The sequence below is a fragment of the Amia ocellicauda genome, unplaced genomic scaffold (assembly GCF_036373705.1).
Source record: "Amia ocellicauda isolate fAmiCal2 unplaced genomic scaffold, fAmiCal2.hap1 HAP1_SCAFFOLD_57, whole genome shotgun sequence".
Taxonomy (NCBI): domain Eukaryota; kingdom Metazoa; phylum Chordata; class Actinopteri; order Amiiformes; family Amiidae; genus Amia; species Amia ocellicauda.
Window position 1 is genome coordinate 403,257 of NW_027102987.1, and position 72,089 is coordinate 475,345.

Sequence of the window (72,089 nt, forward strand, 5' to 3'; positions counted from 1 at the left end):
AAAGATTGAACTCTTTGACCTGAATGGCAAGCGACATGTCTGGAGGAACCAGGCACCGCTCATCACCTGGCCAATACCATCCCTACAGTGAAGCATGGTGGTGGCAGCATCATGCTTGGGGATGTTTTTTAGCGGCAGGAACTGGGAGACTAGTCAGGATCCAGGGAAAGTTTAATGCAGCAATGTACAGAGACATCCTTGATGAAAACCTGCTCCAGAGCGCTCTGGACCTCAGACTGGGGCGAAGATTCATCTTCCAACAGGATAACGACCCTAAGCACACAGCCAAGATAACAAAGGAGTGGCTACAGGACAACTCTGTGAATGTCCTTGAGTGGCCCAGCCAGAGCCCAGACTTGAACCCGATTGAACATCTCTGGAGAGATCTGAAAATGGCTGTGCACTGATGCTCCCCATCCAACCTGATGGAGCTTGAGAGGTCCTGCAAAGAAGAATGGGAGAAACTGCCCAAAAATAGGTGTGCCAAGCTTGTAGCATCATACTCAAAAAGACTTGACGCTGTAATTGGTGCCAAAGGTGCTTCAACAAAGTATTGATCAAAGGCTGTGAATACTTATGTATATGTGCTTTTTTTGTTTTTTATATTTAATACATTTGCAAAGATTTCAAACAAACTTTTTTCACGTTGTCATTATGGGGTATTGTTTGTAGAATTGTGTTTTTCCTCCTTCTCCCTCTTTCCTTTTATTGTTGTTTTTTTAGACTTTTTATGGTTATGATGTATTCTTCAATGTTGTTTTAATTGTGCACTGCTCTGAAACCACTGTGGTATGCTTTATAAAACCTTAAAAAAAGTAAAAATATATATTAAAACACTGGAGGTACTTTGGCTTTCAGTTCCATGGTAGTTGTACATCGGTATGTCTCTTTAAATATATAAATGCTTTATGATTTTATATTAATACATTGTTTTTGATAATTCTTGACTTTCCAATCCTTTCCAGGACAACAGTGAAGTTTCACTAATAATGGATGGGCAAGCAATTCTCACTCAGGAACACAACGCTATCTCAATTGGCTTTGGCCTTCAGTTGGAAATATATTTCATTTTTAATGTGGAATATGCAAGTTCATTGTAGGAATAGAGTGTAGGATTCCACCCACTGTTGTAAAAATGGCTAACTTTCTTTTGTTTGGACATTAAAAAAGTTGTGTGCTATGAACTAATTTTATAAAACTTACATCAGTTGGGTACATTTATATTTTCATTAGGTATTTTTAAATTGTAAAAAAAGAAAGGTTAATAACCAAAGGGACATAACTTTGCCAAAAACGTTCCAATAAAAGTGTATCTGCCCATTTTAATGTATTTTAATTCTCACACACACTCACAACCAGATGTTCTATTCCAGGCCATTTTCTGTTCTGATTTCAAAAATATTATACTTTTGTTTAATAACAAATACATCAAATGGAAATTCCATTTCCATTGTGCTTCACTCAGTTTTATTACTTAAAGTATTTTAAAAAAATTGAATGTAAATGTTACAGCTTTTAAACCTATCGAAATGTGTTCTGTCATGAAAAGTAGTGTTTGTTTTTGTACATTTCTGTGAATAAACCATTACATTTAAACACTAATCTGTCTTTTCTGGTGAGTTTAGCCTAATCTTTTTTGAGATTGAGGAATATATACAAGAAAGCACAATCAAACATAAAAAGCATACAATTCATTTGTGGGTGTGGGTTGATGTTTTTGGTGGGGGGAGTGATTGTTATAAGGTTCTTCAGGGAACCTCATCAAAATGGTTTTTCAAAGAACTTTTAAAGGTTCCCCCACAGTGGCAATGCCAGGAACCCTTAAAGGTTCTTGATAGAACCTTTTCTTCTTAGAGTGTGTGGTGTGGGAGAACAGGGCTACAATATTATGCTATTCTGTATATTACTACTGCTGTGTGTCCACATTAATGTGTCTAACACTGGTTGTATATGTGCTGCACCAGAACAAGTTCTTAATAGTATTTTTGTGACTATTTATGGCAGTTCATACATATACATAGGAAACGTAGGCTCATACATGTGCAAACACAATATTGTGGACATAGTAATAAACTCTGCCCCTTACACTGGGACTGGGATTAAATCAAAACTTTAACCAACCCGCTAATAGAAAATTACAGAACTGTATTCAGTTGCATCTTAATTTTTAGTAACATGCCACTTTCTTCTAATTATAAATGTAACCGCTATGATGTACAGCTTTGCAGTTTTGCGGTTAGTTTTGTATAAAAAAAAACTGATATTTACATTTTACATGATTAGTGTGTATAAGAAATGGCTGCATGCCACATGCATAACACATGTATAAAGGTAATTAAGCAATTATATACAGTAGTCCACCAAACACATTTCACTGATGCAACCGAATAATACATGTGTGTGTTCACACTGTGCAGGATCTGCAAATCTGACCAGCAAAGCAATTAATTTTCACAATCTGTGATGATTGCCTGTATCATGAACGTTTAAAAATACGGTATGCAGTTATTGAACTCAACAATATTATACCCAATATTATAATCAGAGTTTCATTGCCGAATGGTGATTGTTTTGCCTATATAGAAATATTAATATAGTGTGATGTCCCCTAAATATCCATCTAGGGGTATTTTACTGCTACTGCAATAAATTAAAAAATAGAGTGCTACTTTACATAATACATTAAATGAAGGGTTTTATAGCAATTCGTTATTTCTGACACTTATTTTCTCACCCAAACAAAAGTGCAAATAAGCCGCAAAATGAATAAAAAATACTCCAGTGTTACATTCACTTTTTTCAAGCGAACCGAACTCAGTTATTTTCCCAAAGTTGCAGTTCTGTTCGTTTGCCAATCGAAATGTGCTGTTCACTCTTCTCCAAAAGAACCGAACCGCACTGAATACAAAACAAAGCTCTAGTGTGAACGAGCCCTTAGTGTGAAACCTGCTTTAAGTACCTTATTAGCTCTCACCAGTTGTATTTGACTCAATTACTGGAGTTAGTCTAATGTATAATAATTAGCAATAAGAACTAACGTATATAGATATATGTAACAGGTGTAAATATGATCTGTGTTTTATATGTTTCATGTATCGAATTAAACAAAATGTTAATCTGTATGCCTGATGTGTCTGGTTGTATATGTGTGTGTCTTCTCCTTTGATTTTCTCTCTGCAATTTACCAGTCATTTTAATTTCCTGTCTTTGCCTCCTCCTCTTCCCTTTTGGCATGTGCCTGCATGGGAGAGGTAGGTGTATTCTGAGCTCCTCTAAATCTAATTTTATCTTGGTTTTAAAAATCATTTTGGGTTTTTCTGTTTGTCATTGGGGCTGAGCACATGGTAACTGCATTGCACATTTATTTTACAGATTATACAGACTGTTTATTTATTTCTCTCATCAGGTATGTTTGTTTTACTATTATTATTACTGTGTCTTGTACTTTCTTTACTCTCCCCTTTTGGCATGTGCCTGCATGGGAGAGATTGTGGAGGGTGAGCACACAGTTATAGACTGCTTATTTATTTCTCTCATCAGAAAGTAAATGTTGAGCTGATTCTCTCATCGCTGCCTGGTGTCCGATTATTCCTGCCACACAAACAATAACACAACACAGACTACACCGGTCACATATGCAGGGCCAGCCTGTTGCATAGGCGGAAAAGGCAAATGCTAGGGGTGCCACCCATCCATAGGGGCACCCAAATGTGAAGTGAAGATTTGTTATTTTATTTTTTACTTTTACTGTTTTTTACTAATACTATTTGAATACTATTAATTTGAAATATTACAAAAAAGCGAAAGCCCCCACAACAACATAACTACATAGCTTATCAGATCATATTTTCTGTGTTGCCCTCAGCGTCACCCCAGCCCGGCGCATCAATCCCCCCCCCCCTCCCCTCTCAGAGTCAGACTGACCTGGTTGTGGAACGGGTGAGTTCAGTTATCTGAAGCAATGAGTGACACTGAATAGTTTATCTAATTGCATAGTTAGCGTTGGAGCAGTGTTACTACTAGCCAGCTTACTCTGGACGATACTAGTAACGTTTGCTCATTTAAAGAGCTAGCTAACTAGAGTTAATGTCAGTTACTTTTACCTTAAATTCATTAGGGAATGTTGGAAAGGCTATTCAGCTGTTTGTGGAATAACCTAACCTATAACATAATTTTGAGAAATACACCTTTTCTTTGAAGTGTGCTGCACGAAGCATCCACTTATTTATAATTAGTATAATGTCATTTGTTTGCTGCAAGAAAGGCAAGGCGAGTAAGGCAGAGCGAGAGCGAGAGCGAGAGCAGTAGAAAGAAGGGATAAGTTCACAGTTGACGGATTCACCCTTATTCTGGACCTGGACCATTCTCCCTCTTAAACCCTGGACTGTCTGACAACCTCCCACCGGTAACGGACTGTGACTACGAACCTGCCTTATCCCTTTATGCTTCTGTCTGCCCGGTGTTCGGCTCTACCGACCCGGGCATTTACTGTTATTGTTAGTGTTTGTTTTATAGTTAGGGATTGTTTAAGTTTAGTTAGTGCTCAGACAGAGCTAGGTTTTGTTTTGCTTTTTGACACTGTGCCTGCCATTAAGGGAAGCAATAAAACAACAGCAAGCCTGTTTTGTACCCTCTGCCTGCCTCCCTACTGTGTGTTTCAAGACCAGACCCCGCCTACATACAGCCCTTTCTTGGGACGGGCCCCCCAATCCGTTACAATATATATGTCCAATGGCTTACAATAAGTGAATGCATGGTTACATATGCTCATGTGGAGAGACCGTAAGAGAGAGTCGAATTGTCATGTACACCCTATGTTGTCGGGGTTGCTGTTGTCAGGTGTACAGTGCAGCATAGCTGTCCATTTAGAACTGCGTAGTTTTTAGAGAATTACGATTATACTGCAATATAATCATAAATCTCGAAAAACTACTCACTTCTAAATCTTTTGTAGTGATTTTTGTATTACTTTATTAAAAATAAATGTTAATTTGGATTCATATGTTTTTTTTTCTGACTTTATGTGAACAAAAAGACACAAATTCACCTGTTTTCTCATTGGAAATAGGTAAATTTCAAAATATTACTGTCCTGGTCACAAAAGCAAAGCACTTACTACCCAGGAACAAAAATTGTGTTACATAGTGTTATGATTTGTAATTATAAATTGAATATTATAAAAGCATGCAATGCATTAAGATTATTAACAAATTGTTATTTTATTTCAAATGTATAACTAGGACAACTAATGGCTTAGATTTTCTACAGTGTAGGAGACATAAGAAATCTAATTCATAAGGAATACACAGGACCACACTGAATCATTAAGATGTTTAGTAGATAATGGTAATATAATATTAGACAAAGATACAGAGGATCCTGGACTCAGCGATGACTCTGAGCCCCGAGAAAAACAGGTGCGTTTATTTATCACCACAGGACAGAGCAAAGAAAAAATCCATATACGTGATTAATTGAAATTGATTGATATTAATTAAATAAAATGTTTTGAGAACTGAGTGTCCCTGTCTGCTGCAGACTTCTCAAGACACCGAAAGAAAGACAGAGAGACACACAGGCCCTGTATGAGTCAAAATTAATTAATTGTTGATCAATACTAGAAATGTTTTGATGAAAACACAACTAGTCTGAATATAATCACTACAGCGAAAACACAGGTGCTAACAAAACACATTCAGTAAACACTATAGTATGATTAGGCTATTATTTTAACAGACGTCACTCCACATTTCAGTTCTCTTCATTGACTGCATCAGCTGAAGTAGCTCCCCCTGCATCATCACCTGGATTGCCTTTGACATCACTTCACTGACCAAGACGTTTGAAAACATCTGTTTTAATTGTGTGTTTACTGACAGTGCTGCCTTTAGATTGGTGCATTAATTTCTGTTTCTCTAAAACTGTAGTCTGAAAATCACTCACCTGCATAAAGACTACGGCTCGGGTCAAATCCATTTGTAAGTTATGAACACAGTACTAGCTGCTCAATGTTCACAATGTAGAAAGGTCATGAACTTATGTGATAATGTAACAAGGCACACATTTTATTAAAAATTTGAAAAGATTAAAAAAAAACTAAAACAACTTGTATTCATATGAAACTACAATAACTACAATAAATATCCTTAAATGATAAAGTATTCCTTCATAGATAATATTATTAAAAAGAAAACAATCCAACAAGTTGCATTTTTGTATTGGGAAAGTACAAACACTCTGGTTAACTATTTTATTAAAAATGTAACCCACATGAGATAGGAACAGATGGTCAAGGTCAATAATAATATGACAAATGGCAACCGACCATAATAAATTAAATGTATTGACAACTATTATTACTAGTAATAATAACAACATGAACATACTAAATATTAACTGTTCCCAAATAAATATTAGCAAGTAATTCCAACTTCAGTGTTATGCCAGCTGATGGCAGTGTTTTATAGCTTTGCTACAGGTATTATTTTTACTATGATGTATTGTTCTAAACACCCCTCAGAATACACACTTCAAAAAATATATTGCACACTCTGGAACTGGTTATAACCAGATGCTGAAAGTATATGTACAATCGCATGCAGGTTTATTTATTATATTAATGACCATAAAGTAAATAACTTTTAAGTTAAAATTCCAGTTTAAAAAAAATGAAGTTGGCAGAGGGAAAATGTGTATATGTTACTGAATGAGGAGAAAAGCACTGAGACTGAAATTTTGGACTAAAGAGTAAAGTATTGCAGACTAGGATTAACATAAAACATGTAAATTCTCAATAAATACTCATCGTTAGTATAGTGTCATATTTCAATGTATTGTGTATATTTCTTAAGATTTCTGCCCGTAACATATACTTAATTTTATTCTGAAATGTTTGCATTTTCCAGTGATAAATTATAGTCATGGGGGTTTTGATGCAGTGTGAGGTGAGTGCAAAACTGGTATACATAGGAATAGGAGCCTTTGTTTCTGTAAAAGTTTCCAGAATCCCAATTAAACATTTGAATAATTACTTAACCAGCCAATAGCTTTGTACAATGAAAACCTCTTTCAAAAATTTTGCCAGATATTATAATATTTTTCGCTTTTCAGAACCAACGATAGAAAAATGCATAAATTATGGGGTTGCAGGCTGAGGTTAAGTAACCAAACCAAAAGGCAGTTTCTATCAATTTAGGTGGTACTGTATAATCAAGCATAGGGTTAAACAACTTCAACAAGAAAAATGGAGTCCAGAGAAATAGTAACATAAGAAGAAACATAAGAAATTTTACAAACGAGAGGAGGCCATTCGACCCATCATGCTCGTTCAGTGTCCATTAATAACTAAGTGATCCAAGGATCCTATCCAGTCTATTTTAAAATGTTCCCAAATTTTCAACTTCAACCACATTGCTGGGTAGTTTGTTCCAGATTGTGACAACTCTCTGTGTGAAGAAGTTTCTCCTGTCCTCTGTCTTAAATGCCCTGAAGCCCAATTTCCATTTGTGTCCCCGGGTGCGTGTGTCCCTGCTGATCTGGAAAAGCTCCTCTGGTTTGATGTGGTCGATGCCTTTCATGATTTTGAAGACTTGGATCAAGTCCCCACGTAGTCTCCTCTGTTCCAGGGTGAAAAGGTTCAGGTCCCTCAGTCTCTCAGTAGGACATTCCCTTCAGACCTGGAATAAGTCTGGTTGCTCTCCTCTGAACTGCCTCTAGAGCAGCGATATCTTTCTTGAAGTGTGGAGCCCAGAACTGTACACAGTATCCAGATGAGCTCTAACTAGTGCATTGTACAGTCTGAACATTACTTCCCTTGTTTTAAATTCTACACTTTTGCCAATATACCCTAGCATTCTGTTTGCCTTTTTTATTGCTTCCCCACATTGTTTGGATGGAGAAAGTGAGGAGTCCACATAGACTCCTAGGTCTTTCTCATGCATTACTTAATCTAGTTCTATTCCTTTCCATAGTGTAATTATAGTGGACATTTTTGTACCTGCATGTATTACCTTGCACTTGTCCACATTGAATTTCATTTGGTGTCAGCCCAGAACTGAATTTTATCTAAGTCCCTTTGAATAGCCTGTGCTGCCGAGATTGTATCTGCTGAGCCACCTATTTCAGTATCATCTGCAAATTTGAAAAGTTTGCTAACTATCCCAGAGTCCAGATCATTAATATAGATTAGAAAAAGCAAAGGCCCTAGTACCGATCCCTGTGGAACTCCACTCACTCCAGTTAGAAGCGACTCCTCTAATCAACACCCTATGTTTCCTATACATCAACCAGTTCATAATCCATCTACTTACATTACCCTGAATGCCTACACCTTCCAATTTGAGGACCAGTCTTTGGTGTGTAACCTTATCAAAAGCTTTTTGAAAATCGAAGTACATCATATCATATGCTTTCACATGATCTACAACTGCAGTTGCATGTTCAAATAATTCAGATAAATTAGTAAGACATGATCTGCCTAGTCTAAACCCATGTTGACTATCTCCAAGAATATGGTTTTCATTTGTTTGTTTTTAATTCTGCTAGTCCCTTTAGTACCTCCTCCTCATTTATCCTGATCTGTCTTAGGGTTTGACTGGAGTGATTGTCAACCTGTAGCATGTGATCTGTTTTTTCTTTTGTAAAAACCTGTGAAATACTCATTTAGAACATTTGCCACATCTTGTTCGTTTTCCAAGATACCTCAGTTTTTGCCCTTTATCTGTTTCACTTCCTCCTTTATTGACCTCTTGCTGTTGTAGTATTGAAAAAAGCTCTTTGCATTAGTTTTAGCTCCAAGAGCTATGTTTCTTTCTATTTCCCTCTTTGCTTTCCTGATCCCTTTCTTAACATCTCTTTGCAGTTCAACATATTCTTTTGTTTAGTCTCTATCCCTTTTCTATGCACTATACAATTTTTTTTTCTCTTGATATGAAAAAAAAAAAAAATCTATTAAACCATTTGGGCCAATCTTCAATTTGCTAGCTTTTGGTACAAATTTTTCCTGAGCCTCAAGTAGTATATTCTTACTCAGATATACTTAAACTCTAAGTTAGCCTGTGGATGATGCTATGGCAGGTGTCAGGTTATGCACTGCGCCAGAGCCACAGATGAGAGAGCAGAGGATGGAGGGAGAGTGAAAGAGATTGTTTTCTGGGCAGAGTGGGTGTCACATCTGGATTAGTTTGTTTTACATTGCTTGAAAAATTTTAAAAAGATGAACAAATAATAACATACCTATCTTACTCAAATTGTAGTGCTTCGTAAGCCTGGTGTGTGAACAAAAGCACTTGTATCTGATGCTAGTCTGAAGGCAGTGCGGGCCGCCACTACGTCACGTTTGCGCTGACAATAGGGAGAAAAAGATAGCCAAAACACATACAGAGTTCTCAATTTCTCTAAAATGGAACATATCCTGGGTCAGATGACTAGTGGAATGTAATTGTAAGATACATAACGAACAGAATTTAGATTAAAAAATTGGGGTGCAGTTCCCCTAAGCAGTTGTTTAATATCTGGGTCTGTTTCAGATGCATTGGTTATTAACGATGATGGTTCTGTAACACCTAATTTTAATTTTAAAATGTTTAATTTGCACCCTTTAAAACAGTGGTGGGCAACCTGGGGCCCAATGCGCATGCACTTGCAGCCCACGACCCCCACCCCCGACCCCCCAAAGTTAAAAAAAATAAAGAATAAAGTATATTTATGACAACTGCTTATTTTGAATCAATGTTACTCCTTTAATACATTGTTGATATGTATTTATTGCATTATATTTCTATTTTTAAAATAAAATGTAGCATGTGTGACTTGTAACTGTGGTTAAATGGGTCTTGTGGCCCTGGCACTTATTTGCGGCCCACTGATTAAAGTTATTCTCCACTGCTTTAGGATGACAAAAGTAACCTTGTTTTTACATACAGTTTTGTTACATGTATGTTACTGTGACAGGCCGCTGTCTGTCATGGCACGGCTGCTGCTGACGCTCGCAGATGAGGTGCTCATGTGCCGCAGCTGTGTTGTCCACTCCCTCGCTAACAGGCTGCGGACTCACGGCTGCGTGCAATGAGCACCGAGGCGATTGTGACGTCAGCGGCAGCTGTGCCTTCTCCCTCCCCGACGTGGGGCAGCTAACCGCCGAGAAGGAGTACTGAGACTTGTAACTATAACTGCCCCGGAGTCCCTATTTTGTGTGGATGTTTTTGTTTTGCTTTGCTTGTCTTACCTCCTTTTGTTTTGTCCCCTGTGAACCCCAATAAAACCCAGATACCAACGGAACCTGAGACTCTCTCCCTTTTTGTGTCCGGCTTTAACAGTTACATACATAGCTTTAACACGGTGCTTCTCATAGCAGTCCCATAGCAATACACATTTCTCAAAGTTATATATTATGATGATGATTTTGTCACACCAATTGCCTACAGATCAATCCCATCCCTCAGCTTCTGAACATTTCTAAACACAGTATTAACAGACTGGTTTTAAAATTAAGATTCTTGAAAGAAGAATTATTATATTATTAATTGCTGGACTATTACTCTCTAAGTGACCCAACATAGCTCTCAGCAGAGTTGGTTTTAAATTTAAATTTATGTTTTTCAACCACTCCTGATCCTGTAACCAAAACAGAGCTGCCTGGGGACGCTTGATGCCCCATATATATGATACCACCAGAAGCTGATATCTTTTTCTGTTTATTGGAATATGTTTTAGCCAATTCTGCTCTTTAATATAAGGCGGACAAACGAGTTTGCTTCCTTCCCCTCACCCACTCGCCTCCTCCATTTCTGTGATAAGGTCACAGTTGGTTGGTTGTAACTTTAGAGTGAGCAAACCTTCCCGTATACTTTGTCCATCTGCAAATGTGACATCATTCCATCATTATTGTTCATATCTTTCATAAAAAATACACCCTTATTGCATTGTTTTCCCCATAAAGATTTTTCTATGTATTAGTATATTTGAGTTATTTGAGAACCATATAATGTGTTGTAATATCTGTTCTGGCTTTTTGGGCAGGTGAAATTATTATTAATTTCTTAGCAGATCCAATCTCGGTTATGAAATAATGTTTGTTACTGAAGCTTTTAGTGTAAGATTTTGTGCTTTAAGATTCAGTAATTTCAGCCTCCAGACTTAGCTTCCTTGTACAGATCAGCCCATTAAATTCTATCAGGTTTACTGTTCCACTTTTGAAAAATATTTTCTGCTCATATCATTTAAAGAAAGATTCACCTGGAGTAGGCAATGACATAATAAAATAAGTAAACTGTGATAATATTAAATAATTTAGAAGTGTAATTTTACCATACATGGTTGCAAGATCTTGTCTATTTTTGCTAATTAACTATTCCAATTTATTGTTCATTCATTGGGGGATATGAACACCATGTCCAGTCCCCCTTTAGCCCATTGTATGGGTAAACAACAGGGTAATGTGTAGGTTGTATTTTTTAATGATCCAATATGTAGTACATTTTTTCCCAACCTCTGTAACACCTGATTTCACCTGACCTCAGGCTTCATTTTATGAGGAGAACTAAGTAATCAATGAGATTTTAAATTATCCTGTTAGTATGGGAGAGCTGTCTATGCAGGCCTGTCTGCCTAGATTTGCAGTGGCTTGGACTTGACGTGAAGTTGTTAGTTGCCATGCCCGTCTAAACAGTCAATCCCTTTACAATAATCATCATCAATTCCTTCCAATTCATGTTGATTACTGTGTGCATCAAATGCCAGCAGCTGACATGTTTCATATGGAGACAATTGTTTCAGTTAAAGTCAAAGTCAAAATACTAATTCCATTTAAATACAAAGCTGGTAAGATATGCTAAATGTTTAAAGACGCTCCTTGTATAAAATATGTCAATAAAAGGGGCAAGTTTAAGAATGGGACATTTTTACATATACAATACATGGCAATATAAAGATACAGTGAGGGAAAAAAGTATTTGATCCCCTGCTGATTTTGTACATTTGCCCACTGACAAAGAAATGATCAGTCTATAATTTTAATGGTAGGTGTATTTTAACAGTGAGAGACAGAATAACAGCAAAAAAATCCAGAAGAAAAACGCATTTCAAAAGAGTTATAAATTGATTTGCATGTTAATGAGGGAAATAAGTATTTGATCCCCTATCAATCAGCAAGATTTCTGGCTCCCAGGTGTCTTTTACACAGGTAATGAACTGAGATTAGGAGCACTCTCTTAAAGGGAGTGCTCCTAATCTCAGCTCGTTACCTGTATAAAAGACACCTGTCCACAGAACAATCAATCAATCAGATTCCAAACTCTCCACCATGGCCAAGACCAAAGAGCTGATGATGATGGTGAGAACCTCCTTCCCTCAGCCAGGGCATTGAAAATGGGTCGTGGATGGGTATTCCAGCATGACAATGACCCACAACACACAGCCAAGGCAACAAAGGAGTGGCTCAAGAAGAAGCACATTAAGGTCCTGGAGTGGCCTAGCCAGGCTCCAGACCTTAATTCCATAGAAAATCTGTGGAGGGAGCTGAAGGTTCGAGTTGCCAAACGTCAGCCTCGAAACCTTAATGACTTGGAGAGGATCTGCAAAGAGGAGTGGGACAAAATCCCTCCTGAGATGTGTGCAAACCTGGTGGCCAACTACAAGAAACGTCTGACCTCTGTGATTGCCAACAAGGGTTTTGCCACCAAGTACTAAGTCGAAGGGGTCAAATACTTATTTCCCTCATTAATATGCAAATCAATTTATAACTTTTTTGAAATGTGTTTTTCTGGATTGTTTTGTTGTTATTCTGTCTCTCACTGTTAAAATACACCTACCATTAAAATTATAGACTGATCATTTATTTGTCAGTGGGCAAACGTACAAAATCAGCAGGGGATCAAATACTTTTTTCCCCCACTGTATATATATGACTTTCCTCTAGTATAACTATTTGTGTTTTTATTTTATAGATGTTGAGTGTAAGGATATTTTAAATTATGTATATAGCCAATAATACAGCTAAACAAAAATGCACTCCTTACTTCCTAGGGCCTTGGTCTGTGATACAAACCAGAGGTGCTCTTAAAGGCGCCTGCTCTGCCCCCTGAAGCGGTTTTGATTGGCGGCTAGACCCCGGGGTGGGGGCCCTGATGGCAACTGATGCTTATTACCGATCGCTGTGTTCAGAGCTCTCTCATATCAAACCCCTGATCTGATATGTATATACAGACCTTTTTCAGGATCCTAAACCAGAAAGAAAACTTAAAAAAAAAACAAACACAGACACAGTTAGATCACTTCCACCCGGGCTGTGGTCACCCGCTATTCAGCTTACTTATTTGAATGACACAAATGGTTGGTTGTTTCTAAGCATTTATTAGGTTTCTGTTTTAGGGACTCACCTTAGTCACCTTAGTGAGGAAAACATGTATGTATTTTTAAAGTTACACATTTGTTTTTTTATATTACTTTGAAAACCTTCATCAGATGACTAGTGTCATATGGACTGAAAATCTTTGTAAACCTTTATTTCTGATGTGTACCCTCTGATGTGTTATTTATAATGACATCCCTGAGCATTTGTTATAGGCTCCCATTTGTTATTCAGCATCATGATTTATAATAATTACATTTAGCTGACGCTTTTATCCAGGGCGACTTACATTTATACAGCTGGGCATTTTACTAGAGCAATCTAAGTGAAGTAACTTTGCATCTGATTAAGGTTGAATAATACAAAATAAAAAAATAAAATTTTGATCTTTGTTAAAATTAACCTTTGTCTTTAGCATGTATTTTACTGGTAAGTCAAATCCCGCTTTAAAAATAGCTTTTACATCGGGCCCAAAAGCCCTATATATCCCACAGTATAAAATTTGTTTAAAATACATGAACTTAATAAAACAAAAAATCATTAATTTTTAATTAAACATGTTGTTAAAAAGCAATACATATGGCACCATACTTCTTGAGAGACCAGAAAAACTTATGTTGTTGAGGCTGAACGTTTAATTTAAGGGGTAATGCAGATAGATGATTGGGTAAGTAAGTTTGCTATGATGTGGAATGTGTGACAATGGCTCATTCTTCTTAAAGCCTGAGAAATCCTGTCCACCATTTTGTGAAACACTCCAGACAATGACTGGTGTTGTATTTTGAATAATGTTCAACCAGGCTTAATAGCCATGTCCGTTCATTAACTGTGTTGCCATGAATTCAAGGAAACCATTAAGATGGATTCTTACAATACCTAATCTGTTAAATCTCATAGTCATTTAATTTTAACCCAATCTTAGATGCAGTATTTACACTTTCAACTTAGTTTATTTTTAATGTCGCTATTTGGAAAGATTAATTTGTCTTTAGCACACTCACAGAAACCATTCTTCCTGAACAGGCGGTGGGTGGTGGTCAGTTTAGGTCTCCTTTAAGTTATTTGTAATAAAAATTGAAAACTCTGTATAGGAAAGTTGAAGAAAGTGTTTTGTGATAATTATGTAATGTATTGATGTTAGCATTAGAAATTGTTTGTATACAGACTGAGCAAATTAGCTTTATCTAGCCTAGCAAAACCAACAAAGTGATTGTTAAAGATACATCCTATTGAAATTATTCTCTATGCTTCTTCTTCTGTTTTTGTATGATAAGAGAAATGGGTTTTCCCGAATGTATCTACCCTTGGGTTTGTCTGTGTGTGGATTTCCTGTTTCTCCTCTCAAAGCTAAAGATGTTACCTCGTTGTTAAGAAAACCACAATATCGTACCATTTGTATGCTGTAACAGGACCAGACATCTGCCTCTATGATGACCCCCTCCCTTGGGAAGGGCAGCCTACAAACTTTCCAGAGCTTGCATCTTTTGAAGCTTCTGATTGGATGAACGGCCACAAGATTCTACATAATTTTCCTATAAAGCTGCACTCATGTTTGTAAACATTAAGTTCTCACTGAAGCAATTCCCTGACGTGGAGCTTCCAAGCCGGCTTGATTAAAGTTCTATTTGCTTTATCTTGACAACTTTTCCAGTTATTTCGTGTTCTACAAAAATCAATACAAATCTGAAGTGAATTTGGAGGCCAAGTCAACACCTTGAACTGGTGATTCATCAGACCAGACCATAGTAGGCGCTTTCGGCACTGGACAGGGGTCAGCATGGGCATCCTGACTGGTCTGCGGCTACGCAGCCCCATATGCAACAAACTGCAATGCACTGTGTGTTCTGACACCTTTCTATCAGAACCAGCATTAACTTTTTCAGCAATTTGAGCTACAGTAGCTCGTCTGTTGGATGGGACCACACAGGCCAGCCTTCACTTCCCACATGCATCAGTGAGCCTTGGCCGCCCATGACCCTGTCATCAGTTCACCGCTTTTCCTTCCTTGGACCACTTTTGATAGGTACTGACCACTGCAGTTTTGGAGATGCTCTGACCTAGTTGTCTAGCCATCACAATTTGGCCCTTGTAAAAGTCGCTCAGATCCTTACGCTTGCCCATTTTTCCTGCATCTAACAGATCAACTTTGAGGACAAAATGTTCACTTGATACCTAATATATCCCACCCACTGACAGGTGCCATGATAACAAGATTATCAGTGTTATTCACTTCACCTGTCAGTGGTCATAATGTTGTGGCTGGTCGGTGTATATATTTTTGTTAGTGTGATGTTAAAGGTAGTCTTTGTCCTCCTCATGCAGACTTCTTGACTTGAGGGGGACAGACTGGCAGTGAGGGATTTTATAGCACTAATTAATACACATTTCAGACATATCAGCAAAGCACAGATTACTATTATTATTATTATTATTATTATTATTATTATTATTATTATTATTATTATTATTACTATTAAAATTAATACAATCCCTTGAAACATCAAATATCCCCAATGTCCTATTATCCCTTTTAACCACCCAAACACCCCCCAATCCTCCCCATGGTTCTGAAGCTTTGTGGCTTCACTGCAGATGTGAGCTGCTAGGTTAAGGATGTGCTCCAAATTGTCTGGTATATAGGTGCGTATATTCCTTGCCTATGAGAGCACATGTTCCTCCTTGCGCAGCCAGCAGGTAGTCCAGAGCCATTGGGTTCTGGAGGGTTACAGTTCGGATGGCGATCATTTTCAGTGGTGATATTGGACAAGGCCTCTGCAGTGTGGTTTGCCGTGGCTTCTAGAATGGGTGCGATTGTTCTGAATTCTTGAGTGGTTCAAGCCACTCCAAAAATTAGGAAACAAAATCATAATTAATTGAGCGGTCTCAGATAGTTCTCTCATGTGTAGGTGTGATGTAGGTTTCCCAGGCAGTTTTAAAGAATGTATAATGGTGGGAATGAGATATCCCATATAGCATTTCCCTGCGAAATTACAGGGTAGTTACCAATATGCACGTGTGCCACAAATCCAATGAGTCCCATGTCATGGGCAGTACCTAATTTCACACTCTCCTTGTGTATTAATACCCCTTGTGTTTGAAGGTGACAGTAACGTTGCATGAGCTGTTTCCTATGAAAGGGTAATCTCCGTCTCCCTGTAAGAAGCAAATACTGCCCTTGGGGCTTCCGTCTAACTGTATGAAGGGCATTTTAAAACCTCTCTCCTTTTGCTTCATGGTGCGGCGCGTCCACCAACTTGACAACCCAGGATTCTGGTCCCAACCCATGGCGCATTGATATGCTGACCACCCCTTAGTGGCATCGGTAACATCTGTAGTGTCGCACACTATTTGGACTGGGATTTAAAGGATCCCCTGTTGGACATTAATGGGTGGGTGTGCATCACCCAACATGCAGTGAGGTTTAGAAAATTTACGTATGTGTGTGTGAGTTCATGATAGTTGTTTCCGTGGACCTGTGGGTGTGTGTTGTCTGTTATACTCGGTGGCATGTCTGGTTTCCCATCCCCAGCAGTATGAGGAGAAGAAGGATTCTCATGGTTTATATCTGGGGAGACAAAAGGTTATTTGATGTACTTCAGGTCTGCAGCGGTAGCTTTCCTGTGGGAGGCAGAAGGTTTGTTATTTTCAGAATAATTTTTTCGTTTTTTAAAGTTTTTTACTTGAGACTAGTGCTTCCATCTGGACCCCCCCTCCTGTCCATCGATACAAACCGATGAGTCTGTTGTGAGGAGGACTGTGTGAGGGCCAGACCAATTTGGCCTGAGGCCTGGACTAGCAGGAATAATTTTAACCATTACTTTGGAGCCTACAGGGGGAAGCTCAGGTGGTTCCGAGTCCTGTGACTTGAGATCACGCTTGTTTTGGAGCTCCTGTGCATGGGAGTGCATGGACTGTAGCTGTGTACATAGATGTCGTACATATTGTTTCAGATAATCTTTAAATGGAGCACTAAGTCAATGGGTCCCCAGAGGTCAGACAGGAGATGCATTGCCCTGCCTGTCATGACCTCGTAAGGGGAAAGTTGGGTGCCCTTATTTACAGAGGCTCTAAGTTTAAAGAGAACGGCAGGGAGAGCCACCGTCCAGCCCTTACCAGTTGTGAGCAGAGCCTTTGCTAAGCTTTCTTCGGAGTCCCATCTGTTGGGGGACACCCTAGCGTGGAAACACCTCGGCTGCGAGAATGCGTGCAGCAGTGGTTGCAGAGCAGTCCCCATTAGTAAAGTGATCGACAATTACCAAACAGTAAGATTTTCTTCAATGGTCCTGTGAAATCAATTTGGATGTGTTCCCAGGGTCCCCTGCATCTGGGCTGGTGTTGTTTCGAGATTTTAATTGGTTTACCTGGGTTTACCTGGGCGCAGGCGAGACATTGTTGGCACCATGCAGGCCACCACCAGTGCATATGCATGTGATGTAACATGGGTTTGTGCCCAGTATGAGCTGTGCCATTATATTGTTCGAGCAGTGTGAGATGGAGGTGGGGCGAGAACAGTAGATGGGTCAACCCAGAGTCTTTTTTCATAGATAGCTCCGCCTTTCACCGATCTCCTCCTGTTCGCATGTTTTCTGCAATTGACCGACATCTGTTAGGGAATAGATTATGGGGACTACCGTGGAGACAGAGGATGGTGGTGGAGCGCCAGCAGCTTTTGCAACCTGATCTGCAACCTCATTGCCGGCCCAAATGGGGTCCTTTGGATTTGGTGTTTGGTGTGCCTTTATTTTGATAATAGCTGCCTTTAGTGGCAGAGTAGTGGCTTGGGCAAGATTTTTAACAAATTGAAAGTTTTTAATTGATTCACTTGCTGTAGTAATTAGGGTTGGCAGTGCTCCGGGTTTGCTGGCTCCAGCTCCAGAGTGGCTCCAGAGGTTCAGCTCCAGCTCCAGGCTGGCTCTGGAACTGATGGAGGCCCCCTGCTCCAGCTCCAGGCCGGCTCCAGCAGCCCCAGCTCCAGCTCCGGAGCGGCTCCGGTGCAGCTCCACACTGCTGCTCCAGCTCCAGCTGCTTTTAACTAGCTCCAGCTCCGGAGCCACAAAAAACTGTGCAAACTAAGATACAATGTTATAAATAATGATTCCTTTTTTACTTCTTTTATGTAAATAACTTTAACAAAAACTAAATATTAATAACAAACATCTGTTTAACCATTCAAACATAAAAAAGTAGAAACCTGTAAAGGTGTCAGTGGCAATTACGGTTGCCAGCCGGACAGTATTTTAGCGGACTGTCCGGTATTTGTACACTACATGGCCAACAGTATGTGGACACCCCTTCTAATTACTGTGTTTGGCATGTGGGAGACTCTGAGACCAAGTAACAGAGTAACATACGCCGGATCCGTCCCTTTCTCCCCGACTACTCGACTCAGCTGCTCATCCAGTCACTGGTCCTCTCCTGCCTGGACTACTGCAACTCCCTCCTGGCCAGCCTGCCTGCATCTACTACCCGTCGCTCCAGCTCATCCAGAACTCTGCGGCTCGCCTGGTATTCTCTCTGCCACGGTTCGCACACGCTACTCCACTGCTCCGCTCCCTCCACTGGCTCCCGATACCGGCACACATTCAGTTCAAGACACTGACACTCACCTACCACTGACTCGACCACACTGCACCAAGCTACCTTCAGACACTCGTCTCTCCATACATCCCCTCCAGACCACTGCGCTCCTCCAGTGCCAGAAGACTAACTCTACCTCCTCTCCACTCTCCTTCCTCCAGAGCCCGCTCCTTCTCATCCCTGGCCCCTAAATGGTGGAACGACCTGCCCACTGAAGTCAAAACAGCAGAGTCCTTGACCTCATTCCGGCGCTTACTCAGGACGCATCTTTTCCAACAGTACTTGTAATATTAGTCCTTTTATCCCCGTTAGATAGCACTTCACAGTTTTTATTATGCTTCTTGATAGCACTTAGCTTTCACGGTCCAGGATGTAGGACCTCACTTACTGTACTTGTGTAAATTGTAAATTGGAATTTGTTAAATGTATTATCTTGAATTGCTATGTTTTACTTAAATTGAATTTGTAATGATTGATGCCTTGTACTTACTGTATTTTTGCACTTATGTTGTAAGTCGCCCTGGATAAGGGTGTCTGCCAAGAAAAAAAAAAAAATAATAAATAAATAATAATAAAAAAAAAAAAAAAAAAAAAAAAAAAAAAAAAAAAAATAATAATAATAATAATAATAATAATAATAATAATAAGTAGAGGAAGATTCTATGGTCTGATGAGCTTTCTGGCCTCAACGCTAAGCGCTACATTTGGTGGAAGCCTAACACCGCAAATCATCCTGAGAACCTATCATGAAGGATGGTGGTGGCAGCATTATTTAAAATGGATGCAGCAAAGTACAGAGAAATCCTGTAAAAAAACCTGCTGAAGTCTGCAAGAGACCTGGGACTTGGAAGAAGATTAATCTTCTATCAGGGCAATGACCACAAACATACAGCCAAAGCCACACTGGAGTGACTAAAAAATAAAAAGGTCAATGTCCTGGAGTGGCCCAGTCAAAGCCCGGACCTTAATCCAACTGAGAATATGTGGAAAGAGTTGAACATTCCTGTTCACCCAAGGGCCCCATCCAACTTGATGGAGCTTGAGCAATTTTGCAAAGACGAATGGGCAAGCATTCCTGTGTCCAGATGTGCAAAGCTGATAGAGTCTTATCCACATAGACTCATGGCTATAATTGCTGTCAAAGCTGCCTCTACCAAATGTTGACTGAAGGAGTGATTACTTATGCATTCAATCATTTTCTGTTTTGTATTTGTAATTAATATAGAAAAAATGCAGATCATATTTTTCATCTTGACATTATGCACATTTTCGGTGTTGATTACATGTTGACTGATAGAATCCATTCTGATTTCATGTTGTAACACAATGACATGTGGAAAAGACCAAGAGGGGTGAATACTTTAGAGAGCTACACTGCAATCTGCATTGGCAGTAGAATGAACTTTACTGAGAGCTCAATGACTTTCAATGTGGCATCATCATAGGATGTCCTGCTAAAGCTGCCCTGGTGAGCTGTAAGTGCTGTTATTGTTAAGAGGAAACATCTAGGAGCAACAACAGCTCAGCCTCGCGGCTGCCACACAAGCTCACAGAACAGGAATGTTGAATATGTCGTTAAAATTGTATCATTGTACAATTTGCCATCAATCCCCCGTTCGTTGTCTAATTGCCAGCACCCCCTCTAGGTTGACATTTCGCAACCCCCCCCCACCAGGGGTCCAGTATTTTCGTATCTCAAAAGTGACAAACAAGGTGCAGGGGGCATGACTCCAGCATGCGACCTTAACTCCCTGGCAACCAACCTTTGGACAAACTAGTCAGGACATTTCAGATAACAAATGGCTATAAAATTAATTAATTTTAGGTTAATTTAGGCAGATGAAGAATTTGGTTGGAATAAAATAATTTGGAAATACTTAAAACTTTAGAGTTAAAATGGACTTTAATTCTTTTGCAAGTGGTTTATGAGAGATGCCCTGAGATTATAGAATCACTTCTGCAAAGTGAGAGGTGTGAAGGTGTCAGTGACGGTGCCATATAATTACAATAAAAAATAATGTATTATGTACTAATAGCTGGAATGAGAACTGATCTTATTTTATAACACCCAACACACAATACCTATGAAGTTACATATTTTGTTAATTTAAGAATACTGGAATTAATATCCACTTAATATCCGCTCCGGCTCTAGCAATGCCAACTCCAGCTCTGCTCCGGTCTCGGAGCACAACTAACAAAAACTGTCCAGCTCCACTCGCCACGGCCAACCCTAGTCCACGGTGTTCAGCAAACTGGATCTTAAGTGGGGTTACCCCCAGCTGGAGTTGACAGAGTCTACAGATACAAATGGTTGATCTTCAGAGTGTCTTCAGCCAGTGAGCAATATCAACATGAGATGGAATAGAGAGAGTTGAAAACATTTCAGATGATGTCATCGTTCATGGACCAGACCAGAAGACACATGACCAACGACTACATGTTGTCATGAGACATCTGCAGGAGTATGGACTTAACTTGAATCACACAAAATGCGAATTTAACATGGATCACTTGATCTTCATGGGAATTTTTGCTGCTGTGGGGGGAGCAGCTGCCGTGGCAGGTGCTGTAGGGGCAGCCGGCACGGCATCAGGTGCAGACGGAGTCGTAAGCGTGGGAGGCGCAGCTGTCTCCAGCACTACAATCCTGGAGGAGGAGGGGCTCGGGGAGAGGCGGAGATCCAGCGCCCCCAAGACCCCCCCGTCACTCGCCAAAGTGGGAGACCTTTGGGCTTGGCAGCGATTGTGGCGGCGCCTGGTGGAACGGTGAACCTCCAAGCGCGTCATAGTGGACCTGGAGGTTGCAGCCAAATCGTGCCCACTTTTGGTGCCCACACAGAGGAGGCATAGGACCTCCCCACTCCAGGCAGGCAAGGTGCGTCAGCCGCAAGCAGCACAGTGGCATGGGTGAGAGGAGCTCATCGCCGAGCACACATGCGGGTGAACAGGGAAATGTGCAACGGAGGCGCCATTCAGTGTTTGCACCAGGGGTACACAACAACTGAAATGCCTCCGCGACAAGTGGAGCACCTAGTGGGCTTGCCGCTGTAAGTGCGTCTCCACCCGGCAATATTTATGTACACGGGGGCACTGCGAGACCGACCAAACGCAACCTTGCTGTTGCCGGAATGAACACTGTGTATACTAAACACCAGCTGCTGGATATCACTCTGTTGCTTCCCGAACTATAGCAGACCCTCATGGTCGTTTTGTTATTGTCACTGGCAGACTTTATAATACCCCTTTGATATTAGCCAATGTTTATGTTCCTAATTGGGATGACACTCAGTTTCTTTCTACTTTTCTTTACCAAACCTAGATTCTCATTTCCTAATCCTGGGAGGAGACTTTAATTTTACGCTATCACCCTCCTTAGACTGTTCAACGCAGGCTTCTAAAAACCCTTCTAAATGTGCTGATATTCTTAGGTCTTTTTTAGATCAATATGCAGTATCAAACCCTTGGCGTTTCTTGTATCCTACAGCTAGGAAATATATATTTTTTTCCCATGTTCATAAAACATATTCTCGTATATATTATTTCTTTCTGGACAATAAATTATTATCACAAATTAGCTCTTGTTCTTATCATGGTATAGTGATCTCCGACCATACTCCTTTAGTTTTGGAACTAAGTTTCCCAGACCGTACTTCATCTCGTTCCCCGTGGCGATTTAATACATTGTTACTTTCTGACGATAACTTCATTACATTTATCACCTCCCAATTATTTTTTTTTTAGACTAATACTACTCCTGATATTTCTTCCTCCACCTTGTGGAAAACAATAAAGGATTTTATACATGGACAGATCTTCTCATACACTGCCCAAGCTAACAAACGCAGTTTAGGAAGGTTATCTGAGCTTTCTAAGATAATTCTGGAGACTGATATACTCTTTGATAACTCTCCATCTCCCGATTTGTATAAACAACGACTTGTGCTTCAAAATGAATTTACTCTTCTTTCAACCAAACAGGCAGAGCAGTTGCTATCTAAGTCACGCCATGCAGTGTATGAGAATGATGACAAAGCTAGCAACATTCTTGCTCATCAGATTCACCAGTCTGAAATGTCCCATTTAATCCCTCAAATCAAATCTAAATTAGGCATGATACTGACTGATCAACTACTAATTAACAATGCATTCCAGGAATTGTATTCTTCTCTCTACAAATCGGAGTCTCCCGCTGACCCCTGTTTAATTACATATTTTTTTGACAATCTAGATATTCCAGCTGTTAATTCTGACGATATGGCCAAATTGGAAGAACTTTTACCTTTTTAAGGGATGAGATTTTACAGGCAATTAACAATATGCAAACTGGTAAATCTCCTGGCCCGGATGGGTTTCCAATTTCCTTTATTGAGTTCAATGTTTTCAGAGTCTTTTTCTTCACTATCATTGCCTACTAGTCTAACTCAAGCCTTTATTACTTTACTTTTGAAAAATAATAAGAACTCTCTAGATTTAAGCTCATATCATCCGATTTCCCTTCTAAATTCAGATTTTAAAGTTCTTTCAAAAATATTGGCTCGCCATCTTGAAACTGTGCTTCATTCCATAATTTCCTCTGACCAAACTGACTTTATAAAAAACAGGCACTCCTTTTTTAACCTTTGTCACCTTTTTAATATTTTGTACACCCCCTCCACTTCTACTCTGCCTGAGGAACATAAAGTGTCTCTCTATGTGGACAACTTGCTTTTATTTGTGTCTGACACTGACTCGTCCCTGCCTCAGGCCCTCTCTATTTTAAAAAATGTGGTAGTATTTCAGGCTATAAACTAAATTTGCATAAGAGTGAACTATTTCCTATTAATCAACCTGCATTGAATCACTCTTTTGTACTTTTTCCTTTTAACATTGTTACAGATAAGTTCTGAAAATTAGGTAGCTCTGGTACAAGGAAATACACTGGGCTCTTTAAAGCAAATTTTGCACCCCTTCTTGAACTCGCCAAAGTACATTTTGCTCATTGGTCCTCTCTACCTCTTTCTACCTTTGGACGCATTAATCTAATGAAAATGAATACCCTCCCTAAATTCCTATATCTTTTTCAGTGTTTTTGATCTATTAGATCAGTGGTTCCCAAACTGGTCCTGGGGGACCCCCTACCCTGCTGGTTTGTGTTCCAACCGAGCTCTCAATTACTTAATCGAACCCTTAATTAAACTAATAATTTCCTAAATCAGAGACTTTTAATTATTTTAAACAGTAGGGGTTTTAAGTTACGTATAGAATTATATTAAAAAACGTATTGAAGAAACAACTATTTTCTTACACAATTTTAAAAGTAAAATCGAAGCAGATTGTTACTTCAATTAAGGTTCAATTAAGTCATTGAGCGCTCGGTTGGAACAAAAACCAGCAGGGTAGGGGGTCCCCCAGGACTGGTTTGGGAACCACTGTATTAGATCGTACTATTTTATCTTCTATTTGGAATAAAAAGCTCCCCCGTATCCGTAAAGCCTTTTTGCAGAGGTCCAAAGTATTGGGTGGCCTTGCTTTGCATAATTTTAGATTTTATCACTGGTCAGCCAATATACATAACACTTTATTCTGGATGTCATTCCCTTCACATGCAGATGCTCTACCGTGGGTTAATATAGAGAGCGCTTCCTGTAGACCGGTATCTCTTTCCTTTTCATTATGCTCATTTATCCCTCTGTCTTTTGCTAAAATGAGTACAAACCCTTTAGTGAGGAGCTCTTTGAAAATTTGTATACAGTTTAGACGATGTTTCAATCTCCTTTCAACCTCTATACTTTCACCTTTAGATGTTCCCTCCCTCTGTGGGTGATGTGGTATTTCATTTGTGGCATAATAGAGGTATTGTGTCGCTTAATAAACTATATATCAATGATACGTTTGTGTCGTTCCAACAGCTTTCTGAAAAATGTAATCTGCAACAAACACAGTTTTTTAGATCTCTACAAATTCGCAACTTCGTTCGCACTCAGTTTACTACATTTCCCTCTAAACCTCCTTTGTCAGCTTTGGATTCTTGTTACAACTAAACCCACAGCTAAAAGGATACATTTCTAAAATGTATTTAATAATTCTGCCTTAAAGATTAAAAAGCTTATACGAACAAGATCTCGGTTTGCAGTTTTCGGATGAGGAATGGGAGTCTGTTCTGTTATGAGTACACTCTTCCTCTGTCTGTGCCAGACATGCTCTTATACAGTTTAAAGATGTACATTGTCTAAACTGGTGTAAGCAGAGGTTATCAAAGATCTATACTGATCTAAACCTGACTTGTGATAGGTGTAAACAGGCCCCGACCTCTTTGCTCCACATGTTTTGCTCTTGCCCTAAATTAGCTTCTTTTTGGAGTTTTATATTTGAATGTTTTTCCCAAATATTTGAATGCCATATTGAACAATCACCACTTATTGCTCTGTTTGGGGTGGTGCCTGATAATATCTCCCTGCTCAAATCTCAATCTGACTCACTTGCTTTTGCTACACTTTTGGCTAGACATTTGATTTTGTTGAAATGGGAACAGACTACTCATTGGTCATTGGGTTAAGGACGTTATGCAATTCTTGAAATTGGAAAAAATATAATTCACTGTGCATGGATCTACTAACAAGTTTTATGCTAGGTGGCAGGGCTTTCTTTTGTTGTTACAAATCAATTGACTACCATAAGTCATTTTAATGACAACCTCATAGATGTCCCCCTGGTGCCCATGAGTCTCCCTTTGAAAATCTTTTTTTTTTTTTTTTTTTTGCTTGTAATGTATATCTTTACATGCACTGTGCTTTTGGATATGTGCTTCATTGTATTATATGTATGTGTGTGCAGTATTATACATGTTTATATCTGTGTATGTACAGTATGGTATGTTAGGGTACTGATTTGGGAAATTAGGTAACTTTATGTTACACATACCTCTTTGTGTGGTTTTTTTTTTGTGGTGGGAAAGGATGGGTGGGAAAGGGGTAACTTAATCTCTGAATATCCTAATGTTCCTTATTTGTACATAGTAGTACATAATGATTTCTGTGTATTGCTATTGCATTAAATCAATACAAAGATTTGAAATAAAAGTAATACTGACATGTTAAGGTTCAAGCAAATAAGACTGTTTTGCAAAATAGGCTGATCAACAAGATAATGTTTTGCTGAGACTCTCTCAGTGTCTGTTTGTGGGTTTCCTGTTTCTCCACTTAAGGACGGACATGTACTGGAGACAATGAAACATCTGTTTGATGACAAGGAACCAACAATCATATGCCCAGCCCAAAGAATGTATAAAACCTACGACAGAAATTGTAAACCTTGGGGACTAAACTGAGGTTGGGGCTGCTATGTACAATCATGTAGTTATGAATTATAAAAACTATATAAACCATTTTACATTACATTACATTGACTGCTCTGCTAAAGTGGTACATTTGATACATTACACACCACTCTCCCACAACCCATTGCTTCACTGTGGTCTGAAATGATGAGTACAACTGGTCTTCATAACCAATCACATTTAATTATCTCCCAAGATATCCAAGTGTCACTGAACTCCAGGGAGCTCTCACACTGTATATAAGTCTGCTTTCAACCGGGACTCGGCACATTCAGGGAATCCAGAAGATGGGAAGTACACATGGGGTCTTCGTCAATGAAGAAGTTATCTCATAAGGTAATGTATTTTACTAATAAGAACACAAAAAATTTTGTTATATTTGTGTTTTAAGTTAATTATGTAGATTGCAGTGACTTGCTTTGTCTTTTACTGAATTACAATATCCGGAGAGTGAATAACCTCAGGCAACACTTAAGTTATAATATAATCATCTTTGTGGCTTTTTCAACATTACAAGCATTTATATTTTAATATTTAAATAGATTAAAATTATTAGAAATGTAGGAGATTTTAAGTAAATGCATTCAATTTAAACATCTTTCTCTCAACAGATTTTTTTTTTTTTTTTTTTTTTTTTTTACTTCTGACTGAACTTGCATCTTGTGGTTTCATCAGTACCTCACTTCCAGCCTCAGCAAGATGAATTCATCCTTCATTCAGATGGACTCCGTAGAGTACTGCTATGAAAATGTTACCAAATCCTGCATTAAACGCTCCAGTTCGGTTGGTGAAAGAGCAGTTTTGTATTTTGTGTTTCTTCTAGCAGTGCTAATCACTGTTGGTGGCAATCTGGTTGTGATTATTTCCATCTCTCATTTCAAGCAGCTTCATTCACCAAATAATCTGTTGGTTCTTTCTCTAGCAATTGTTGATTTCCTTCTTGGGATTTTTGTTCTTCCATTCAGTGTGATCATTATGGTTGAAAATTGTTGGTATTATGGATCATTTTATTGCTACTTTTATGCATATATTTCAATTGTGCTTTGCAATACTTCAGTTTTTCACTTGTGTTTAATTGCTATTGATCGCTACTATGCAGTGTGTGAGCCTCTTCATTATACAAACAAAATCAACATCAGAGTAGCCTGGATGTTTATAAGTCTTGCGTGGGTATTGGGAGCATTATATAGCTTTGGAGTGTTTTTCTCCTCATCAAATTACCAAAGTCTTCCGGATTTGGCTGCAATGGTATCATGTGAGGGAGCCTGTTTAATTCCTTTTGAAGTCATTTGGGTATACCTGGATTTTATAACTTTTTTCGTTCCCTGTTTTGTCATGATTGGGTTATATGCACGCATTTACACTGTTGCCAGAAATCAAGCCAGACTAATACAAATAATGGAAGACAGAACATTAACACTTGAAGACAGTAGAAGAAGAGCACAGCGCAACAGAGAGCAAAAAGCTGCTAAAACACTAGGAATAGTAATGGGTGTCTTTATAGGTTGCTGGCTCCCTTACTACATAGTTAACATACTTTACTTCTTTTTCAATTTAATAATTCCACGAATAGTAATTGAAGCTGTTTTATCTTTGTCTTACATTAATTCCACATTTAATCCACTAATTTATGCTTTTTTCTATCCATGGTTTCAAAAAGCACTGAAGCTCATTGTTACTTTAAAAATATATTACCCTAATTCCTCTAGAAAGAAACTGTACACAGAATAAAAAAAACATATATATATACATACAGCTCTGGAAAAAATTAAGAGATCACTGCAAGTTCAGAAATCAATGTTAAGTGGTAAAACAGATTGTGTTATTTTAAAAAACAGCGGCTTGCCATAATGTCTGCAAATCATTTAGAGATATCTGCAAACCATTTCAAGATATCTGCAAATGACTTCCTGTATTGTTGGATGAGAATATCACTACACATATCACTTCACGTTCATGCATTTTTTTTCTCCAGCATTATCAGAGATCATGGCACAAACCGAAGCTGTGTTATGAACTCTCAGAGGGATTAAGAATGTGCTTAGAAATGTCAAGAGAAATATCCAAGAGGGCTCTTTTTAAATTGGCAGTTCAAATTTTAAGATTGCTACAAAATGCAAAAATACAGTTTGATCAAATTTCCACACAAATATCTGAACGCATTTGAGAGGAAATAGCGAGCTGTATTCAAGATTTATTGACTTTGCTTAAAAACCCGAAAAATTCAGAAAGGACCCAGTCAACTAGGGGAGACCAGGTAACATATTTGACCTTTCTGTCTGTATCTCGGAGCTCTGTTAAGCCAGTGCTTTCAAAATGTAATACAAAGTAGTTACATGTGTCTGCTACTAAATGGTGTAGCTCTTATCTCTGCAACACAGACAGAAAATGCATGGTTTAGTCTCAAATACAAGGAGTAAAACGTTACAATTCACCCCATAGTCTGGGTTAGTTGTAACATACTCTGGGGTGAAATGTAACATTATGATATACAATGGGGTGAAATGTAACATTATGTAATAAGGAATATGAGAAAAACATGATATTAAAAGCTTATTATTGAACACTTAAATGACTTTTTAACATAATTGGCGTGTGTGTGTCTGTCTGTGTGTGTGTGGGGGGGGGGGACGTGACCTTATTTACGGTCAGTAATAGTAACATAGTAGTGAACATAATAAATTTAACAAAATGTGCAAGCAAATGTGCACCAACTGAATATTGCTTGTCTTGCAAACAAGCAAGTCTTGAAGCCTACAGGTCTAACACCAACATTCGAACATAATAATAAAACAATTAAACATTAGTGTGTGTGTGTCTGTCAAGTTGTTAATCACCCTCAGAGTCACAATGGTGACAGATGTATGGCACTTCTGCAGTGCAGGCTTCGTGGGCCCACAGATTACCAGTCAAACACTGAACCCAATTTTCATTTGGCTTTGAATTATTGAAGTGTTCCATGCACACAATACAGAAATTCAGCATCTGAGGAATTTGTGTCCTGTGGCTCGATGTTATGCATTTCCTGATTTTTCTTTCCTGATTTCATCTTAGACAGCCCAGGTCGTTGTTGCTTTGTGCGAGTTGATTTGACTTGTTTCCTGCCCAGACCTTTCTTTGGAAAGCTTATTTTCTGTTTCACATTGTCAGAACTTCTTCTCTGCTCGTCTTCCAGGGCCATCTTGACAGGTGTATCAGTGAGTACTGCTGTTTGTTTCCTCTTCCTGCCTGTTACAGGCATTTTCCTTGGTCCAGCTTTTGGTAAGGGTCGTATGTTAACTGGGCTAAAGTTCAAGTGACTTTCAGTTTTTTCACCACAGCTTGATTGGGCAGTGGCCTGGTGGGTGGCTGAAAAAGTGGCCTGGTGGGCAGCTGGAGGAGTGGCCTGGTGAGCAGCTGGAGGAGTGGCCTGGTGAGCAGCTGGATCAGGACGATCTATTACCTGTGAAGGTGCAAACTCTCTTTCCTCCACTGCACTGGAATCCAGCCTGTACATTCTTTGGTGTAGCTGCACCTGGAAGTGCTGTCTTCACAAGTCCTGGTATATCATATATTGTCATGGTCTTTCCTGGATTCATTGTCATGCAGGAATCGCTTGCACTGTTCACCTCATCTTCTTGAGTGGGCCATATACACTCATGTCGAGGGGTTGGAGCTTGTGAATGCAGTGAGAGGGGAATGTTAGCATCACAATTCCATTGTTCTTGCAGAAATCGATGGCTGCAATTGACAGGTGTGAGCTGTGGTTATCAAGGAGCAGTAGCACATTTTTCTCAGGGCTGACCTTGGTGTGGTTTGCAAAGTGCTTGAGAAAGATGACGAAATCAGCCTTCTGTATCCATCCTGATTTCCACTTCCAATACTTCATATTGGCCCATCTCGTACAAAATGGTCTGCGTAACGTACACGTGGGGAAACAAATGTTGGAGGAATTGTGTTGCCAATGGCATTGACTGCACACGCGATAGAGACCAGTGAACCCCTTTCTCCTGATGTCATCACCCCAACCTGTTTAGGGCCACGTTTTGCAATCACTCTGTCAGGAGTTTGCACAGTTGTTATGCCAGTCTCATCGGCATTCCAAATGTCGTTTGCAGTAAGTTGTGCTTCCTTATCACTTTGTCAACTTTTCTGAAAAACATTGCCACGTTGTTTTTATTAAAACTGGTGCTCGGCACTCCTAATGGACAGAGTTGGGTTTCTTTTCATGTAGATTGAAAACCAGTCTCACAGACTTTGGATGTTTGGACCCATATTTCACTGCAAGCTGATATGCAAGTTCTCTCACCTGTAATTTAAGTCACATAAAAATGTTTAAATATTTCCCCATCCATTATATTTTACATTGCCACCAACATAAATTGCTAACTTTCCACTGACTTATCCTTTACCAGTTCCTAGCTGCTTACCTCACATGGACACAGTCCATAATATACATCAGCAGCCCTCGTTAGATATTCTGTCAAATCTTTCTCTTGTTCATCAGTTCATCAAGACCTTCTTTCCACTATAGCAGCCTACACATGGAAGTTCCCTTGATCCCTTCTCTTCCAACTTCTTCCACTCTTTACAGAGTGATGTGGCATATGCCATACACTTTTGCCACAGATCTGATGGACTTTCACTGCACTTTAACATCATTTGATGCTCTTTCCAAAATGTTGAGAGGCATCCCTGCACGTGGAACCAGACAAAGACAAAAGTTGCTGCAGGGGGAGGGGAGAGTTGTTCAACGTGTTTTACATGTGGAACCAGAAAAGTGGGTGTGCAGGGGGAGACAGACAGAGAGAACTATACAACATTTTACATACTCCATTCAAATAAGTATATATACATATTCATATACATTTGAATATTTATGCAGAGCTGATATGTCATTTATTGTATTTAAATTTCTGACATGAACTCTGGGCTTTCAATAGGCTATAGTTTAATTGCAGCTTGTATGGCTCAAACTGCTCTCTTATTCCCATCCTTCACACTTTATTTGCGGGATTCAACTCATTACATTTCCCCCCTCACTACAAACCTTGATTTTTCCAAGTAATCTATCCTAAATGCCATTACTGCTTACGTTACACAATATGCATGTAACAAATAATGTTTTGCATGTTTAACATATATTAAAGCTAGGGTATGCAATCCTGAGAGGCCAGCAGTTAGCAGCTTGTTTTGAAAGCAAGCCCGCCCTCGCTTCAGAGGTGTCTCCAAAGCCACGCCCCCTCTATCACACATGAACACAACACACCACAGAGCAGAGTCTCAGCGCCAGGAGGAGAGACGGGTTGGTGGAATCGATCACAACGCTTTCAGATTACCTCATGTCTCATTCACAGGTTAGACATTACAATAATAACGAACGTAAACAACTTAATTATGGTTATTATGTTTTTAAAAATAGTAGCGGCGACTCGCCTTCCATTCTCACGCTCGCTCTGCACAGCGTCAAGGTTCCCGCGCTGATGATGTATGATTGTCTGTGCGAACAAGTTGCGCGGCGGTATGCAAATATAGATTGACAGACAGGAAGTACATCCTATCATTACATTCAGACCGAATGCAATGATTGGTCGATCCTTTTTTAGTCCTGTCCCTTCCACAGAAGATATATATATATATATATTTTACATTTAGACCACTTAAATTATTGATTGCTATCAGGATGTGAAGAGACTTTCAACCAATATAACAAAACAAAATTCTGGAAAAGATTGCATACCCTACCTTTAAAAGGCTATCTATTTGTCTTCATATTTTTTATTAATGTGTTTATATTTGTTGTTCTCATATGTAGTATTCATATTCATTGCTGGGTGTGTTTTAGATTAATTACTTTCTATGAAAATGTACAATAGATACCAGTTCACACTAAAATGTGTATACATTAATTCCCACATTTATTCTATACTTCCCAAATAGCACAGGATGTTGGGGCAATGTCAGCATATGGTTGGCATGGTTGGACAACAGTCGTGGTTGGGGGGAGACATATAGCCGACATCGGCATATGGTTTTCATGGTCAGACAGTAGAATGGTCGGGGGAGTGACGTATAGCCAACGTCGGCATATGGTTGGCATGGTTGGATAGCAGTAGCCCAGCTAACACACACCAATCCTCCCAACGTTGTAGTAAGGCTGTAGATTGGAGACTCGTCGAAAAGTTTTTTTTTTTTTTTTAAGATATGATTAATGTTATCTGTACATGTTAATAAAAGCGATTTGTTATGGTTAAATTATTTTATCGTCCAAATTAACTTTCACTGGTATTTTACTGGAGCAATCTAAGTGAGGTACTTTGCTCAAGGGTACTAGGGAGAGGAATGGCAAAGACTGCTTCGATTTGAATTTGAATTTTATTACCCCAAACCTGACCAATCCGAAGTTTGGAAGGAAAGAGATTAGAATCTCTTTGTCTCCAATGTATAAAAAACAAAAGTTAAAACTAGCAATTGGGAGTGGAACAATTGGGAGTTAACGCAGGTTCATCCTCTTTTGCGGGGAGCCAGGACTCCCACTCGACCTTGCAACCCTTGTGCAGTGCTTCCTTTTTCGGATAACTGGAGTTGCATATGCAACCTATCATTAGCTTTCAAGTCGGATGCACTGCCCAAGGGGGAGGGGTTACTGTATAACCAAGCCGTCGTAAGGGAGGAGACAGCGAGCTGATAAGGGTGCCTGCCATGGCTGTATGCAGGATTAAAAAAATACAGAGGTCCAAAAACTAAGTTTGCTAGCGGGGTTGGGAGCAAAGAATATTGATTTCCCTGATTGACATACAGTGAGGGAAAAAAGTATTTGATCGCTTCTGATTTGGTACGTTTGCCCACTGACAAGGAAATGATCAGTCTATAATTTTAATGGTAGGTGTATTTTAACAGTGAGAGACAGAATAACAACAACAAAATCCAGAAAAACGCATTTCAAAAAAATTATAAATTGATTTGCATGTTAATGAGGGAAATAAGTATTTGACCCCTTCGACTTAGTACTTGGTGGCAAAACCCTTGTTGGCAATCACAGAGGTCAGACGTTTCTTGTAGTTGGCCACATGGTTTGCACATCTCAGGAGGGATTTTGTCCCACTCCTCTTTGCAGATCCTCTCCAAGTCATTAAGGTTTCGAGGCTGACGTTTGGCAACTCGAACCTTCAGCTCCCTCCACAGATTTTCTATTGGATTAAGGTCTGGAGACTGGCTAGGCCACTCCAGGACCTTAATGTGCTTCTTCTTGAGCCACTCCTTTGTTGCCTTGGCTGTGTGTTTTGGGTCATTGTCATGCTGGAATACCCATCTACGACCCATTTTCAATGCCCTGGCTGAGGGAAGGAGGTTCTCACCCAAGATTTGACAGTACATGGCCCCGTCCATCGTCCCTTTGTTTGACGATGGGGATGGTGTTCTTGGGGTCATTCCTCTTCCTCCAAACACAGCGAGTTGAGTTGATGCCAAAGAGCTTGATTTTGGTCTCATCTGCCCACAACACTTTCACCCAGTTCTCCTCTGAATCATTCAGATGTTCATTGGCAAACTTCAGATGGGCCTGTACATGTGCTTTCTTGAGCAGGGGGACCTTGCGGGCGCTGCAGGATTTCAGTCCTTCACGGCGTAGTGTGTTACCAATTGTAGACTGACAGTTATTTTGTGTTTCTTCCATTTGCGAATAATCGCACCAACTGTTGTCACCTTCTCACCAAGCTGCTTGGCGATGGTCTTGTAGCCCATTCCAGCCTTGTGTAGGTCTACAATCTTGTCCCTGACATCCTTGGACAGATCTTTGGTCTTGGCCATGGTGAAGAGTTTGGAATCTGATTGATTGATTGCTTCTGTGGACCGGTGTCTTTTATGCAGGTACCGAGCTGAGATTAGGAGCACTCCCTTATTTTTAGCACATATTATTGTTTTATACATTTATGTAACCGATGTGTGTTCTTATAAAATAAATGCCGGTGTAATAGTGGATATAGAGCAAGTAACCAATCAGTTGATTTTTTTTTGTTTGAATAGTAGAACAAATTGCTGTATGTGTTATACTTTTCTCAATTGCTTACAAACCGTCTAGAATTAACCTTAAAAGAAATCGTGTGTATATTTCAGACATAGATTCACAATGGCAGGTGAATCTAGTGGATATGTCCAATTTATCAAAATATAATAATAATAAATATTATAATTAATGTTAACGTGTACAGATGTATTATCAAAATATGCATTGGTGCAAGTGTTGAGGAATAAATGTTATTATTATTATTGTCATTTAGCTGATGGCTCTTATCCAGGGCGACTTACATTTGTACCCATTTATACAGCTGGGCATTTTTACTGGAGCAATCTAAGTGAAGTACCTTGCTCAAGTGTACAACAGCACTGCCCCACCCGGGATTTGAACTCACCTTCCAGTCATGAGTCCGGAGCCCTAATCACTACTCCACAGTGCTGCCTGATGTTGTTATGCAGGCCTTTGAAAATGTACTCTTGCAAGGGTGGTGTCCTTATAAACTGCAGTCTGATAAAGGTAAAGAGTTTCTCAACAGAGAATTCCAGAATCTTTTGAAAAAACACAACATACATAAGAATAAAAGAAAGTTTACAAACGAGCAGGCCATTCGACCCATTGTGCTCGTTTGGTGACCAAGGATCCTATCCAGTCTATTTTTAAATATTACTTTCAGGGAAAATAATAAAAATGAGCAAGTGGATAAACCATATATAAGTGAACAACATGCATTCATCCATTTTCAAAACCGCTCATCCTGGCGAGTGTTGCGGGGAAGCCGCAGCCGATCCCGGCAGGCATAGGGCACAAGGCAGGAACACACACATACAGACCTACATACAGTACAGGGCAATTTAGCGAGACCAATTAACCTAACCTACCCTACATGTCTGTGGACAGTGGGAGGAAACCGGAGAGCCCAGAGAAAACCCACATGGACACGGGGAGAACATGCAAACTCCACACAGACAGGACCCCAAGAGATACCCACAGGACTCAAATCCGAGACTCTGCAGCTGTGAGGCAGCAGCGCTAGCCACCATGCCACCCATAAGTGAACAACAATTAGTGGTTATTAAGTGAGCTAATTAACATAATCTGTGACACTCAGTTTAAATAAGCACTGTCAATGTGCTAGTTTCCGGCTTACAATTTTCATAAGCACAAATACAATTTGAATATATGAAACAAAATGTTGAAGTAATATAATTATTGCAGCATGATTAATTAACAGATATACAGTAGTTTATATACATCAGAAATTAACTCAAAGAGTGAAAACTTATGTTTATTGAGTGTTCTTGACTACATTTAATTTAAGCTTCATGCAAAAGATGTTGAGAACAAAAGATGCTGATGATTCCAGAGTTGCTTGCAGATCCTAAGTCATTGCTCTGGGGTTAGTCTTCTGAAGCACTTTTCTGAATGCATGTTTGAATAAATGTTTCATGTTTGTTTGTCTGGAAGGACAGTAAATGTAGAACAACTAGCATTGAACATCCCTAAATGCTATTGTCAGAAATTTAAATACAATAAGTTACATAGCAGCTCCACATAAATATTCAAATGTATATATTTCTTTGAATGGAATATGTAAAATATTGTTGAATAGTTCTGTCTCTCTTCCCCTGCACACCCACTTTTCTGGTTCCATGTGCAAAACACATTGAACCACTCTCTCCCCCACAGTCCTTTGCGCATCCCAGAATGCTTTGTGGAGGAAATTGTGATGTCATCCCTGCTGTGTAGTAACCTCACCCTCCAAAGGAGGAAGAGGAAGTAGAGCAGCGAAGGCTGAGACAATCCACATGGACATCCAGGATACTGCCCTCTGCTGATTGGACATTATTCACCTTTTGTTTACAGCTGTATAAAATACAAAACCCGGAAGAGAACTACATTTGCAACAACTCCTGCGCTGTCGTTTTCATCCATTTAAAAGTTTCTTCAGATGGCGTAGTTGACAAGGACCCAACTCCATACACAAAACATCTTAAGTCCAAAAGCTGAGTACATTTATTTATCACCTAATATTTAGGGACTGTGTAGTGAAATGTCTGTGTAAGGGTCACCATGGGGTACTTAGGGAAGACACGCTCACGACCAAGCCACCTCTTTTATTTAACGAGAGAGGACCTCGTACACGCTCCCCCGGGCAGGCTCGACTGGACCCCAGAAGACAAGTTTGTAAAAATAAATTTTATTTAGCTAGGACAGGGCATGAAGACTGCACTAGTGAAAAATAATCAGACTTATGTGTTTAAACCGATTCAAATCGCCTTTAATAAAACTGGGCACTAAAACTAGTAAAAACCCTACCCAAACAAGAGGAAAAAAAAAAAATGTATATATATATATATATATATATATATATATATATAAAAGCCAATTTCCTAATCTAAAATATGAATAGCAGCAACCAAGGTTTATAGGCTCCTATCCACAGGAAAGTGCAGTATTGCAGGCAGAATCCCCCTTGTCCTCAGAGGATATAACCAAGTCCGTTCAATAGTGCCGGGAAACATTGACCAACTGAGACCTCAGCAACTGCAGGTGAGAGCAAATAATCGCAAGTCTCAAATTGCACAAACTCAAATGCAATTATTCAATAATCCTCCTATTTCACAGGCACACGCCAGGACAACAGGCCAGCTGGTACAGGTAAGTCTCTGCAACCCCAACACAGGCACCCTATTTCACTAGGTGGACAGAAAACAAACACCCTAACGAATACAGAAAGCTCAATTCCTGCTTTGTGTGGTTTCTTTTATCTCTTCCCATTCTGCATGAAATAAAGCACAGTACTTAACGCTCCATGAAGTTTCTCTGTCGGCTCCCATTGTGCAATGTGCACCGCTTCCCCAGCTTCCTTTATAATCCATTTCTGAGGAGATCTCCGGCGCTCGCCGCTGTCCCTTATCTTCCACTCTCTCAACCATGTTCCTCCCTCCTGCGCTGCACCTTGGCTTGGATCCGGGCGTATGTGCTACTCCGTGGTTGGTTGTGCCACGACAGACTGTCTCTCTGGGTTTAAATACTCTTGAGAGGCTGGGGTACAGGTGAAAACAATCACTGAGATGACGTGCACGATGAGTCCACGTGGAATGTAACCCAGTGGTGTGCGCTTATCAACCAAAACAATCAATCAAATTAATTAATAATTAACCCAATCACCAAAAAACACAAATGTAGAAAATAAGGAAGTAAAAAAAACAAACAATACTTAAGTGAAATTTAATTTAGATAAATAAATAAACAGTGACTAATTGACTGCAAATGGCTCATTACGCCCCGCCCGTAACATCAACGCACACGAAACGTAGAAGGATTGTGCGATAAAATTGAAAAACTCAAGACCGAATTAAAAGAAGAGAAAGATAAACAGAAAGGGATAGAAAACCAAATAAATAAAATGATAAACATAATTAGAAACTGCGCCAGCGTGCTGGGTACATGACTGAATGGGGACAACCCGGATTGGAACGATTTAAAAAGGAAAGCCTGGGCTTATGAATACGAACATTATTGTGGATGTGGATTCGGTGTTGCAGCATAGCCTCCACCTTATTATTATTATTATTATTTATTGGCAGATGCCCTTATCCAGTGCAACTTACAACATAAGTGCAAAGTGCAAAAATACAGTGAAGTACAAGGCATCAATCATTACAAATTCAATTTAGCTAAAACAGCAATTCAAAATAATACATTTTACAAATTCCAATTTACAATTTACACAAGTACAGTAAGTGACTTCCCACATCCTGGACGATGAAAGCTAAGTGCTGACAAGATGTAGGGTCACAGTCAAGGGCTACGGGAAAGGGAGCAAGGAGGAAAACAATCAAGAACGCAAGAAGCATAATAAAAACTGTGAAGTGCTATCTAGCAGGGATAGAGGACTAATATTACAAGTACTGTCAGAAAAGATGCGTCTTGAGTGTCCTTCACAATCCAGGTGAAGGAAAACTTTACCCTGATTTAAATGATATAAGAGAGACGGAGACCGTTAAGATGGCTCCGATTGAGACATCCACACATGAACACATAGGAAGCCAGAACAGTGGCAGGTTAATAACTTTAAACACCTCCGTCCACAGATCATTCACCCCCAGAGAAAAACATGCGATTCTCTCTGATCTCCCTAAATTAAAACCAAACCATGGTAACCTAGATTTCTGGGACAAACTAGGAGAAATGATTTACATTCATCAAATGCACCCTAAAGATGTTCACGTAATCGTGATAGCGAAATTCCTGAAGCTCATGTGGGACAGACTGGCTGCTAATATGAGAGAAGGGAGGTGGGCTGATGGTGTGACCCATCCTTCACCTGCTCGAATAAGTGATTTCATGCAGTCAGTAAAAGCTGTGACAGGGGAACTGGGCATTCGTAGTCGGCATCACCCAGAAACCCGGCAAATACAGAGAGCAAAAACACACCACATTCTGCGAGCATTTGGGCCTCGGCAAGGCGGATAGAGAACATGCTATATTTCTAAAACTGCTTAAGGAAGGCATGAGTGGCCGCTACCAAGAGATCCTCAGCATGGGGGTACCAGTAGGCGATACTTATCAAAGAATAATCCAGTGGGCTACCGAAGTAGAAAATAAACAGAATCAGAGAAAGAAACCAATTGCCGCCGTTCCGCCGCAGCCGCCTTCCCCGCAAACGGGAAATGCTTCAATTGCAGCCGACTGGGCCACACATCTAAAGAATGCCGGTCCAGAAATAAATATACAAATGACACCCCATTAAAATGCTTATTTTGCGGGCACCACAGACACACAAAAGAACAATGCTGGAATGCAGGAGCCACGCGGGCCCCAACCCCCACAGCTCCGCAGGGTGGCACCCCTAGCAGTGATACTGAACACCTCCTCCAGCTCATAAGAGATCTGACGGCCACTGTCCCTGAAGTCTGGGCCACACATAAATAAGACTATGGCCTAGCCAGGACCCAGCCAATATCAGTGCTAGGCCCTGAACACAAAGCGCACAAACAATATTCAATTAAACCAGAAGCCCTCACTGCAGTTAGACAAATAATTGATTAACTACAAGCTCAAGGCATTGTATGCGAAACAAAATCAACTATTAATTCTCCCATATGGCCTGTATCCAAACCTGATGGCTCTTGGCGACTGACCATTGATTACATACATCTAAATAAAGTAACTCCATGCCTACACCCTACAGTCGCTAGTCCAAACACAATCCTCAATCCTCAAAAACCCTAAACACTCAATTTTTACTGTCCTTGATATTAGCAATGGATTCTGGAGCCTGCCTCTTGATGCAGACTCCCAGAACAAATTTGCTTTTACTATAGGCGCCAAGCAATATAGTAAAACCCCCACAGGGTTTTCACAACAGCCCCACGTTATTTCACCAGGCAATGGCTGAGGCTCTCTCCCAGGTGGATCTCTCCATTTGGGACAGCAAAATAATCCAAAATGTTGATGACCTCCTCATTGCCTCACCAGATGAAACCACACATTAAGGCACACTAATAGCTGTTTTACAAGCATTAAGAGATTCAGGATTCAAAGTTAGCCCTAAGAAAGCTCAGATAGGGCTGACACAAGTACGCTATTTACGACATGTAATTTCACAGGGCAAGCAGGAACTCACAAACGACCAATATCAATACAATAAAATAAAATATAGACCTGTAAACATTTTACATGATCTAGAATAAAGTGAGTGAACATAGTAAAGTAAATAAACCATTTAGGCACGGAGGAGAGAAAAACAAAAAACTCCTATGGATGGCATGTAGGAGAAAATGAATCTCTGGGGGTCCATGGCTTAGGGCCCAGGCCTAATGGTTGCCTCCCCTCCAGGCAGTATAGTTATTACAGCAGCAAGGAGATCAGAAAGTTATTTATCGGTGCTGCTGGCTATGCTCATCCCTCTGGAGGAGGCCTGGCCATTGGGGGTGGGAGGGTTGGTCCATCAACAGGCTTTGGGTTGCGACGGCTCGTCAGTCCTTCGGTGTGGATGCCCCGTTGACCCTCCGTGATGAGATGCCTCTGGGGTGGGTTATGCCTCATCAGACTTCCATGGTGGGGGACGAGGTGCCTCGTTGGACCCTCAGAGGGGGCTGTTGCTGGAAGACAAGAGGGCAGTCGTGCTCAGATACTGGTCATGCAGTGCAGGACATTTCCTAAGACAGTGCAATTGCATGTCCATGGCACACCGGCGGCACTATGGGCTAGAAAAACAGAGACTAAACAGATGAGTCTTCAGACATGATTTAAAGGCTAAGACAGCCAATCTCTTACATTGGCTGGAAGATCATTCCACAGCTTTGGGCCCTATAACTGAATGCCCTACCACCTGCGGTTTTCTTGTGTATTTTAGGGAGCGCTAAGTAACCGGCTTACTGTGATCTCAATGGCCGACCTGGAGTGTATTCGATAGGGAGATCTATTAAGTAGGGAGGTGCCAGTCCCTTAAGTGCTTTAAATGTTAATAAGAACACTTTAAAGCCAATACTGGAGTGATGTGTTCATGTTTTTTTGTTTTTGTTAGGATTCTTGCAGCAGCATTTTGGACTATCTGAAGTGCAGAAATAGCTCTGTTTGTGCTGCCTGACAGAATGGCATTGCAGTAATCCAATCTAGATGTAACAAATGCATGTATCAATTTCTCAGTGTCCTGTAACGAGAGGAATTGTCTTAGTCTAGCAATGTTTCTAAGCTGGAGGAAGGAAGATCTCGACACAATTTGAATGTGTGATTCAAAAGATAGATTATGATCACAGATGACACCCAGGTTTCGTGCCGTCTTCTTAGGTTCTCTGTCAGCTCAAGTCGCTGAATTAGTCGTTCTCACAGAAGCACTAAAAATAGCAGAAGGCAGTACAGTTAACATTTATACAGATAGATTCATTACTACAGCAGGCAAATCAATTAAAACCTTAAAATTTGTTAAAAATCTCGCTCAAGCTGTTACTCAGCTAAACAGCTGACACTAAAGGTAGGGAGGACGAACATTCCCTAACAGCATGTGTAGAGTGTAGAAGCTCTCCGTGAAGAGGTTACAAGCATTTAGGTGTGCCATTTTCAAATTACTATTAAGAAAAATTAAAAGAACCATCCGTTCCAAATACTACATAGATTAGTAATACAAAACCTAACAAATACAGTAAACATAAAACTGTGTGTCAAAACTAAAGGCTTTTTTCTCTGCACACTGATGTGAAAAGCCTGCTGCTCCCTGTCACTCAACAGGAGAGGTGCCTCTCAGGGTGCAGCGGCACCAAGATTTTTGGTCCCTGCCCTTCTCTAAAAGCTCAAACCCAAATGGTGGATTCACGCACACCCCTAATGTAGGTGTCATTTGACAGGTTACATCGACACCAATAGCATATTATGAGCCTTTTCATACCCGAAGTCAGGACGTTAGAAAAAAATAGGTTTGTTTACTACTCGTATGAACATAAAACGCCTGTGTTGCCACTGATATTAGAGGTGGCCGTACCCATCTACTTTCAATTTTTATACAGACCTAAGCCAAACTTTTTGGGCTCTGTAATTCACAAGGTTTTAAATGCAACATACGCCATATCTTTCTGGGGAAAAAAGAAATTCGAATACAAACTGCCATTTCCCCTCAGCAGCAGGAGCGCATGCGTATTCCAGCATTCCATTCTGTAATAAGCGATGATGACCTGCAGGTTTGACTGGAATTTGAATGTTGTATTTCTTATTTCCTCTTTTAAGTGTCAATGCATGCTTTTTGTTGTTGTTGCATATGACTGTGGGAGTCATTTGAAGTGTATTATTGCCCATATTATGATGAAAAATGCATTAATGTAAATGACAGACAGGAAACTAATAAACTGAATCCTAGTTGTGGATTTGTCTTACTTTTATTTAATATCTGTTCTGTTAAAAATCAAAGCCAATAAGCGCAGGTGTATATCTGATGCCAGTGGTTGCTGTGAGATGATCTGGGTTTTACATGGATTTCATCAGGCGTGCAGTTTTCTAACATGATTGGTTGAAATTTAAACCAATAATATACAAGATAAGTGTCTCCAGGTATTTTTTCATATTTCATATCCAATAAATATCCAGTGTGCTGTGATAGGGGTGTGGAATAATTAGAAGCGCCGTAATATAAAGTTTGAGTTGTCAAAAGCAGACTCCGCTACAGCTACAGAAACATTTGCAGTATAAAGACAAGACAAAATAAAATAAGAAACAAAATGAAATGAAACAGAGAAATTGAAAGAAGAAAGACACAGAACACTGAATTAGGGACTGATTTAGTGTCGAGTTCTGTGTTTCACAAAGAAGACAAGCTGGAAGTTAGAAGTTTGAACAATGGTGCAATGTTAGAAATGTACAGATTTGTGAGAAGGAAATGGAGAGGTAAACCGGTTAATCGCTCACTTTGTAAAATTCTGATGAATAACTTCAATTTGGATTTACAAAATTAAGAGCAATAATTGCTCTTTAAAAGTGAGCTATTGAAGTATGTAAAGACGTTGGAAGTGAAGTATAGAAAGACAACATTCAGTAGAAGAGCAGAATTAGAAGTGGCAGGATTCACACTGCCATTTAAAAGAATCATGCATGACTCGGGAGATGGCGAGGCTTCAGATGCACGTGCAGGAAGCGCGGAGAACCATTTGCTTAATTTGCAAAATGTGGATTCTGTAGTTGACGGGATACGAAAAGAGATGAGGAATGTGAACGACTTGACCTCAGAATGTAAAGCTCTGGCAGATGAAAGAGACCAAATAGACATAGAGAGGAAAGAGAAGGGGGTTTGGTTGTATGAGGCTGAGGTGAAGATAGTTAAACTGAAAAAAAGAATTGAGAACCATTTCAGACAAATTAGCCCGGACGAGTGTTAGAAATGTCAATAAAAGGAGTAGACACAGAGATGACAAAAATCAAGAAATGCAGAGAGAGGCACTTCAGCTTAGGGAGGGGAAAGATCTGCTTGTATTGGCTAATGCTAAGTTAGAGCAGAGCATTGAGGTGCAGAAGCAGGTGCATAGTAAAAGAACCATGAAACTGAATTACTATAAAAGAAAATCTGCAAAGGATGATAAACTGAGCTTAAGTGTGGCAGACAAGGTTAGAGAGTTAAATGAGGAGGTGCTGTTCTGGCAGGGCGAGTATGAAGAAGTGAAGGGATAGTTGGACAAGTTCTTAGAGAACAAGACCAAAACATATGTGGAAAAAAGATACACGGATGCTGTAAGGGAAGTGTACATGAACTTAGTTACTAATATGGGAATTAGCACACATAAGGCATCTCAGATTGTTAGAGTAGTTTTAGAAAAACTGACAGGTACACAGATAGAAAGACTTCCAGGAGACACTTTCTGCAAATATATGGTGCTGGAAGCTAGGAAAGTATCATTGCAGCATGTACAGAGTAGAATTCTTACAGAAAATGAATTGACTCTCTGCACAGATGGGACAACCAAAATAGGTCACATTTATGGCACTGCTGGCATCTTTTTTAAGGATGGTACAAGGATGCATTTAGGACTCAGGGAACAGACATCAGGCTCTGCTCAGTGTACATTTGATACTGTCAGAAAAATGGTTCAGGACATAGTCAGAAGTGGGGGGTGTGACTTGAATGTACATTTTTGTGAAATATTCACAACAATTACAAATCTTGAGGGGGACAGAGCTGCAACTGAGAATGGCATTTTGTCTACATACAGATCAGATATTCTTCCAGAGATTGTGAATTCTTCCAGAAGACTTTGAACAACACAGTAAGGCTGATAAGGTTAAACTTAGACTTTAAAATGAGCATTTCTGTGGATTGCATCTAGTTGATGGTTTGGCCCACCAGGCTGATGTAACACTTTCTATCTGGGAGAGATTCATTTTTGGTGGAGACAAAGTAGGTAGTTTGTGCTTACATTGGGTACACGAAACAGTAGGAGAAAGCAGGACAGTTAGATTGATCAGAACTGTATGCAACGCAGTGCAGGAAAGAGGCTGTGAAAAAAGTGGAAAACTAGTGCAATTCAAGACATTTCTGTTAGGCAAGGATACATCTGAATTTGTGCCACTGGTACCATTCAAAGGTAATAGAATCAACATTACGTTTTTCAATGCAGCTGGGTTTTTTACCTGCACTCTGATATGCTGGAATTCAGTAGAGAAATTCAGCATCAAAACAAATAGGTGGAAGCTGTTTTTGCTGATCAAAATGTTAGACAGTACTTGTCAGGATGTAGGGCACTTGGATTAATTTGTAAAATTGTGACAGAGCCTCTTTTGAGAAGGAAGGAGCATGTTCTTGAGATGAATGACAGGTATCAGGAACTTGTCCACAAACCGAAGGCATGGTCAGACGGCCAGAGTTTTGTTAGAGGAGATGTTCAATTGTTTGATGAGGTAGAAGTGAGTGTGGAGCCTGTCCGTCAGAAACTTACAGAGGAGACAACTGCAGATTTTGACAGCATGACTATTCTGTCTCCCGCATGTGTGGCTCTGCATGAATAGACAGATAGCTAAACACTAAGGATTAATATTGCAAGACTTGAATGAAGACCCAGGCGCTGAAGTAAAGTTCGGGATGTTTACTTGAATGTCCTGAGTAACATGTGCATTCTCACAACATTGGATCCTATTATTTTGTGAACTGCAATGACAAATATAGAAACAGTATTCTCAATTAAACGCCATACATTGGTTGTATAAAATGCTAATACAGGTAAGTATACAATGTACAACTTAAAGACATTACCTTTAAAAAATGTATGATTACTAAATCACGTTGCATCAAACAGTTTAACTACATTCAATAACTATGCAACCCATGTAACAATGAGGTCAGCTGTTTATCTACACAGCATAACAAAATAAACAATGGAATTACAAAATATGAACAGAACCCGCAGCTAACTGATAATATAAACAATATTACTTACAAGCAAAGCTTCTCCAGGGTTTAACACGAGCAAATGGAAGAAGATTGCAAAGACAAGTTGAAAGGATGCTTTCTCTATTATTTTTCTGTGTAAAATGGCCGACTGCACTTTGACCTTGCAATGTGACCAAAGGCAACCAATCAGAATTGTTTTAGAACTAAGCAAAAATGCAGCAGGTTGCAACAAGTGATTGTCAAAAGGGACCACTAGGTGGTGGTACCCCTGAACTAGATATCCTTTCATGACACTCCCCGCCTGGTATTGAACACAATACCACATTTATTAAAGTATAAATGTATGAAAACATATGAACAACTATACCTGCAGTGACCATTAAAGGCTTAAGAAGACATAAGAACAACTACTTCTGTAATAGGTCTGAAAAAGGTTTTAGAGTACCACTCTTGGTGACCTTAAGTTCAAGTTTCCTGACCTTTCCATCGGTGTCGGGAGTGGCTTTAATGACGAGTGCCATAGGCCACTGGTTTCTCTTTGACTGGTTGTCTCTCAGCAGAACTAAGTCTCCTTCCTTGATATTGGGCTGGCTGTCCTGCCACTTACTGCGACTCTGAAGTGTAGAAGTTGAAGTTTTGTTTATGTGATGTAGGGTTGGCCGTGCACCGGCTCCGGAGCCCGGAGCCAGCTCCAGGACCCGGAGCCGGAGCGGAGCTGGACAGTTTTTGTTAGTTGTGCTCCGGAGCTGGAGCGGAGCTGGAGCTGGCATTGCCTGGAGCTGCAGCTGAGCTCATCGGAGTGCTCCGGAGCCTGGAGCCAGAGCTGAGGTCATGGAGCTGCTCCACTCTTTCCCCCTTCATTAAACTCACCCAGATATTAAGTCCAGTTTTCTTAAATTAACAAAATATGTAACTTCATAAGTATAGTTGTGTATAGTGTGTTGGGGGTTATAAAATAAGATCAGTTCTCACTCCAACTATTAGTACATAATACATTATTTTGTGGCTGAGCTCCTACGCAAAAGTATTCACCCCTCTTGGTCTTTTCCACATGTCATTGTGTTAGAACATGAAATCAGAATGGTGTTTTTGCCACTGATCAACACCGAAAATGTCCATAATGTCAAAGTGAAAAATATGATTTCTAGAAAAACTTTGCTGCATCCATTTTACGTAATGCTGGCACCACCATGCTTCATGGTAGGGATGGTGTTCTCAGGATAATGTGCGGTGTTAGGCTTGCACCAAATGAAGTGCTTAGGTTTGAGGCCAGAAAGCTCTATTTTGGTTTCATAAGACCATAGAATCTTCCTCTACTTGATCTCAGAGTCCCCCACGTGCTATATACACTAATTAGAAGGGGTGTCCACATACTGTTGGCCATGTAGTGTACAAATACCGGACAGTCCGCTAAAATACTGGCCGGCTGGCAACCCTAATTGCCACAGACATCTTTACAGTTTTCTACCTTTTCATGTTTGAATGGTTAAACAGATGTTTGTTATTAATATTTTGGTTTCGTTAAACAGTTATTTACATAAAGGAAGTAAAAAGGAATCATTATTTATAACCTTCACATCCAAGTTTGCACTGTTTTTTGTGGCTCCAGAGCTGGAGCTGGTTAAAAGCAGACATCTTTTCTCTTATTCCCCTGATATGTCGTTTATCAGTAATACGTTACCTCATACGTGATTTATATATTAGCTATCTTACTTAAGAGTCCTTAATCACGAATGAGGTAACTTTTTACCAATAAATGACATGTATGGGGAATAAGAGAAGAGATTACTTAAATCTGTTGGATCGTTTGTCTGTTACACTTTGGAAGTGGCAACTAACATTTTTTTATTACATTTTAGTACATCACATAAACAAAACTTCAGCTATCATTGTTTTGTTTTTTAATGATAGCTGAAGGTAACCTTCTCGCGCCTTTGCCTAACCACGTCTATGTTGCTAGGGGAGGGTAGAGTTAACCATATAGAAATTATTAAACTCTAGTCAATCAAATATTTCAGTCGTGATTGGGCACACTACAAGTGGGAGGGACAAGAGAACGAAATTGGTTAACCAAGACCATTGCCTACATTGCACGTACCGAATAAGTCGCATTCATGTTCTTGTAGCACAGATCTGCAGAATTCCATGGAACCCATGAGCTGTTCTCACTCTCTTTATTTCCGAAGTCTGGAATTCATTATTCTCTATTTCCTTTTTATGAAATTCATGTAATAATCGTGTTGTTGCAAGTTTATAGTAATAATGTTAATTTACATTCAAATTAATTAAGTCATTTATTATCTGCATGTATTATTGTTGGTCTCGCTGTTGAGTTGATTAATTCCAAGTAAACGTTTTAATATAGGTGTAGCGATTGTTAGGATAATTATTTTTGTAAATAAATATATAAATTGAATTGGAAGCAGTGTAAGGGATGAAACAGCAGTTTATGATTTACTCTCAACTCGCCCAGCCATACACCAAAATAATATATCCCCTCGTGTCTAAACGTAACCCATTTCACTCTCACAGCAACAGCGGAAGCCCAGGCCCTGGCCATATTTGTGCCCTGTGCAACTTATCTGCATTTTATCTATATCTGCTTAGGCAAAACATAGACATCATTCTAATTTTCACCTAACTCCACCTAAAACATTCACAGGACAGCAAGAAAGCAACAGTATATACTTACCACTAATGAAAGTTGACCCGCTTGACTTTTCTCCTTGCAAAGGTGCATACAGTCTCCATTAAATCCAGTTGTTGAGCCAGATATCGTCGCCAATTAATTCAGTCGTTGCTGTTCAGCAGAGGCAGTTCTTAATCAGCTTGAAAAAGCTGCACAAGACACTTTAAACAATGCACCTGATGAAATGCAATAAGTACTGTTGCAAATTATATATTCTATATAAAATGTAAATATATAAAACGCTTTGTTTAAAAATTATGTCAAGGTTTCACGATGAAGATCTAAGAACCGACTGTTTCCAAACTCCAGTATTACTTTCTAACCTGCAAAAATTCTCTGGACTGTCACCCTGCTTAGTCCTGCCTTCAAGCAGAAGTAAATTATCCAATCAGTAAAGCGAGGTTCTGGAAACCACTCTGTAGGACAGAACTGCTCCGATTGGACACTTGCATTTATGAGGCGGGATATACTTGTTGCAACCTCAAACGGTCAGCGTAAATCCCGGCATCTAATATAACTCTAACAACATCATAAACTAATACATTGTTTACGTGTGTTTCTAAAAACAGATAATAATATTAATAAAGTTATACATGATAATATGTCAGTAATGTATGGGGGAAAAGGCATATGCAAAATATATGTGCAAACTAACATGATCAAATCAACAGAATGCCATACAAAATGTTAGGCTACTACAATAGATTATACCGCACAGGCTATAATTAATATCATTTATTGTAAAACTGCTTGTGTTGTGTATAAATTGGACAACGAAGGGGGGGGGGGGGAGTTGTGTGTGTTACATGATCCCATGTGTTGCTACTAATGTTTAAGTAAGGTGTGTATTGTCTTTATAACATCTCAACCATACTTTTAAATTGCAGTGTCCTCTTCTTCATGTATTTTTCAGAACTATGTTTCCCATGTAGCGTAAGGTACACTTATACATTTCAATTTAAGAAGTGAATTTATAGTATCACCTTATCACGAATCCTGGAATCTTGTAGAACTCAATTTCTGTAATAATTGGACGCAGACACCAATTCCAAAGATATAAATTGTCAAATTTATTCAAAAACAAAGACTAAATGTAGCACTACACTAATTATACAAAAGGGAAAAACTAATTAAAATTCAACTCTAGATCAACAAATCAAAGACAAATCACTTCCGTGACCAAATCAAAGACCATGGGATCGCATATGATAACACACAAATCGTTAATCAAAAAAGGTTATAAACACATTGACTACAATACCGGTTAGTAAGACGAAGGTGAGTCTCTCATTAGTATTGTTAGTCAGACATTAAATAACTACGCAGGTTAGTATTTATGTCAGGTAACTTCTCGTTATATATATATCAGTCTCATTTACGTTTAGGTGCTGAGAAAGATCCTATCATTACTTGTTACCACAATTTCCCTTAACTGATCATTATTCAATGATTAAGGATAGACAGGGTCACCAATAATCTAATGTCTATTAACTTGTGTCAATTTCAGACTAAACAGTTAAACAGGAATGAGAAGATATTTCTCAGCGTTGACAGATTTTATTTCTAAAATTATCAACAAAACAGTTTAATGCAACACACATTTATATTTAAGAAACTAAATGATATTACACATTCTAGAGATATGAATCACTGATTAGCATTTCTAATTGATTTCTCAAATGTCATGAATGATAAACTCCAAACTGTTAAACTTATCTGAACTTTGTCGCAGAGAGGCCTCTCTGTCTTCGGGCTCAGATAACAGCACACGGCACGAGGTCCGTGTGGTTTGGAACAAAGGTAGTCCGGTTCGGCTTTGTCCAAGAACTTCCACTCAGTCGATGCACCTGGAAGTTGGGGTTTCGTGAATGTAGAGTCTTTTCCAAACAGATTTTCCACTGGTTTGAAGGCTCCAAGGTTGTGCACAAAATCTTCTTTGTAAGCAGGGCTCCACCATAGTTACTTGAAGACAAAGTCTTTAAGGAAAGTAGGGCCCTGTTTGTTCCAAGGGTCAAGTTTCTTAAGACTCAAATAGCTATTTAAATGACTGACACTTTCATATACAGTCGACTTAGTCAATTGTCCAGCTGTAAAACTCCACTGATCAGGTGGGCACAGGCAGGCATGCACAGTCTGTAAAGTTCTTTATTTAATAAAGTCCTTTAAAAGAATTCTTCGTACGGCTCAATCTCCTTCTCCCAGTTTAACTCTTCTGTTGCCGGCAAAGACTTGGTTGGTTTCTGGTTCCGGTTCTGGCAACAGAGCTACAGGTTGAGCTGTGGCAGCGAGTTTCTGGTTCAGGTGAGAGAGAGAGACCGTGCGCTGTTCTTTATAGTCTGTCAGATCAATAGGTGATTGGTTCTTGAGTTTTTGAGATTGGATTTCGGTTTCAGCCCCCAGTGTCCTATTGGAGGGGGGCTTGATTTATGACTGATGTTAATCCATGCCATCTTTTGGAAATGCCGGTTGGCCCGGGTTCGTAGCTCTATGTCGGGATTTCGGCTCTCGTCCACTTCAAAGAGTTTTTTATTACCTACAGGCCCCTTTCTCCAGACATCTCATAGCAGGATTCCAAACTATTTGGCCTATTCTCAGTGCCATCCTCCCAAAACTGTCACTTTGATGTAAACCAGTTCCAAGCTGATGAGTTAAGGAAATCTGATAACTTTGGGGGGAAGAGGTCTTCTTCAGTGCTTCAGCTCAGAGCTAAAATGCTCTTATCAAAATACCCCATCATAACGCTACACCCATCATCCTCCCAATCACTGGTCCATCCATCTCAGTCACATATGTGAGCAGGAAGATCAAGATGTAAAAATAAAGAGCCAATTGTAATACACACACCTTACTTAAACAATTACTTAAACAGTAATAGGCCTATGCAGTAGCAGCACACGGGAACATGTAAACACATACACTAAATAAAACACAAATAATTTTCCCTTTAAGTTTTCAGTAGCACGCACCATTTGAGTTCTCAATCAGTTATTCAGATTTATAATTTAATTATTTATTAATAACCATGACAAGTCTGCATTGTGCATTTTAAAATATCACTTTTACTGCAATACAACTGTTGTCTGATGTATTTCCATGTTCAATGTTTTTTCCACAGGTTCTTGTAGAACTGTAGACTCTTGGACTGTTGGAGTTCTACTGAGACAAAGGTAAAATGTTACTGTGAAATAAGAGGTTATATGTTAAATATGTTTAAGTAATCTTAACTATTTATATTCTTCATTATCAGAACTTTAACTTACTTTCAATGCATTTACTTAAAAAAAACATAGTCTGTATACATTTTTCAGGATGGAACCTACTAAAAGGAAAATAAAAAATAATTACCTTAAACCACAAAGTCTCTGCAAAACATGCAATAAGCTGAAAACACCAGTCAGTGCTCCATCCTTAGATCATTACCCTTTTTGTCAGGCCCCTCTTTCTTGCAGTGGCCTTCCACCTTTTTCCAGTAAATCCTGAGATTATTGTTGTTTACTAGATGGTCAATGGTGAGTATTAGTTCAGCATTCGCCACTAGTTTGCCATCAGTTTTCTTCAAGTCATTCTTCTTCCAGCTAGGAAGGAAATTGATAAAACTTCTCTTGGCATAATCCGAGTCGGTGCAGATTGTGAATTCATTTCATGTTGGATGACTGTTTGGATGGCCACTACCTCCGCATACTAGCTTGACTTTTGGCCTAATTGGAAAGCTTTGAGCATTCCACTGGTCTCCCAGAAAAGTCCAACGCCGGTGGTTAGTTCCCCCGGCACTTCCATCAATGTACACCCTGGGTAACCCTGAGCAAGTTTCTTCCTCATATTCTTCAGAGTGAGGATTTGGATCTGGGGTCTCCTCAGGCCAGGTTTCATTGCCATCGAGGATAGCTTCTGGCTGGGTGTAGTTATGTAATTCCGCTAAGCTTTGGGCGAGTGTGTTGTTTTTATTTTTGACATATCTCACTTCGATGAGGAGGCCTTCAACTTACAGGATCCAGGCAGCAATCTGGTTACTGGACACTCGCCCCTCCTTTACCTTCTGGCAGTTGAGGTGTGGTTGCAAGTTTCAATGATTGTTTTCACCCAACATACATCGTTTTTGAAGTGTTGGATGGCCCATACAGTGGCATTTTCACAGTCTGACTATTTTGCTTCTACCATACTCAGGGTTTTGCTGGAATAGGCGATGATTTGTTTCTCTTTGTTATGGGTCTGCCGCAGGACAGCACTGATGCTGATCTCAGTGAATCCCATTTCAAGGTCTTTGTTTTTGTTGGGATAACAACAACGGTTAAACAACAACGGTCCTTTAGTGTTTGTGTTGCATCTTCGTATTCTGTACCCCAGATCTACTTTTCTCCTTTCTTTAGCAGGTTAAAGATTGGTTTTGCGATTCTAGCAAAGTCCTCTACGAAGTGACACAAACCCTGTTTTGTAATTATTTAACGGAAGTGGGTGACCTGAGGGCATTGATGTCCTTTGTCCCGTTCCCTTGTGGATATATGCCTCGTAGCCCTATTTCAAAACCCTTGGTGGGGGATATCTTGGTGCCAACTTCTTTTAGCTGGTTTACCACATAATTGAGGGTTTCTATGTGCTCTTGCCAGCTCTCACTGCAAATTAGGATGGTCTCGATATATGGAGATATTTCTGACTGAAGCATCGGGGATTGCTTTTCTCAGAAAAATGTTGAATTCTGCTAGTGAATTAGAGTAACCGAAGGGGCACCGGGTCCAGGTGTACTGTCGGTTGTTGAAAGAAAATGCCAGTTTGTACTGGTCCTTTGGGTCCACTGTCAGTGTCCAGAATCCGTTGGATATGTCTTGGGCTGTGAAGTATTTTGCTTCTTTGACCGCATAAGGTTTCATAAAGATAGTTGATAGTCGATAGTATATTGTCAGTCGCCATTTCCCAGTGGGTTTCAGTACAGGCCAAATGGGGCAGTTATAGGTTGAGTTGCATTCTCGGATCAGGCCCCATTCATGTAGCTTTTTTGATTCTTGAACTGATAGGACTCGTAGGAGGCGATTGGGATCTGATACTGTCTGATGTACACTGGTTTTTTTCCTTTTTCGGTTGGTATTTTGACTTTGTGTAACTTGGTTTCTCCATAGTCATAGGAGTATGTAGAGAATAATGCTCTGTGCTTGGACAGCAGTTGCTCTAACTCTTGTCACTGTTCCTCTGAGTCTAGGCTGTCAGCATTGCAGACTTGAGTTTTAATTATTTCTTCCAGGGTGGGTTCGATTTTTTGCTCTTTGCCTTCTGAAGAGCTTGAGTAGATAGTAGGGTCCTGTGGGCGCGGCCTATTTTGTTATGACGTATGACCTAACCTTATTAATATTCCTACGTCATAATTGGGGGGGCGTGATTTTAGGTAGAGTTATTTCCTTAATTATTCCTACATCATATCCGTCAGAAAGTGTACACCCATAAAACCCTGAACAACAAGGCCACCCATAACCCTGTTTTTCTTGTTGTTCTTGTTGGTCAACTGTAGAGTGTGAATGGGTCAGATCCTCCTGTAGTGGTTGGGGGTCTTTTTTTTTTTTAAATATACATGTAATGGTTTAGGAAATCTAAACCGTTATAAGATCAACAAGTTCTGTTGTCTGTAATGGGGCCCAGGTCTTATCAATGCCAGTTTTGAATAGGGTGTTTATCATATCCACACTGTCTCTGTCTCTGTCTCTCCCCACCAATCTCTGGAAACATCTGAGGATGTTCAGTTTGTTTAATAATAAGACAAATTTAATTAAAAATAAAATTAAAAAAGTGTGTGTGTGTGTGTGTGTGTGTGTCTGTATAGGTTAATTGTTTTTGTAAAAAAAAAAAGCTGTGGTTATATTTTATTTCATATTAGCTCTCTCACATAATGTGTTCATTCGTTTTACTTAAATACATTCTAGGTTCTTAAAGCTCGTAAGAGTTAGACTTAAGATAATGATGTGCTTTTAATGTATTTTAGCTGTCTCAATACCTAATGATAAAGCATCGTTTAAAAAATAAAAACAACTGATCACTCAATGCTAAATAGCTCACAACACTCAATGCTAAATAGATCACATCACTCAAGGGTAAATCGCTCCCACCGCGGGAGGGGGGTCAGACAACAGTAGGTATGACGTGTGATATCAAAACATTCAGAATACTTTTAACCTATATAATTTATAAGCTTTGTAAAATAAACCCAAATATCTCTTTTGCGGTGATAAACGCTGTTCTGAGTAGTTTGTGACTTGTTTAATACCAAACAAAGCATAGCTATTTAAAAAAAAAAAAACACTAAAAACTATTAGAGCGATGGTTATTTTAGATCTTCATAGTTATTTTCTTGGTTCAGGTTGTTTTTTAGCTCTTATAAAGGCATGAAATATTCTTAGTGGTTGTTGACTATAGGTCTAGATGATTTAAAAATGTTTTTTTCACAGCCAAAAAGGTTCTAATAAAAGTTTAGAGTTGAGAGGAGAGAGATCGGCTCCATCGCGGAAACAACATCAGCGACTTCGATTTAAACAAGTTTTTAGGTAAGTCTTCAGATTAATTTCATTGATTCAGAGCGTGTTGTGTACATGTATTGTAAATAAGGCTATAGCATCTGTTTTAAGCTCTGTAAATTATTTTTCAGCCAGTCAACAGGAGTTAATTCCCAACGCCGAGGAGATCATCTGGAACAACGCCGGTAAGCTTTTTGTGTTTGCGCTCATGGGTTCTTATGTATGGATGTGTGTGTGTGGGGGGTGTGTGGTTTTGAAGCGGATCATTAGAGTTTTGAAAATGTTTTAATATATATTAATGCTGGTCTCTTTAATTACACAGAAACTATTGAAAGGCCCGTGGTTAATGTCTCTGAGGATCGACCGAGAGAAGTGGTTGCCCCTAGACGGGCTGTCGGCCGACCGGGTAAGAGCTAAACCCCCAGTTGTTTGTATCACGTTTCTGTAAGATGTTTGAGTTCAGTTTTGTTAATTAAAAAAAAAGATCCTTTCTAACAGTATTAAGAAACGTGGTTCGAGACAACGAAAGGCCTTCCACATCGAGGGCTTGTTTCGTTTTACCTTCGTGAACCGTAACCTTTCAAGAATCAGAAAGGCCGTCAGCCCCGGTATCTGATAGCTGTGAGTATATATCTGCAGCCTGTAAATAAGAGGTTAAAGTTTTTTATAAAGCGGCGTGGCTAAAAGTTAAACATATCTCTTACCTTCACAGCGGTGCAAAAATTAAACCAGCCGAAAAACATAAGAAACGATTATTCTGTGGAGGTAAGTAAGATATTTCAAACTTTAATGTTTTTAAAAGGGATTTGTTTGCCCGCTGAGGGTTGAGGGTTAATATTTAAGGGATGTAGGTCGGGGGGTTCTTGGAAAGACCTGTAGAAGGCCGGACATGTCTGGGCTTGTTTCTGGGGAAACGTGTTTAGAAATGGCCGATTGCCGTACCGTCTGGTTAGGAAGTTAAGCCGACCGAAAGTGTTTAGTAAGTTGTTTGGCATATCTACCGCTATTATACTTCTGTTTTAAAGTGGTTGTTGGAAAAGGATTGATTGTGTTCATTGTATTTAATATTTAAACAGATCATGAAAACGCTTGTGAAACAGGAAGTCCCAGGATCAGGAAGCGTTTACACTTGGAAGGTTCGTTTAAAAATGAAATTTTGCTGTTGGTATGTGTGTGTTTATAAATGTGTTTTATTAATAATATTAGTTTTTAAAGAAACATTTAAGAAACAACTTATATACAGTGGCTTCAAGGTTTTAGATTTTATTAAGTCCTAATAAATATAGTGTATGTAAATAATAAGGCGGTGTAGTGAATGTCTAAGGCTATTTTCAAAGGTCTAAAAAAGCTAAAGGTTTTGAATGTCAGTCTCAGGTTGTTTTAAGTTTGATTTCTGTCACCGTTTAAAGATATAAATGTAATGTATTTTTATTCTTCCCAAGACTCTTGGGATAGTCATTCGGTGGAAGAGCTTTTGAGGACAATTACTCCGTCTAAGTGGGATCAAACATCTTCACCGGTGAGACCACCGAGAGGATCCCCCACGGTGGTCTTGGAGACCCCCCAACATCTTGGTCAGGGTATCACCGCAAATGCCTGCTTGGTCTCCGGCCGTGAGTATACGCTCGCTCCCTGCCTCTGTCGACCAAGATTTACCGGAGCGACCATCCATTGAAGCCGAGCCAGGCCACCAGCCCCCGGAGCTACTTCCTGAAGGTCGGCATGAGTTGCTACATACTTTGTTACAAAATCAAAGACTTGTGTTAGTGGGGCAAAACCTGGTGATAGAGAGCCAAAACACACTTATTAATACCCTTACTAACGCCTTGTACCATATTTAATGTTTTAATAGCCACAAAACACCTTACTATTGTGGGTTGTTGGAAAAAATAAAAAATAAATTTAAAAATGTCTGGACTTGGTAAAAGAACTCACAAACTAAAGGATTATGAACAAGCTAGGCCCCCAAAAAGACCTTCCCAAGAGAACGTCCCCGGTCCTGTTGTGAACTCCTCTGATGTTCCAATGAACCTGGAACTATTACAAATTGTAAATGATTTAAATAACCACCAACTACCCCCGATAGAATTAAACCCTCCAAGCCAACGTGAATTAACAGACTTACCGTTGAACCCCGACCTGTTACAGATGGTCAATGATCTAAATAACCACCTCCCACCGGTAGCGCCTATAGAGGTTCTCCCCCTAGTTCACCCCGATTTGTTTGAAATGGTCGAGGCTTTGGAGGAGATACCCCGACCAAATTCTGCCCCTGTTATAAATGATTTGAGTCAATTAGAACACAGGATGTCGGCAGAAGCCGCCATCTCTATAGAGGAGGATCTTGACATTAACTGGTTGGATATCTTTGAAGGGCTTTTACAGGCTTTAAATGAGACTCCTCAAAAGGGGGGTTTTGTAGATGGCGGCGGTGGTGGTGTTCAGGATGTGGAGGGTTCTGAGACTGATAAGGCTGTGGAGGACATGCTCTGTGAGAATGTGGGGGGTGACAGTTTTGTTCAAAATGATGATGTGTCCAAGAGTTCCAGTGATCCCGTGATTATAGATAGACCTGCCTATAACAATTTTGAAATGATTCAGCGTTTTAATTTTGCAGAACTTTTAAATTGTGACAATTATGCAGACATATTTGTCAACATACATGAGGCCTTGCAAAACATGCTTGAACAGGTTGCTGAAAGGGTCAGACCTCGAGATGTTGTACAGTTAGAACTCAGAGGGGATGATTTGTTTAGCAACCTATCTGTAATGCTGAGTGGAGATAATTTAGATGTTAATGAATTTCTGGCTAAAATCGAAGCGTTGTTGCAAAGTAACGTGGCCATCTTAGCTGATGAAAGTCTGTCTCTGGTAATGAATGTGGTTCGTAACCCTGAGGGTGGGGCGCTTAGAAGACTGTCGAAATGCTTGAAGAACGACATAATTAGGACCAAGATCAGGCAATTAGTGGTGAGTTCCAGTGGGGACAATAAGCTCTGTTTTGCATACAGTTTAATAAAACTACTCACCCCCGACATGCCTGAACCCCAAGCTCTGCAAGAGGCTTTAATGCTTCACCAGAGTGCCGGCTTAAACTCTCAACAGATGGTGGCCTTTTCAGACATTACAAAGTTTGGGGAGTTGTTGTCTTTAAAAATTGTAGTGTGGTACCGTTGTGAGGTAAAGGAAGTATTTGTGAAATTTCAGACACATCCTGAAACCCATACACAGACTCTGTTTCTCTTCCTAAGTGATAGTCATTACTTTGGAATAAAGAGTTTGACGGCTTTTTTGGGTTGTTCGTACGTTTGTTCTTGGTGTTATAAGGCCTTCAATGATAAGCTTAAGCACCGCTGTGACGGTTATTGTAACGTCTGTTTCAATCCGCATTGTTGTAAGGGTTTGGCACCCACCATCCGATGTAAAGATTGCTTAAGGATTTGTCTCTCAGTGTTCTGTTTTTCCGAGCATAAGGTACAGAGGGCAGCTGTTGAGGGGGATAAAAAACTGAGTTATTGTGATCAAACTAAATATTGCCCGCAGTGTTGCCTCCAGTACCGTTTTCATGAGGTTAAACCACACAAATGTCTGGAGCCGAGATGCAGGATCTGTAATGCTGATTTAACCCCCGGGTCTGAGCACCAGTGCCTTATTCAGCTGTTTAAAAAGGAGCTGCCGCACAACCGGTATGTCTTTTTTGATTTTGAATTTCGACAAGAAAACGGGGTCCACGTTGCTAATTATATACACTGTATTGATATGTTGGATCGTGAGTGGTCAGCCAGCGGTGAGAGTTGTGTCAGGGATTTCTTTACATGGTATCGCGGTCCAAAATACCTCAATTACACATTTATTGCACACAATGCTAAGGGTTATGATTCTTACATTTTGATGAAGTATCTGGTAGAAAATGGGGTGACCCCAAAAATAATAGCTCAGGGTAGCAAGATCATGTGTTTCACCGATGAATCTTTCAACCAACATTACATAGACTCATTACATTTCCTCCCCATGAAATTGAGTGCTTTGCCTAAAGCTCTGGGTTTTGAGGCTCAGAAGAAAGGTTGGTTCTGCCATTTTTTTAATACTAAGGACACTCAAAATTATCGAGGGTCCTACCCGCCCACCTCTTATTACGGGGTTGATACTATGATGTCTCATGAGAGGGCGGAATTCTTTAAATGGTACAATACGGTTAAGGGAGGTGTTTTTGATTTCAGAGAAGAGGTGGCCGCTTATTGTAAAAATGATGTGGTGATCCTTAAAGAAGCCTTTGTGCATTTCCGCAGGATGCGTTATTTGGGGGTCATACCTACGCCATCTGTTTACATTATGAGGTAAAGGAGGGGGAGAGAGTAGATTACTATGATTTCACCAGTCTGTACCCTTTTGTCAACAAGACCAAAATGTACCCGGTGGGTCATCCAACCATCATTTATCGTGACTTTCTCGAACTCGGTCATTACTTTGGTTTGATCAAGGTCACCATGTACCCTCCTCGTGTTCGGGAAAATTGATGTTCCCTCTGTGTAGAACGTGTGTGGAAACTGAAAATCGGACTACCTCTTGTCTGCACAGTGATGAAGAGAGAGCGCTGACGGGTGTCTGGTGTAGCATTGAGCTTGACAAGGTGGTGGAGAAAGGTTACAGAGTCGGTAAGGTGTATGAGGTTTGGCATTTTTCTGAAAAATCTGATACTCTTTTTGCTGGTTACATTATGACCCATCTGAAAGGGAAACAAGAGGCATCAGGCTATCCCTCTTGGTGTGTTGACGCAGCGGACAAAGAGCGATACGTTCAGCAATATTTAGAAAAGGAAGGGATCCGTCTAGAACCGGGGAACATGGCGGGGTTTACAGTTAAGAGACAAATGTCCAAACTGATTTTAAACAGTCTGTGGGGTAAGTTTGGGGAAAGAAATAACCGTCTAAACACAACCTTGATTAAAACCCCTGAACAGTTTATAGAATTTATGTTTTCCAAACAACATGCTGTATCACACTTTCAATTCTTAAATGACCGCGTGGCATAGGTCCATTGGAGGGCCCCTAAAGATTTCCCCACCAAACAGGGTAACGTTAATGTTTTCATAGCGGTCTTTACCACGGCTTACGTCCGGCTTGAACTGTACAACTTAATGGATCAGCTGCAGGAACGCACGCTCTATCATGATACGGACTCTGTAATGTTTGTCACCAGAACAGGGGTTTGGGTCCCTCCCCTCGGGGACTACCTTGGGGAGTTAACAAATGAACTAGATCCTCAGGACCACATAGTGGAGTTTGTTTCAGGGGGTCCTAAGACTTACGCATACAGAATAGCGGCGGGTAAGTCATGTATGAAAGTTAAGGGTTTCACTCTGAACCATTGTAACAACAAGCTCATTAACATCAAGTCTCTGACGACCCTGGTATAAAGTTTTGTAACCGAGAAAGACACGCCTCCTCGTGAGATTATTACTGCCGGAAATCAGATCTATCGCAATAAAAAGGGGTACACGTTGGAAAATAGATCACTAAACAAACGGTTCAGGGTGGTGTACAATAAAAGAGTGTTGAAGACTGATTATAACACTCTGCCTTATGGATATTAGTGGTGGTTTTGATAACAGACTTCAACACCCTTTCTCCTGTATTATAGCCGGTCCCTCCAATTCGGGTAAGAGCTATCTTATAAAGAACATCATAGAAGATGTGGAAGCAACCGTGTCCCAAGCTCTTGACAACATAGTGTGGTGTTACTCTTGCTGGCAACCTCTCTACGATGATTTGGCTTCGAAAAAAAATAATCTGAAATTTGTGCAAGGTCTCCCCGCCTCGTTGTGTGATGATGACTTGTTCCCGCCCGGTCAAACTAATCTAGTGATCCTTGATGACCTGATGGAGCAGGCCGGTGACAACAGTGAAGTGGAAAAAGCTTTCACAAAGTACACTCATCATAGGAATTTAAGTATTATTTATTTAGTTCAAAATTTATTTTTTCAAGGTAAAAAAAGCCACACTATTAATTTAAACGCCAATCATATAATTATTTAAAAAAAACCCAGAGATAAACTACAGGTCACCGTCTTGGCTCGTCAAATGTACCCTAACCAGACCAAGTTCTTTTTGGAGGCATTTGAGGATGCCACCAAAAAACCCTACGGGTACTTGATTGCGGACTTAAAAGCACAAACACCAGAAGACTTTCTCCTCAGAACAGGTTTGTGCCCGCCCGATTGGCCGGCAGTGTATGTGCTAAAGAAAAGGAAATAAATAAGAATGTCTGTTCAGATTAAAAGAAATCTGCCGCTTTTGCAAATGTTATTTGAGGGGAGCCCGCGCCATAGGAAAGCAGTGCTGGCAGCGGCCCCCTCGGATTTGATCGAGACCCTGTGTGAAACAGCTTTACACATCTTACGCGGTAATATACCCCTAACCCCTTCTCAACATTCTAAACTCAAAAAACAAAAAGCTGTTATCAAGATCATCGCTAATAAGAAGTATTCTATTAAAAGAAAAAGAAAGATTAATCAAACCGTGGGTTTTATTGGCCCACTGTTGAGCATAGCCGTGCCTTTCCTAACCAGTCTTCTAGCTTCCAGAGTGGGTTAATAATGGAATATGCTCAGAAAATGTTTTTGATCCCTCAGGAGCAGCTTGAGAAACTGAGAAAAATTGTTGTCGGGCCAGAGCCCATTAGACAAACGGCCGAAAACAACCTGGACTTTGAAATGAAAGCTATATTGGCCAGGGCCGATTTAAATCAGTATTCCAAAGCCCAGTTGTATAGAAACACGTTACAGCGCTACCTCCGTCTGGTTAGACAGGGTGAAAAAGATCAAAACACTTTAACTTTAACCATGGCCTCTCAAGAAAATGGTTCTGGGGCTGATGCGGGGGCTACGGTTGATAAAGATGTTGCGGTGACCGACCCTGTTGAGAGTTCAGAGGGAGATGTTGTAACTGATGTTTTGAGAAACATGCCTGCCAGAAGCAAACGACATGCGGAATATATCCTGCACAAAATGGTTCAGAAACCGTGGGTAACGGCTTGGAATGAACAGGGTGAATTTGTTTTTAAAGGACAACTGATCAAAGGTTCACACGTTTGATTTGTTGAAGAGCGTCACTAGCACTAATAAGGTACCCAATAGTCACGGACCTGTAGGCTGGAATGCTTTCCTACATGCGATGGCCTGTCTGAACATGCCCCAATCAACAGTTCCTAATGAGGAAACGCGACAAAAAATCCGCCTGTGTAAAGAGGGGGAGACTGATGTGACTCCGACATCTCATTACTCTGACCATGCTGAGCGACTATCCTCAGGATCTAGCCACCGTTGGGAAGCTTATTAATCTCATGTTTTTATTTGTCCCCCCTGTAAATAATGACCCGACAAACTATTTATTTATTTATTTATTTATTTATTTATTTCAAATGTTGTACATTTATTTATAACATAACCCATGCTTTGTATAAGAATTGTGTTAAATAAAAACAAAACTAATGATTCAAAGGCTGTTTTCATAATTTTTTCACCTTAACACTACATGACATCTTTTAAAATCCTCGCAAGAACACCCCATCTGTATACATGGTTGGCTAGGGCCATAAGTCAATGTGTTATAAGGGGGGGTCCACAGTGTCCAGACAAACTCTGCCACTTTTTTATCATTTTGTCCTAAATCCTCGCTGTAAAAGGCCTTAATATCGGGGTATGACCTTCCTTTAGATCTATGACATAAGAAAAACACACAGTGTTGACCAAAAGTGAAGGTCTGTAGACTTTGTACTTGATGACCGCTGTAAATGGTTTCTTGACAGTTGTTGAGCAGAAAGTTATTGATCTTCCGAGGGAAAGGTCTGAAATCCGGGGGGTTTCCATAGGAATCAAAGAATTCACCACGGTGGTCCTCCCTTAGATAAATAGCCAGCCAGTGTTCTCCGGGCATATTTTTAGGGTGTGTGTTGATTATGTACATTGCGGGTAAATTCTTGATCTTAAATTTAGGCAGCTGGTCGCAGGCGTAGACTCCTTGAAACAGTTTCCGTGAACAGGCCATAGCATTCATGATGTGGTTGAGCTCTCTGGTGTTCATTTTAATAATAATCATACAGAACGTTTCTCCTCTGTTTCACCTCAATAATGTTGTCAAACACAGCGTACACGACCATATTTACAGTGCGTGGTAGAGGCTGCTTGAAACGCATCTCCAAACGCATATTGCCCATCTTCACCAGCGAAAAATGTTGTCCACACTCTTCGTCAGGGGTCAGGTTGAAGCCTTACAGGGTGTAACCGCTGCAGTATTCCCGGCGATCGATCAGCAGAGGTTGATCCTTGAGATGGCGACCCGTAGCCAATACTAGACTGTAATATTCACGAACAGCATTGCCGTTTTCAAAGTCAGGTTGAAAAGGTCTGGATGGAACCTGCACCCCATCGACGTACAACGCTATAAATTCCGCGTTATAATGTTTAAAGTTAAAGGGATTCTTGTTGTAAACCCCGGTAAATGCATCATTATCCACGAGCCCAATAATAACCTGTTTTGGGAGCTGTCCTAGAAACAGATTTTCCTGGTTCATCACTCTCGTCCCTGCGGGGATACTGTGGACTTTCATATAGACTCTTTCGATCGGGTACTTGGCGTTAGCCGTCATTAACTCCTGCGCATGTCCTAGTTTAACCGCCGGGGAGACGGACACTTTTTTCACAAACAGCGAGGCCGATAATATGGTCAGTTTATATTTTTCAGTACCAGGGGTCATCAGACAAAAAGCATTTTTACTACGGATCATTTTAATTTTAATGTCTACCCCGTTGAGCATGAGTTTTTCTTGGAAAAATATGTCTGCATGAATATGCCCCATTAGCTCAAAGGTCCGCCCTTCTGTTGAAAAGGCCGTTCTTTTTTGCAAACCCTTATTGAGTCCCTCTGGATCCTTGTCGTCCATAGCTCCCGGGGTGTCTTTGAAGAAAAGGCCAGGGCTGAACTGTTTGCTTAGGGTCTCCTCACTATAATTAAGGATACACCCTATCATGGCTCTATAGGGGTAAGTATTGCTGCTTTGACTAATGAGCCGATCTCCCAGGGTCACATCCACCTGTGAAAACATGGTGGCCACCGGGTAATTGAGAACCCCAATGTTGGTCGTCTTCTCGATTGCATCGCCATCCTCATCAGCCACTTTACAGTTCATTAAAATAAATGTGTTTTTCAAATCAATATAATCCTCGCCATTGCCTGCTATGAAAAACTCCAGAGTGGCCGTGTCTGAAATTGCTGAAAGAGGCGGAATCTCTACATATATGCTCTTATCTATACTCGTTTGAGTGTATGGAACTGTAAACAGATCCAGTTCTGATTTGACGCATTCTTCTGATAAGACTGTGGACAAAAGACATGTTTAAAAGATGTATCCTGAGGCTCTATTTATCTTTCTTTGAGACTTTCTTTTTGCAGGTTTTTTCTTGTGCTGCTTCCTTCTCCGAGTGTTTCCACGATATGTTGGAGAATGAGCGATTCTTCGTTTTTTGTTAGCCATGGATCTTCGTCACCCTGGTGGACACCTGCTGTTTCTTCTTTTACTCCTCGCCATTAGCATGAGACCCGAACCCTCCTGATGCTCATGGCTAGCTTCCCAGTTCATAACATTGGTGAACACGTCATTAACAAAGTTTTTAGCCGCTGATTTCAAGTGGGGTCTGGTTATAGCAAAGCCTCTCTTAAGCAGGGGTACAGCCATTCTAGAGACCACGAAAGAGCCCTCCTAGACCGGCTCCATACACTGTGGGGGCTCCTACAAAACCAGGCAAGCCGTTCCCTACTTGCGTCTTGTAATAATCCACATAGGCGCTAGGATCAACATAACCCCTCGAGGTATCCATTTTAATAATGTACACACTGTTTCAGGGGTCGAAAATGTAGTTTGACAATAACTTTACCGAAGCGGAAGGGTACGTTGATATTCTGATCCGATTTTACTTCAATCGTGATGTTGTCAAAGTGGGTCTTTGAGACTGGTACGTAGTGCGGCTTGTCATAAGTAATTGTGACCATGTCATTGCTTTTACCTTTAATAAGTACATTTCTCAAAAGGGGGACATAACTATCCCCGACCCTCTGGTGGGTTATGATATCCGTATACACATTAAGAGTGTAAAAGCCGCTCCCCTGATGTCGGCCGGGAAGGGGGCCACCACTTCTGAGAACTTGCTCTCTGTGTCAGAATAGAACCCTAATATACGGCCCAGTTGGCCGCTGGTTTGAATGCTAACACCCGGTTTTGACACCAGTCCTCATAAGAGTATTCAATTACCGTCTCAAAAGGTTCCAACGTACCCTCCTTCTTTCCCAAAGCAAAAAGCTCCACTCCAACATAGCTGGGGTCCCTTTTAAAGTGGTTGAGCCCCCCAGAACAGCACCCAGGTGCGTTCAATCTTCAAATTGGTAAGTACAGGGACCCTTGCCCGGGCTTGCTTCTTGCAGGGTTTCATGTTGATGTCGCTGGACATGTTGAAGAAGCTGGATGTTTCAGATGCTGAGAATTAAAGAGGTATTGCATAAAAGCAGTGCGGGTTCTTAAATAGAGAGGAGAGTTTCGGGGTGGTGCCTTCAGAGGGGTGGGGGTATTTATGGGTGGCCTTGTTCAGGGTTTTATGGGGGTACACTTTCTGACGGATATGATGTAGAAATAATTAAGGAAATAACTCTACCTAAAATCACGCCCCCCAATTATGACGTAGGAATATTAATAAGGTTAGGTCATACGTCATAACAAAATAGGCCGCGCCCATAGGACCCTACTATCTACTAGCTTGTCCGATTGAGTTGGTGGTGTGAAGGGCCATTATTAATGTTTTATATAAACTTTATTATGTTTTATATTAGAAATAATTATATGCAGACCGAGCAAATTAGATTTGTCAAGCTAGCAACAGGCAGTTGTCCAGAGGATATGCTCTGATATGAACCCGTCGTGTCTGGGACAGCCAGAGCTGGCAGCGCGCCGCCACAATGGCTGCCAGGGATCACCCAGTCGCCTTTGCCCCCTGGCGCATCACCGTGACGAGCTGGTCGGCCGCTGCTGCTATCTCAGAAATAGGGGGCAGGGTTGATGATGCACCATCATGCTCCGAGGGCTCTGCCATTTGGACCAAATACAGGGCCAGCAGGCTCTCATTGTTTCTGAGGCAGGCCGCTTGGGCTCCTGCCTCATATGCCCTTTGGATCAGCGTCTCCGTCACACGACACTGCCTATTGGGGCAGGCCAGGTTGCGTGGCTCCACGGACCGCGGAGGTAGGGAGACAAGCGGGGCTATAGTGGAATTCCACCAAGCCCACTTCTGCTGCGCCCTGGGTCCAGGCTCCCCTCTCCTGGCTAGGGCGGGGGCTGTTGCCGGATGGTCCCAGGCGGCCCTCAGTTCCTCGAGTAGGTCATGCAGCAGCATGAGGGCCCGTGTGGGCCGCTGCAAACGCTGACCTTTCTCGAACCTGGAGTGCGGCAGGGCAGGATCAGAGGGCCAGGGGAGCTGGAGAGACTCCACAGCCCTCTGTATCACCGCCCAGAACTCCTGGTCCTGTTCCGTAGGAGGAGGATGGATGTCCACTCTCAACAGAGGAGGAGGGATGGGTGAGACCAGCTCCTCCTCAAGCTCTGAGTCCACGTGCAGACCCAGAGACAGGCGGTCCTTCTCCCAGGTGGCCTGTCTACTGCCCTAATCCTGAGATGGGGCATACAGACTCCCCTTAGACTCCAATGGTGCAGTGTGAGCCGGCGGTGGAACATCATGGTGTGGGGGGGTGGCACCTGTTGCGCTGTTGTGCTGCCTGCCTGCGCGGCCAAGAGACCACAGATTTGGTCCATCCTGCTGTTTAAGGCATGGATGGCCTCATCACGCTCCCTGTCCACGGAGCCTGACCTCCATTGCTGGCGGCACGGCGGGGAGGAGGCAAGCGACGACTCAAAGGAGGGGGAGGGAGCCCGTGGGCGTCGCTCCGCTGCTCTTCCCTGTCAGTCACATGCACGCACGTGACCGAAGCAACACGCATTGCGGGCACATCAGGCAGGGGGGGCGCGGCTGCTGCGGGGGGAGCAGCTACCATGGCAGGTGCTGTAGTGGCAGCCTGTGTGGCAGCAGGTGCAGGAGGAGATGGAAGCGCAGGAGATGCGGCTGTCTCCACCACTACAATCCTGGAGGAGGAGGCGGGGGGGCTTGGTAAGAGGCGGAGATCCAGTGCCCCCGAGACCCCTGTCACTCTCCAGAGTGGGAGATCTTTGGGCGTGGTGGCGATTGCAGCGGCGCCCGGTGGAACAGTGAACCTCCAGGCGCACCGTAGTGGACGCGGAGGTCATTGCCAAATCACGCCTACTGTCGGTGCCCAGACAGACAGGGCATAGGACCTCCCCACTACAAGCGGGCAAGGTATGTCGGCCGCAAGCAGCACAGTGGCGGGAGCAACAGGAGCTCATTACTGTGCGCACACGTGGGTGAACAGGGAATCGTGCAACGGTCGGCGGCGGTCAGTGTTTGCACCATGGGTACACAACAACTCTGAAGTGCCTCCGCAACAAGTGGAGCACCTAGCGGGCTCGCCGCTGTAAGTACGTCTCCACCCAGCAACGTTTATATACACGGGGGCACTACGACACCAACCAACAGCAACCTTGCTGTTGTCGGACTGAACACTGTGTATGATAAGCACCAGGTGCTGGATACAAGCGCCACATAGGCCTGTAGGCTTAACCACACCGTGTGTGCCGGGGTTTCCAGGGACCCCGGCTGACACGGAGTCCGGGGTCCGAGGGGGCTGAGGGTAGTAGACCACCAGCCATTTGGTCATGATCACATGGAACAAGCAATTAGAAGCAAAGGTTTTCAAGCATGTCAAAAAGCAACTTCAACATTCCATGATCATAGTAAACGACCTCACCATTAGGATGCAAATGCTAAGTGGCAAGGATATGTGAAGTCACTTCAGAAGGGCAGCGTAGCAGCACAGCTGAACAGCCAAAGACATGCAGCAGTGAAAGAGAATAAAGAATACCTCACAACTGTAATTGAGAGTATTTTGTTCTGTGCTCATCAAGGCATCGCGCTGCGTGGACATGATGAAGGCGAGGGATCTATCAACCAGGGAAATCTTAGAGAACTTATGAAACTTTGTTCTAAAGATAACGAGCAAATCAGACATTTCTTAATGCAGACAAATTCTATACATACCTGAATAGTGCCACGCAAAATGAAATCATTGAGATAATGGCCCAACAAATCTTACAGTCCATAACAAAAGAAGAAGAAGAACTACATCTCTGGGTAGTTTATTCCAGATTGTGACTACTCTCTGTGTAAAGAAGTGTCTCCTGTTTTCTGTTTTGAATGCCTTGAAGCCCAATTTCCATTTGTGTCCCCGGGTGCGTGTGTCCCTGCTGATCTGGAAAAGCTCCTCTGGTTTGATGTGGTCGATCCCTTTCATGATTTTGAAGACTTGGATCAAGTCCCCACGTAGTCTCCTCTGTTCCAGGGTTCAGTTCCCTTAGTCTCTCTGAGTAGGACTTTCCCTTCAGACCTGGAATAAGTCTGGTTGCTCTCCTCTGAACTGCCTCTAAAGCAGCAAATCCTTCTTGAAGTGTGGTGCCCAGAACTGCACACAGTATTCCAGATGAGGTCTAACTAGCGCATTGTACAGTCTTATGATTACTTCCCTTGTTCTAAATTCTACACTTTTGACAATATACCCTAGCATTCTGTTTGCCTTTTTTATTGCTTCCCCACATTGCTTGGATGGAGAAAGTGAGGAGTCCACATAGACTCCTAGGTCTTTCTCATCTGTTACTTCATCTAGATCTGTACCTCCCATAGTGTAATTATAGTGGACATTTTTGTTACCTGCATGTATTACCTTGCACTTGTCCACATTGAATTTCATTTGCCAGGTGTCGGCCCACAACTGAATATTATGTAAGTCCCTCTGAATAGCCTGTGCTGCCAAGATTGTATCTGCTGAGCCACCTATTTTAGTATCATCTGCAAATTTGACAAGTTTGGTAACTATCCCAGAGTCCAGATCATTAATATAGATTAGAAAAAGCAAAGGCCCTAGTACTGATCCCTGTGGAACTCCACTAACAACCTCACTCCAGTTAGAAGCAACTCCTCTAATCAACACCCTCTGCTTCCTATACATCAACCAGTTCATAATCCATCTACTTACATTACCCTGCATGCCTACAGCTTCCAATTTGAGGATCAGTCTTTGGTGTGGAACCTTATCAAAAGCTTTTTGGAAATCTAAGTATATCATATCATATGCTTTCGCGTGATCTACAGCTGCAGTTGCATGTTCAAAAAATTCTAATAAATTAGTAAGACATGATCTGCGTCGTCTAAACCCGTGTTGACTATCTCCAAGAATATGGTGTTCATTAAGATGGTCCTCTATTTTCTGTCTAATAATTTTTTCAACATTTTACAAGTGATGCAGGTGAGATTGATTGGTCTGTCATTTCCTGGCTCAGTTTTGTCCCCTTTCTTGTGGATTGGTATGAAATTTGCTGTCTTCCAGTCAGTGGTCACACCCTCTGTTCTAAGTGTCATTTGGAATAATTGAGTTAGCGGCCTATAAATAATTTCCCTCATTTCTTTAAGTACTGTTGGAAATATCACGTGATTTGTTTGTTTTTAATTCTGCTAATCCCTTTAGTACCTCCTCCTCATTTATCCTGATCTCTCTTAGGGTTTGACTGGACTGATTGTCAACCTGTGGCATGTCATCTGTTTTTTATTTTGTAAAAACCTCTGTGAAATACTCATTTAGAACATTTGCCACATCTTGTTCGTTTTCCAAGATACCTCCATTTTTGCCCTTTATCTGTTTCACTTCCTCCTTTATTGACCGCTTGCTGTTGTCATATTGAAAAAAGCTCTTTGCATTGGTTTTAGCTCCAAGAGCTATGTTTCTTTCTATTTCCCTCTTTGCTTTCCTGATCCCTTTCTTAAGATCTCTTTGCAGCTCAACATATTCTATGTATTTTGTTTCGTCATCATCCCTTTTTTTTTGTTTGTGAAATTGAAATCCCCCATTATGACAGCCACATCCTTGCTACATGCAGTCCTGATTACACTGTACAATGCAACATCTTTCTGAATATCTAAGTTGGGTGGTCTGTAACACACTCCTACCACTAATACTCCGGATCTCTTGTTCAAAAGTATGACCCACAAAGATTCTGTTCCGTTACTGGGATCAGAAGACCTCTCCCCACCAAAGTTATCAGATTTCCTTAACTCATCAGCGGGTGAACTGGTTTACATCAAAGTGACAGTCTTGGGAGGATGGCACAGAGAATAGGCCAGATAGTTTGGAATCCCTGCTGTGAGATGTCTGGGGAAGGGGGCCTGTAGGTAATAAAAACTCTTTGAAATGGACGAGAGCCAAAATCCCGACGTGTGAGGAATCTTAGACTGAAAACAAGAAAACTTTTGTAGGCGCGATACACTGTTTGTGCTCTAGAGGGCGCTCTAGAACTGCCCACGTGGTATGTGTATGGTTTCCAAAGTCACAAAAGGTTAAGTCTGTTTTAGTTACTTGTGTAAATTGTTGATATCCTAAGCGTTGGCATTAGAGTCATTAGGTGATTAATCGAGTACTGTTCTGTTGGGTTGTTACTGAAGTAAATCAGATGCTTAGGGGAGAACTCAAATCAACTGAAGTTGAAAATGAGCGTCTCAAGCAACAAATAGAGACCCTGCAAGTTGCCTCTCAGTGGGCTGCAAAGCCGACACCTGACAGCAAAAAGGAACAGCCGGAACCGCCCAATGCATGGAGTCGCACACCGTCTCCACATTTAGGCCCCGGGTTGCCTCGTCCTGATCGTACCCCTCCCTGTAGTCTTTCTCCACCCAGGGTAAGAAGCTCGTCGCACAGACGAACTTCGTCTCCCGAGAGTCCTGACCGAAAGGTTAACATGCACCAGTTGAGAGAACTGGCTAAAGATTGTGAAATCTTTAACCCAGCAGACAAGGAAGGAAATGTGGAAGCGTATATTAAGGACATTAAGTATGTTTTCCGTTGCTATCCTGAGGCTATGGAGAAGGAAAAGGTTCTCCTAATCCGCAAAACTACCTCTCGCCAAGTCCATTCTTGGATGGAGAGGCAAGGGCCCATGGTCTGCGATAGTTTTCAACGCTTGTGTAGAGCATTAATTAGGGACTATTCCAGGTTCATTGATCCAGTGGCAGCAGTGACTGCCGCACACCAGATCAAACAGGGTAAGCATGAGTCCCCCCGTGATTACTATGAAAAGCTTAGGAAAACCTATTTTGCGGGTCAAGAGCAACCCGGGGCCGAGGAAGAGGTGAGCTTTAAAGGGTTGTTTGTTGCTAATTTGTTCCCAACGATTAAGGAAATGATCATATTACATGCAGACGCAACGTATATGAACATAGCCGAAATTCGTAAAATGGCACAGAAAGCTTGGGAAAGCAAGTACAATAGCGCTTCTGATCGTAAAGATTCAAGCACCCAAGTACTGGCAAGGCACTCTGAGAGCCCTATTTCTCCACTGGAGTTAGAGGGGACAGAGATTCAAAGAAGGAAAGAACCTCCCAAGGATGGAACCCAAGACACCCAGGCTTACAATAAAAAAAAGAAAGAAAATCCTAAGTGGAGTAAGAGTAAAACAAGGTACAAGAAAAAGTATAAAGGAAAGAAATCTGCTCCTAGCCCAGTTGGGTTAACTATATATATAAACATATATTAAACTATATTTTGATGTTTTAATAATGTATTTCTTATATATTGCTTAATTCTTGTATTTTCACATCCCTGTTTATATTATGATGTTATTTTATTACTCTGTTGTATTGTACATACTCTGTTGTATTGTAGAGGACTCTTTTAACTTGAATTTGATATATTTTATAAAATATATCTCAATATATAAACACAACAATAATGTATATATTTTAAAATATATTGTAGTATATTATAAGCTATTGTATGTTCCAGGAGGATAGGACAATATATTGTAACATATATGTTAAAATGTATTTTGATGTTTTACTTATATATTTAAAATATATTCATATATTTTGAAAAATATATCACAATATACAAAAACGGCAATAATTTACATATTTTAAAATATATTACAAGATATTTTAATATATTTTACAGGAATATATTGTAACATATATTTTAATATATCTATTTTTTTCCAATAACATATTTTGAAAAACATATTCTGCACATATTTAATTTCCATAAGGGACAATCTGGAACAAACTCCCCAGCAACGTGGTAGAAGCTGAAAGTTTGGGATATTTAAAAATAGACTGGATAGGATCCTTGGATCACTTAGTTATTAATTTACACAAAATGAGCATGATGGGTCGAATGGCCTCCTCTCATTTGTTCTTATGTTCTAATAAGAAGAAACAAGCAATTATTTAATGCTGAATTACACAGTGATATGCTTTATACCAGGGGTGGGCAATTAATTTTGCCTAGGGGCCACATGAGAAACTGGGACTGTTGTGGAGGCCAATAGACCAATAGACTGAACTTAATTCTGCTCAATATTAATTTTATCAAAAACACCCACAAACATCCCTCCCTAGCCTAATACAACAACACCCCACATATAACACACATTCACAGTCATGCACACACAGACAGACAGGGTCCCCGAACTGACCAACACACCATACACCATAGTGACCATACACACTTTTACATCCTCCCCCCACCTTTGGGCTGCCCTACTGGCACATACACACAGACACACACAAGGATTGCTACAATATT

The 72,089-nt window shown here is 40.6% G+C and overlaps 1 protein-coding gene across 1 annotated transcript; it reads left to right on the forward strand.

Moving 5' to 3' along the window:
• The first annotated feature begins 26,880 nt into the window (after positions 1-26,880).
• Positions 26,881-45,938, forward strand: LOC136738602 (trace amine-associated receptor 9-like). The gene is made up of 3 exons (XM_066698291.1): positions 26,881-27,230; positions 27,669-27,769; positions 45,765-45,938. The coding sequence occupies exons 1-3, from the start codon at positions 26,942-26,944 to the stop codon at positions 45,936-45,938; spliced, it is 564 nt and encodes a 187-aa protein (XP_066554388.1). The 5' UTR covers positions 26,881-26,941.
• The last annotated feature ends 26,151 nt before the right edge of the window (positions 45,939-72,089 follow it).

Excerpts from the sequence above, each read along its gene's own strand:
- LOC136738602 (XM_066698291.1), top strand. The coding sequence starts at position 26,942 with ATGAATTCATCCTTCATTCAGATGGACTCCGTAGAGTACTGCTATGAA. Across the intron at positions 27,231-27,668 it reads GATCATTATGGTTGAAAATT|ACAGTAGAAGAAGAGCACAG; the intron begins GTTGGTATTATG and ends TAACACTTGAAG. Across the intron at positions 27,770-45,764 it reads GCTGGCTCCCTTACTACATA|GGTTGGCCGTGCACCGGCTC; the intron begins GTTAACATACTT and ends TATGTGATGTAG.